This window comes from Oncorhynchus gorbuscha, linkage group LG05, assembly GCF_021184085.1.
Source record: "Oncorhynchus gorbuscha isolate QuinsamMale2020 ecotype Even-year linkage group LG05, OgorEven_v1.0, whole genome shotgun sequence".
Taxonomy (NCBI): Eukaryota; Metazoa; Chordata; class Actinopteri; order Salmoniformes; family Salmonidae; genus Oncorhynchus; species Oncorhynchus gorbuscha.
In genome coordinates this window covers 58,405,187-58,477,275 of record NC_060177.1, presented here as the reverse complement: position 1 = coordinate 58,477,275, position 72,089 = coordinate 58,405,187, and the positions used below count along the sequence as shown (strand labels likewise).

The 72,089-nt window shown below is 44.5% G+C and overlaps 1 protein-coding gene and 1 long non-coding RNA gene across 3 annotated transcripts in view; one reads left to right on the top strand and one right to left on the bottom strand.

The window, feature by feature from the left end:
* The window catches only part of LOC124036155, a 14,312-nt gene extending 6,262 nt beyond the window's left edge, over positions 1-8,050 (bottom strand). The window contains exon 1 of one of the 2 annotated variants that reach the window (XR_006838875.1): positions 7,678-8,050. This is a non-coding gene — a long non-coding RNA (uncharacterized LOC124036155). The remainder of the gene's footprint in view (positions 1-7,677) is intronic. The other variant, XR_006838874.1, reaches the window with a different exon arrangement.
* A 34,673-nt stretch (positions 8,051-42,723) lies between these two features.
* On the top strand, positions 42,724-70,993 carry LOC124036154 (nuclear receptor subfamily 6 group A member 1-A-like). Its single transcript, XM_046350351.1, is given in 10 exon segments — positions 42,724-42,889; positions 59,262-59,492; positions 60,152-60,207; positions 62,360-62,529; positions 63,063-63,223; positions 63,226-63,295; positions 63,536-63,790; positions 65,048-65,169; positions 65,484-65,636; positions 65,771-70,993. Coding segments are annotated over 10 exon segments (1,374 nt in total). The 5' UTR covers positions 42,724-42,873; the 3' UTR covers positions 65,911-70,993.
* The last annotated feature ends 1,096 nt before the right edge of the window (positions 70,994-72,089 follow it).

The window sequence follows — 72,089 nt, the reverse complement described above, 5'->3', positions numbered from 1 at the left end:
GTTTCTCACATTGTCTAATTTCATATATTCCATGAGCGTTAATATCTGTAGCAAGTTGGCTGATTACAGAGGACTTAACAAAACATGTTTGGAAAAGCATTCTTCTCTTATGTCCGTCCTCAGTGTTCCCCCCGTTTCAAGGTAAGCAGTGATTGTGTTTCAGCCTGGTCAGAGATTCCTAAAATGAATTTGGCATTGGGTTGGCTGTGGTCCCTACCTTCCTTGGCACTTGTACAATTTAGCTGTCTGCCCCAAGACACACAAGGGCTTTTCATTCTGGAATATCTCTTTCCTTTTCCCCTCTATTCATTTGACTGAACTTTTATCCTGTTTGCATGCAGAACACATTGGCAGTCTGACTCAAATCCACACATGCTGTACTTCCTTATGAAATAGTTCTGTCTCAGACCGCCCAGGCTGATATCACTGAAACAATCTGTCATTTTCCCTCGACTTTGCATTAGGGAGCAAGCTGTGAAATTTGAACTGAGAGTTTGGGACCGTTTGTGAGTGTTTGATTGAGTTACCGATAGTGAACCAGTCTGTAGTGTCTGTAGTGAGAGAGCGAGGTAGGGCCACAGAGTGAACTGGATTTACTTTACCACTGTCACTGAACCCACTTGAACCCTGCGGCATCAGCACATTCCAGAGGTCAGAAATGAGAAAGCACACAGTGTACTCTCTGACTGGCTGACGTCACTGTGCTCAAGTCCATCAACAGGATCCAGGATTGTAACGTTACCTATCTCACACTAAGAAACCAGGTCAGACAATCTGTCTTATGAACATTTGACCTAATACAATGTACAGTAGACATGAGGGGACTGCATTTAAACGCGTATATATTTCAATATTCCCGAGGACATTTTCTTCTGACTGTGGGAATGTGTTGAAGACATTCTGTCACATACTGTACGCACTCTTAACCTGACACTTTCAACATTCCGGTTCTAAAAATACTCCACCGAGTTTCTTCAGGCATGAGACATGCCCTGACATATACATCACACTACGTGTCTGACTGTCCGTCAGCAGTACACAACGACCTGGGACACTGTCATTTAATCTCATAGCTTCTTAACCTTCTACTGCAGTGGGTCACACAGAGTGTTTCTTGGTGGTCTTGAACAAGTCTACTTTGAAACAGAAGAATACACTTCACACACGTTTATGGGCTTAAAAGAAAAGACGATACAACTCTCGTACCATGTCAGATATAGAGTTGAAAAAAATTCAATTTTGAGTTTGCATCCCAATATTACACTCTTTTTTTTTACCCCCTTTTCTCCCCAATTTCATGGTATCCAATTGTTTAGTAGTTACTATCTTGTCTCATCGCTACAACTCCCGTACAGGCTCGGGAGAGACGAAGGTCGAAAGCCATGCGTCCTCCGAAACACAACCCAACCCAACCAAGCCGCAGTGCTTCTTAACACAGCACGCATCCAACACGGAACACGGAAGCCAGCAGCACCAATGTGTCGGAGGAAACACTGTGCACCTGGCGACCTGGTTAGCGTGCACTGCGCCCGGCCCGCCACAGGAGGCGCTAGTGTGCGATGAAACAAGGATATCCCTACCGGCCAAACCCTCCCTAACCTGGACGACGCTAGGCCAATTGTGTGTCCTGGGAGGCCCCGAATATTACACTTTATATGAATCACAGAAGACTGAAATATAGAAAAACTGTTTGACATAGAAACACCAGATTTGTCAGTATTTTATTAATTTTTTATTAATGATGAAATTATGAAAAATATTAATAGCATTCCACCCATGAGGCCACTAGGATCAATTGACTGCAGGAAATGGCTACAGACACATTTAATCACTTCACAGAGTGGTCTGAATTTTGATAGAAAACGCAATCAAATCCAACAAATATGCCTTAATTGCCATGTCAGTCAGAACATGTGAGAACAAGTAAGATCTGACACATTTTTAACTGGCATAATTGCAAATCTCTTCTAAATTAACTCATTTTGTATTAGATTTAGTGTTGCAGTGGGGTAGTATCATATTACGTGTCACGTTATAGTGGAATAATAGTTGATGTCTCCTACAGTTTCGTCTAGCTGCTATGGTATGCATAGTTGTAGCAGCAGGGTGTAGTATTATATGATATGGTATGATATTCAGAGGCTCAGGTGGAAGAAAGGACCACCCCTGGGTTCCCCAGCGCTGAGGGACTACTACTCTGAGATCTCTCCCAGGCAGAGCGCCAAGCCTCAGTCCGCCACGCCAAGCCTCCAGAACTCTCCACGTGCCACCTCTGACTCTGCCAAGGCTCCGGGTGTTTCATTTCCAACTCTCAGCCCGCCAGCCAGAGCCATTTTTTCTCTTTAATGCCAAAAAGCACTGAGTTAACCTTTGATGCTCTCAGGCAGCACATTCTCACCCTCCATGCGGTCACAGTTAACCTCTTCCTTCACATAAAGGGAAGAGGCTAACTGTGTAAGAAGACAAATAACTATTACAGAGGGAGTGTTGTAGTGTTATAGAATGGTACTAAACACTACATCACTCCCCTCGGTCCTTAGTCTGGGCTGTTTGTTATATCTCCTCACACATCCACTGCATCTGGTAATCGTTCTCCCTTGTCACACACTCAGACTGCAATGCTCGTTTGTGTAAAACCAGTTGTAAAATGTGTTGGGATCGGACACGGTTTAATCAAGCTGATGAATATGTTATAAGCTCTTTCATGAGAAGTTTTGAAGATTGCTAACAGAAAAAGTGATGGAGCCCCTTGTGGGCGTCTACTGGATTTAGCCGTGACATTTCTCTGGTGTCTGCTGTCACGTCTGTCTCATTGGTTAGGTGCACTGGCGTCATAAACACGGGCTTTGTCACAGACCAAAATCCACAAATGTGGTCCTATTATGCATTGTTACCAGAGCTATAGTACGGCCGTACAGTCCAATTGAAGATGCTTTAGTTATCTGGTTAAAGAACGCATAACCAACATATTATTCTTAACATACCCCCCCCCCCCCTCAAGGTTGACCGCAACAAAAAGTTACACAACATTTGTTTATGGCACATAATCCCTGCTTTAATCTGTTGTGTATAGACGCAGTGCAGTCATGGCATCATCTCCAGGCCCAGAGGGTTAGCGTTTCTCCTCTGACGACTGTTTGCACTCACTGCACTCTGGATCACAATAAATAAGGCATGCAGCTGCCCACCATCTCTCCTTCCCCTCCCTCTATACTCTCCTCCTCCCTCCTCTTCTCCCGCCTGCCTCTCAACCCCCCCCCCCTGCTGGGGGCGCGAAGGAGGGATGTCTCACACGGTGAGATTTAAAATAGCACGGAGGGGCAGGGAGGAGAGGCACCGCACGACGAAGCAGTGCTGATTTCATATTTCCGTTATCACTAGGAGCCAGTGGACTGAGCCAGCATGGGAATGACCTGAATATAGATGGAACTTTCATTTGTCCTGGAGCTGTGCTGCCTTATGGCAGGTATTGACACGCCAAGTCAACCTTTGTTCTCAGTAGAATTCCACATAAGGCACGAGCAGGATGGCTGTGGATGTTGCCATTTGGCAAGCCAATGCTCAATCAGTGTCACTCATAATACTGCTGATTTGATTTCACTAAAGTAGCACATTACAACTCTACAATGTCCTGTGCTGTTAATAAACCTCCATGCTTTCCTATTGGCTCAAAGTACATGTAGCTTTCTGCTGTGGTGTACCAGTCAGTGGAGCAGAGTTGAAAGCATTGATCCAGAGAGTTAGTTAGTTGTATAGAGTCTTAACCCCCCTTCCAGGCAGTGCCTTCCTCTAGCTGCATGAAGAAATCTCAGCTGAATTCATGTCTCCTTTCAGATTTCTAAGAGGCGTTAAACCTTTCTGGATTAAAGTAGGTAAGCTGACAGGCAGAAGATTGTATTAGCTGGTGTGTTGGCACAGCTTAGAATTTTATTTCCTTCTCGCTGACCTGGTAGACAGCATTGTTGTGTTTTTCCATTTTAAATTACAGCAAAAACATCCATACTGTTTCTTTCTCTTCCCATGTTTTCCATCGTTCTCTCCCTTTCTCACTCTACCGTTCTCTCTCTCTCTCTCTCTCTCTCTCTCTCTCTCTCTCTCTCTCTCTCTCTCTCTCTCTCTCTCTCTCTCTCTCTCTCTCTCCATCTCCCTCAAAGCACTGACAGCATACTTCTGTGAACACATAATTTATCATCTGCTAAGCCATGCTGATTATAGAGCTTTCCCCACAGCCCTTATCTGTTGCTGAGCCTGCTTTTCACTCCACAGCTGCCAATTATATCCCGGCCCGGCCGGCTGGCCTGCAAACAGACCTGGTCTGTCAGCCAGCTGCAAACTGATGGAGGGCTTGGAAATACATGTTATAGGCTTACCCTTACACAGGGAATAGAACAGTTATGGTTTGATATCGGGACTTGACCTCAGTGAGTGTTGCATTAGGGTGATAGTTGAATAGCATTGCCTTAAACCAGGTGATGGATGCCAGGAGGATGGTGGTGATGTGACAGTGCTCGGTTATTAGGAGAACAGCCTGTGGGGAGGGTATGTATTGCATGCAGATAGCGGCTCCCCGGCCTCTCAGCTGATGTAATGTGACGTTTGATTGTCAGTGTAATGGGAAGAGACGTGCACATCAGAGCAATGTGGGTCAGAGAGGCAGATGACCAGCCTGCAGCCTGTATGTGCTGCCGCTGCCTAATCTGCTCTAACACAGCCAGAAGGGACTCCTAATCGACCCTGATATTCACTGAGTCCACATTACGCTCTCTGCTCTCTGGTTCAGCATAGCTGTGGAGGGGGATGGAGCCTCAGTTTGTGACGGACACAGCATTTCCATTATACAAAGATGTATGTTTCCTGATTTAGGTTTTCTGATGATATAAGATGTTTCGCTGAGAAATGTTCAGTGGAACAACAAAATTATTCAACTTCAAAGGAAATAATCCAGACCTGATCCAGCCCTTGTTTAACGGCCCACGAACCATTAAAACAGACCGTGTAGGAATGGACTAGGAAGTTGAGAATCCTCTCCTTTCCTTCTGTGATCTCCGATCGAGCACAGAGCGATGACAAGAGACCGTTCAGGAAACTAGAATCTCAATTTATATGTTACGCTTAACAAGTCAAGTTCACTTTAAGCATGCCAAATTCAGTTTTCACACTTGAGATGTATCTCATCATCTGGGCTCCTTTTCATTTGATGTAAGAACCACACTGATCGGATCCTTCTCCACGGTCTTACAGGTTTTCAAATATTTGTGAAGAATTCGGAAATGTATATTTGAGAATTCTGTGGTGTTGCAGTAAGATATCTACCGTATGCAGTGTGCTGATGGAGAGTGCCGGATTCCAACATGGTCATTAGGGACAGAGATTGTACTAGCGAGAGAGAGAGAGAGAGAGAGAGAGGGACGTTTTGCAAAGGTTTGTAGTGCACATCTGTGGGGTCTTAACAGCCCCGTCATAGCCAGACAGAGGTGACAATGAGGCCTTGAAGTGTGGTGACATTTTATGCTCAGACTGCTTTTTTACAGCTATGGAAAGGCTCTGGAGAATCTGCCACTGCTTCATCAAAGCCAGTCATTTCCTGTCCATTTCAACCCCCATCCCACTACCCTGATTCCACGTCTGCTAATCCCACCCCCGCAAACCCCCTTGCCCCCCTGCCGGCGCCCCTGCTGGCGCCCCGCCTGCCCGTTCCACTCCACTCTGTGCTATGCTGCCCTGGGCTGGGCTAGGCTAGGCTATGTGGCTATGTGCTTTGTGTCAGTAGGCTTGCGGCTGAGCATTAACAAAATCCTCATTGTCCAGCGCGGGAGTGGTAACTCGCTGTCTGGTTCTCTATTCAAATCCAGGTAAAGGGGTCTGAGAGATCCAGCCTCATAGCAAAGTCCAGTCCCAGCGCAGGCCAGGCTACAGGGCCGGAGGACAGGTTGCACAAGCTCTCAAACCCTGCACCCAAACACACTCCTATCTCAGCCTCAAAGATCAACAAGTGATAGCGAGTGATTCACAAATGCTTTGACCCTAAGATGTGCAGTTTTAAAAATTTGTTTCGGACTAAAGCGAATACATTCAATTCATCAATAGTCTTTCATTGATTCCTCTAATTGTTGACGGAGATTGAATGTAACTTCTTGTTGCCAGACTTCCATCGTGGCAACACAGATGTGTATCAGAGTAACAAGACTCTACATGCAAAGGCATCTCAAAGAACTACTTGTACTGGGGCTATATCCTGGGGATGTGGTACACATATGCACACCAAATACTTTTTCTCTGTTGATTCTCCCCAGAGCCATAGCTGTTTTTAACGATGCCTATGGAAGACTGTCTGTCTATAGTCCACAGCTGTGCAGTGATAACGTTTGTTTTTAAAGCTGCTTTTCTAGTGTCATCAAATGACGTGTCCGTATATTATTGTAGTTTGAAAAAAATACTTGTTGTGGTATTTTCACGTTTTTGTCATAATCCGTCTTTAATGTCTGTCCTCCTCTCTGTCACTGTGTCGGTTTGTTCATGGGATTTGGGCAATGTTTTTGGTGTTACTAGTCCCTCTCTCAGACAGCTTTTGTAGTGGATTAAGGGCTTTGGACAAAGCAGACACGACAAACAAGATAGCTGGGGACAGGCTGCATTTCCTGTCACTCAATACATTCCAACTCCTCCGACCCCCCCCCCCCACACACACACACACACAAGACGCCGGAAAAAAACACCAGCCGTTCTTATAATTACACTCCTCTCTCTCTTCCTCTTTCACTGCTGTTTATAAACCTTCTTGGGCATCCTACGTTGCATTTTTTACTTCTCAGCCTCCGAGCACGTTACTACTTCCCAGCAACTATGTTTTTTCTGTGTACAACGAGAGTCAAAGAAAGGGGAGGGGGACGAGAGAGACTCTTTGAAAAGCTAGTCAAAAGTGAAGCATGGTCACCTCTAACCCGGGCCAGGCATCCCCTCCTCCAGCACCCTGAGCAGCAGCTGGCTGCCTATCTCTCACTGCTCTAATGGCTGACACGGCGGTCTGGATGGGGCTGGACGCTTTTGTCCACAGTTCCTCTCAGTCAAACAACTACTACTGCTACTGGGCGCACCCAACATTCCCAGGGACCAGCGTTATGAAACACACGCAGACATACAGGGAAACGCACAGGGATGCATTCATTCACACACACGCACACGAGCACATACTTAAACACACACACACACAGACATACTTTGTCTACCGCACACAATCTCTCTCAAACTCGCTCTTTCACACAGACCCTCTGTTTAAAGCACACATGCACTCTAAGACAAACTGTACCTCGCACGCATACTCTCCAATGCATACACACACGTTGTAATAACCACATACAAGCATGCCCTTTTAAAGACAATCCAATACTTACACAATCCTCTTCTTTATAAACAGTCGTATCACCAATAGGTAAGTGGAAATCATAATTGCAGTTCTAGTACACTCAACTAAGCCATCAGTGAGCACATACAATAAGGCTCTCATTCAGAAATAATGCATAGAAGAAGAGCTTAGAAGATTGTGCTAATAAGGCGTATAATGGGGAGAATGTGTTCTATTCAGAGCCACTCGGACATCATGCAGAGGGGAGCGACTGGCACAGTGTGGCCAGAGGTGAATTGTTACAAAATACAGATTGTATATGAATAGATACTCACTGAAATAATAGCGGATAGTTATTCAGTTGAAGTTCTCTGCTTGTCTCGTCGATGTTGTTGCAGAACGTGGGAAAGTGTATAGGTGGGAGAAAAGGGAAGGAAAAACCCCTCCGTAGCCGGTCGAACAGCCAACTTCCCTCAAGTGCACACGTTGAAAAGTTAGTGTGGAACTGAGGGGAATGGGTTCTTCTCCCTCCCTCCCTCTCTCCCTGCCTCTGTCCCCCCCCCCACACACACACACACATACTCAAACACATTCACACACGCTGTCCGATCTTCTGATGTCCTGCCCGATCTGTCTGTCTCTCTCCCTCTTTCTCTCTCTTTCACACACACTCTATCTCTCTGTTTTTCCTCCCTGTGTCTCACCCCACTCTCTCTCACTCTGTCCCCGTCCCTCCCCCCCCCCCCCCACCACACACACACACAGACGCATACAAACATGCATGCACATACACACAGAGGAGCTTGGCTACGCAAGTTATTAAACTGCTCCACATTTAATTGCATGAACTATATATGAACCAGTTGATGGACAGGAGCACATTTAGTCATGTGTTAAAGAGCAAGAGCAGTTATTGGCTGAGACTTTGAGTGCCAGGGGCTAGGGCTCAGTGATTGGGCAGTGTTCAGACCATTGAAAGTAGAGCCCTCTCTATTGAATGGCTACTGGTGTGGGTGGGGCCTGTGTTTGGGTGACAGACTGGCTCTGAAAAATGATCCTGAGAGTTCAGCTACTTTGCCAACCAGAGCAGCCTATGCAGAAAGGAGGGGAGAAGTGGGGTGATGTTTAGTATTTGTGAAAGGAAGGAATCTGCTCACCAGTAGTTTTATCATTGAAATATAGTCAGTATTGTTTTTTAATGACACACTTTGGAGTATACAATGAAGAATATAATCTAAAATGTCTTACCCAACTGTTTTGAATAAAACATGTGTAAAATATATTTAGCATCATTGGACGGTACATACAAGAACAATTCTGATCTCATAATAACGGATTCATTCGAGTCTCCTCGGCTTTTGTCTCGCTTGCCAAGGATGCCGATTTCTCTCTTCGCCACCCAGCAGAGGCCGGCTAAACCCCTAGTGTCCCACAGAGCCTTACATTTACATGTCTCCCTGAGATGCACTAGCTGGATACAGCCCCACACTCCTCCCTTTGTGTGCCTTTCCCCCTCTCTCCCTCTCCCCTCTCTCCCCTCTCTCCCCATCTCTACCCAGTGATGACGACAGGCCGGGCCCGGGAGTGCTGCCAAGCGCTTTCATTCACACCTGATTAGATCACAGTGACCTCGATAACATCACTCTGCTCCACGCCCTGCGCCACACTGGGACACAAGCCTTTTGTTTGGGTTGAGAAAATACTGTGTCTGCACAAATTGACGCTAAATTAGATGGAGGGGATATTAATGTAGAAATGTCTGAAGATGTGAGAGGGGAAAATTGTGCACGTTACAGAATAGGTAGATATAATATCTTACAATGGGGGTTATTGTACAGTATTTAATGTCATTTCAAGTGGAATGTGTACATGTTGGTATGTTATAAAGGACCGAGGTGGAAATATTGATTCATGGAGCCGGTGACAGCTGAAAACGACTGTCTTTCAATGTTTTTACATTTGGTCAGAGTAGAGGAGAGTTTGGGAGCCATGGCTGTGTGTTCGCGCGCGTGTGTGTAGGTGTGTGTTTAGGACACAGGACTGACATCAGTGCCATCTGCGACAACCCTACATCCCGATGACGATGAAAGCTATTTCAGCACAGTGGTTTTATGAGCATGATTGCATCAGTCTATTTTCAGTCACCTACATTAACATATTGGGCGATTCCAAGGCGGCATGGCCCCGCAAATATTTTTGGTATCACAGATTATTCTGGCAATTTTCACATAGAAACCTCATTAGGAGGAAGGATATTTAACATACTTTTTACATTTGTATCACAAGTCGTTTTTGAGAAAAGCATGATGAAAGTGGCCATTTTGGGGCCTTTTTAGACTTACTGTATACATGCCTCGTGTTACATGGTACATACAACATCGTGGTGTCATAATACTCTTTATAGTGTGTTCTAAAATACGGATTATGTCTATATTCTGAAAAAAAATTGCATTCAATTATTCAACATTACAGTGCCCATTTTGATTTTGCTTATTTCTTGGACATATTGATTGAAACAATATACTCTTCAAACACATCACATTTCCAGAGTGTGCTCTCTGCTATTTTTAAGGAAGTTATCCATTTTATACATAGAAATGTACATTATTGTTACGCTTGTTGTCGGATGATAAATGACCGGACCAAGGTGCAGCGTGGTAGGCGTACATTCTCTCTTTATTTGAAAACGTAACACCGGGAAAAAACAATGAACACAAAATGTAAAGCTAGTCATGCATAAAGCAACAAACTTAAGACTTAAGACTTAAGACAAGATCCCTACCAACTGAGCTCCCTCTGTAGCTCATTCGGTAGAGCATGGTGCTTGTAACGCCAGGGTAGTGGGTTCGATCCCCGGGACCACCCATACGTAGAATGTATGCACACATGACTGTAAGTCGCTTTGGATAAAAGCGTCTGCTAAATGGCATTTATTATTATTATTATTATTATTATTATTATATTATATATAAACCCAAAAGGAAACTGACAACTTATATCTGATTCCCAATCAGAGGCAATGATACACAGAAAACCTAGAACCTAGAAACCTAGAATGCCCACCCTTATACAACCTGACCTAACCAAAAATGGAGAAATAAAAAGGCTCTCTAAGGTCAGGGTGTGACAGTACCCCCCCCAAAGCCAAAGGTGCGGACTCCGGCCGCAGAACCTGACTCTATAGGGGAGGGTCCGGGTGGCCATCTATCCTCGGTGGCGGATCCGGTTCGGGACGTAGCTCCCGCTCCGCACGCTGATCCCTCCGCCTCTGTGGAACCGGACCGTGAATCGTTGCCGTAGGAACCGGACCGTGGATCACGTAGGAGGCTCTGGACTGCAGACCGTTGCTGGAGACTCTGGACTGCCGACCGTTGCTGGAGGCTCTGGACTGCCGACCGTTGCTGGAGGCTCTGGACTGCCGACCGTTGCTGGAGGCTCTGGACTGCCGACCGTTGCTGGAGGCTCTGGACTGCCGACCGTTGCTGGAGGCTCTGGACTGCCGACCGTTGCTGGAGGCTCTGGACTGCCGACCGTTGCTGGAGGCTCTGGATTGCCGACCGTTGCTGGAGGCTCTGGATTGCCGACCGTTGCTGGAGGCTCTGGATTGCCGACCGTTGCTGGAGGCTCTGGACTGCCGACCGTTGCTGGAGGCTCTGGATTGCCGACCGTGCTGGAGGCTCTGGACTGCCGACCGTTGCTGGAGGCTCTGGACTGCCGACCGTTGCTGGAGGCTCTGGACTGCCGACCGTTGCTGGAGGCTCTGGACTGCCGACCGTTGCTGGAGGCTCTGGACTGCCGACCGTTGCTGGAGGCTCTGGACTGCCGACCGTTGCTGGAGGCTCTGGACTGCCGACCGTTGCTGGAGGCTCTGGACTGCCGACCGTTGCTGGAGGCTCTGGACTGCCGACCGTTGCTGGAGGCTCTGGACTGCCGACCGTTGCTGGAGGCTCTGGACTGCCGACCGTTGCTGGAGGCTCTGGACTGCCGACCGTTGCTGGAGGCTCTGGACTGCCGACCGTTGCTGGAGGCTCTGGACTGCTGACCGTTGCTGGAGGCTGGAGGCTTCGGACCATGGATCATCACTGGAGGCTTCATACGTGGAGCTAGAACTGGTCTCACCGGAGTGAGGAGACGTACTGGAAGTCTGGTACATGGAGCTACCACAACGCGTCCTGGCTGGATATCCACTTTCGCTCGGTGAGTGTGGAGAGCTGGCACAGGACGCACTGGGCTAAGAAAGCGCACTGCAGGCATAATGCGTAGAGCCAGCACAGGATATACTGGGCCGTGGAGGCGCACTGGAGGTCTGGAGCGTAGAGCTGGCACAACGCGTCCTGACTGAATACCCCCTGTAGCACGGCAAGTGTGGGGAGCTGGCACAGGCCGCACTAGGTTAGGCTGGCGAACTGGGAATACCGTGCGTAGAGCTGGCGCAGGATATCCTGGGCCGAAGAGACGCACCGGAGACCAGGAGAGCTGAGCCGGCACAATCCGTCCTGGCTGAATGCCCACTCGAGCATGGCAAATGCGGGGAGCTTGCGCAGAGCGCACCGGGCTGTGGATGCGCACTGAAGGCACGGTGCGCAGAACCGGAAAACGTGGCACTTGAACCGTGACCAACTCCTCATTGTATTTACAGGGAGTTGGTTCTTGTTCACCCCTTAGTTCCGCTCACCAACCCGTGTGCCCCTCCCCCCATTTTTTTTGAGGCTGCTTCTCTTGCTTCCGTTCTTGCCGTGACTCCTGGTATCGCCACCGTTCTTCCCTCGCTGCCTCCGCCTGTTTCCACGGCAGCCTCTCATGCCCTGCCATTACCTCCTCCCATGTCCATGATGTCCTCCACTCCGGGGCACGCTGCTTGGTCCGTGGGTGGTGGGATCTTCTAATACGCTCGTCATTGGATGATAAATGACCAGACCAAGGTGCAGCGTGGTAGGCTCTCTAAAGTCAGGGCGTGACAATTCTAGGTCATTAACCAATCACAGCCCTCTTGTAGGATTGCACATTCAGCAAATCACCAGCAAAGGGACTTCCCTTTGAATCCATTTTTACATTCACTGTGTTGGCGGTGCTCATGTGTGGTTTCCAGGTGTTTGATTCCATTCCATTTGCTCCGTTCCAGCCATTATTATGCCATTATGAGTCCTCCCCTCAGCAGCCTCCACTGGTGTCATGTACGGTTCACGGACCATTGGGTCTTACAGGAGGCTCGTATATGTCTAAAAAGTACCTAAAATGGCCACTTTCAACATGACTTTCCCAATAATGGTTTGTGTTACAAACGCAAAAACATATCAAACATCCTTCCTTCCAGTGAAGTTGCTATGTGACGATTTGCCAGAACATTCGGAGATACCAAAAATATTTTTGGCCCATGCTGGTATGGAATCGGCCGATATTTTCATCTACATGGATATAACTGCACCTCTGTTTGCTATTCATCAATGTTTCTCTTATATCTTCCTCTGATGAGCTAGTGTGATTTCCACATGTTCAGAGAACCTCTGGTACAGAGCTGAGGCATGGGGGCCGATGGGAGGGGGAGGGGGAGCACGTCATGCAGCTGTGCCTCTGATGACAGGCCTGTCCTCAACGTGCCCTCCATCAGACTAAACACAGACCTGGACAGGCTCTCTGTGCTGCCTGGCCCTAGCTGCTTACTGCCACACGCCATCCTACAGCTCACACGGAACCTACGGAATAGTACAAAAACACGCTATCGTGAGCACGCACACACACATGCTCGCACTCACACCCACAAACACACACATAGGGACGATACCAGTATTACTAATTTTTAAAATCCATTTAAAAAATGTAAACATAAATCAGACCAGACTGACTATTAGGTCCTTTAAAAACCTGCTGTATGTAAAATATTGTGTGCTTTGGGTTCGAGCCCAGGCTCCTTTGCAGCCGTCCGCGACCGGAGGCCCATGGGCGGCGCACACTTGGTCCAGCGTCGTCCGGGTTAGGGTTTGGGTTCGGGGGGTTTGGCCGGCAGGGATATCCTTGTCTCATCACGCACTAGCGACTCCTGTGGCGGGCCGGGCACAGTGCACACTGACCAGGTCGCCAGGTGTACGGTGTTTCCTTCGACACATTGGTGTTCCTGGAGTTGCAGCGATGAGACAAGACTGTAATTGGATACCAAGAAATTGGGGAGATAAAAGGGGGTTAAAAATATATATAGATATTGTGTGCTTTAGCATGGAAAATAAATACATGTAACTCTGGAAGGCGACATGATGATGTTTGCTTCCAACATTAGGGCTGTTTTCCTAAAGAAGTTTCCTTGCCACGATACTAACGAGTATCGCAACACTGGTAGTAGTCACTTTAATAACTCTACCTACATGTACATTTCTACCTCAATTACCTCAACTAACCGGTGACCCCACACATTGACTCTGTACCGGTACCCCCTGTACAGTGTATAGTCTCGCTATTGTTATTTTACTGCTGCTCTTTAATTACTTGTTCCTTTTATTTGTTATTCTTATTTGTATTTTTAAACTGCATTGTTGGTTAGGGGCTTGAAAGCAAGCATTTCACTGTTACATTCGGCGCATGTGACTCATAACATTGGATTTGATTTAATTTAGTATCGTCCCTGCCCTATACACAGACACACACACACACACACACACACACACACCCAATGAACACACACACACACAGTCTCATGTTTTATGGGGATGCTCTGTTCATCATGTCTTCTTTGATACATCAAAGCATTTTTTTTGTGGGTGTGGATGTGGGGATATGGGTTAGAGAGTGCTGCTGGATCACACATTGCCCATTTTGCATCACACTGAGTTGTGTGTTTCAGGGAAAGGTGCAGTGCCTCCTGTTGAGGTTCAAATAGTGGACGTGTCCTCTGTGTATTCATTGGCCATCTGAATGGATGGTCCCAGCAGGGTTTTGTGACCGTAGCAGATCTGAGAGAGTCATGCCTGCCCTTTCTGGGCCACGGGGAAACTAGGTCACTGGGCTGTCAGTTGTGGTAGTGCATGCATGCATGCGTGCGTGTGTGTGTGTTTAAAGTTGTAAAATAGGGCTTTTACATAAGAGTGGGATGTGTTCAACAGATATGCAGTACCACTGTTGCAGAGATTCTCTCACACTGCAGTACAATGAGATAGACAGAGACTTGGTTGAGATCCCTAACAACGTCAGAAAGGCAGGCTCTTATTATCATAGTCAGTGTGCAGCGTGTAGAGAGAGTGGAGGAGATTAGATGCTTCTGGCCTTTTGAAGTATATTCTCCAGTCATTGTGTGATGGCAAACTCCATCATGTATTTGAGGCAGCACTGATAAGGGGCATCTGTTATAATTGCAGTGGCATTAAAAACCCTCGTGAGAAATAATATAAAACTATCTCCTCTCCTTGTTTAAATGAAAACGTTTCCCTCATTTCCAGTAAGTGTCATTAATGTGTGTTATTGTAAATCCAAAGAGGCCGGCATAACAATGAGCACATAGTTATAGGAATGCATTTCCAAATACCCTATATATACAAAAGTATGTGGACACCCCTTCAAATTAGTGGATTTGGCTATTTCAGCCACACCCATTGCTGACAGGTGTGTAAAATCAAGCACACAGCCATGCAATCTTCATAGACAAACATTGGCAGTAGAATGCTCTTACTGAAGAGCTCAGTGACTTTCAATGTGGCGCCATCATAGGATGCCACCTTTCCAACAAGTCAGTTTGTCAAACGTCTAGGAACAACTATGGCCCGGCCGCGAAGTGGTAGGCCCCACAAGCTCACAGAACAGGACCACCGAGTGCTGAAGCGCATAGCGTGTAAAAATTGTCTGTCCTCGGTTGCAACAGTCACTACTGAGTTCCAAACTGCCTCTGGAAGCAACTTCAGCACAGGAACCGTTCATCGGAGCTTCATGAAATGGGTTTGGAGCAGTGGAAACACGTTCTCTGGGGTGAAGAATCACGCCTCACCATCTGGCAGTCAGATGAACAAATCTGGGCTTGGCGGTTTCCAGGAGATCACTACCTGCCCCAATGCATAGTGCCAACTGTAGAGTTTGGTGGAGGAGGAATAATGGTCTGGTGCTGTTTTTCATGGTTCGGGTTAGGCCCCTTAGTTCCAGTGAAGGAAATCGTAACACTACAGCATACAATGACATTCTAGACAATTCTGTGCTTCCAACTTTGTTGCAACAGTTTGGGGAAAGCCCTTTCCTGTTTCAACATGACAATGCCCCCGTGCACAAAGCGAGGTCCATGCAGAACTTTTTTTTTTTTTTTTAGATCGGTGTGGAAGAACTTGACTGGCCTGCACAGAACCATGACTTCAACCCTATCGAACACCTTTAGGATGAATTGGAACGCCGACTGTGAGCCAGGCCTAATCACCCAACATCAGTGCCCGACCTCACTAATGTTCCTGTGGCTGAATGGAAGCAAGTCCCCACAGCAATGTTCCAACATCTCGTGGAAAGCCTTTTCAGAAGAGTGGAGGCTGTTATAGCAGCAAGTGGCGAACCAACTCCATATTAATGCTCATGATTTTGGAATGAGATGTTCGACGAGGAAATGTGTACATTTGGTCATGTAGTGTATAACATGTAAAAGTCACAGTCCATAATCTGTCCGTTTTCATAGATCCCTTTTACACTTCAGCAACTATTTCACCAGAGTGGTTAAATAATTGTTGGTGTTTTGAGGGTTTGATTGGATAGTTTTTAATCTAACCCCTTGTTTTGTCTCATTTCTCACTTGTTTGGTAACTAACTATCTTTGAGTCAATTTAGTAATAGTCACTAGCCCTCTCTTGGAATGGGAGTTGAAGGAGAAGACTTGTCTCGGAGGATGTTGATATTAGTGCAGTGATCGACCTTCACAGTGTTAAAAACGGAGCAGGGCTCAAATTGCAGGGCTGGATGTCGAAGTGGTGCAACCATTTGATCTCCTGTGTTGGTGTGTGCTGCTCGGCTCTTTGAACTTCACTTTGGACTGTTGGCTTCTTATGATTGGCTGGGGTTGGGTGTCAGGATAGAGCTTCTCTATGAGTCGTGGCCTGGTGAGTTCACTCACAGTGGGGTGAACGGGGGCACAGGGAGAGGACCTCCCCCCACCCTCCAGGACCCAACGAGTGGGGTCAGGGTAACTGAACGTCCCCAGGGGCCCGAGGGGAGCACCATGACAGGATGTCCCTGAAGAGCTGTGGTGACAGGCATTTAGCCCTCAGATCCTGTTGCAGGGTGTTGTTGATGTGCAACAGAGCAGCGCCAGACCAAACACTGCAGACCTCACAGAGGTGTCTGAACATGCCCGGCCTGCCCTAGGACATGTACTCACTCCCACTCATCCAACCCCTACCATACTTACTTACTTTGGCCCTATACCTGACTTACTCTGGCCCCATACCTGCCTTACTCGGACCCTTTACCTTGACTTACTCTGGCCCTACACCTGACTTACTCTGGCCCTACACCTGACTTACTCTGGCCCTACACCTGACTTACTCTGGCCCTACACCTGACTTACTCTCGCCCTATACCTGACTTACTCTGGCCCTACACCTGACTTACTCTGGCCCTACACCTGACTTACTCTGGCCCTACACCTGACTTACTCTCGCCCCACACCTGACTTACTCTCACCCCACACCTGACTTACTCTGGCCCCACACCTGACTTACTCTGGCCCTACACCTGACTTACTCTGGCCCTACACCTGACTTACTCTCGCCCCATACCTGACTTACTCTCGCCCCATACCTGACTTACTCTCGCCCCATACCTGACTTACTCTCGCCCCATACCTGACTTACTCTCCTGACCCCCCCCATACCTGACTTACTCTCGCCCCATACCTGACTTACTCTCGCCCCATACCTGACTTACTCTGCCCCCACACCTGACTTACTCTCGCCCCATACCTGACTTACTCTGCCCCATACACCTGACTTACTCTCGCCCCATACCTGACTTACTCTCGCCCCATACCTGACTTACTCTCGCCCCATACCTGACTTACTCTGGACCCACACCTGACTTACTCTGGACCCACACCTGACTTACTCTGGACCCATACCTGACTTACTCTCGCCCCACACCTGACTTACTCTCGCCCCATACCTGACTTACTCTGGACCCACACCTGACTTACTCTCGCCCCATACCTGACTTACTCTCGCCCCATACCTGACTTACTCTGGACCCACACCTGACTTACTCTCGCCCCATACCTGACTTACTCTCGCCCCATACCTGACTTACTCTGGACCCACACCTGACTTACTCTGGACCCATACCTGACTTACTCTGGCCCCATACCTGACTTACTCTCGCCCCACACCTGACTTAGTCTGGCCCCACACCTGACTTAGTCTGGCCCCACACCTGACTTAGTCTGGCCCCACACCTGACTTAGTCTGGCCCCACACCTGACTTAGTCTGGCCCCACACCTGACTTAGTCTGGCCCCACACCTGACTTAGTCTGGCCCCACACCTGACTTAGTCTGGCCCCACACCTGACTTAGTCTGGCCCCACACCTGACTTAGTCTGGCCCCACACCTGACTTAGTCTGGCCCCACACCTGACTTACTCTGACCCCGCACCTGACTTACTCTGGCCCTATACCTGCCTTATTCTGAGCCCATACCTGATCCACAGCATACACACTTAACATCCCTTCTCCAAATGTGTATAGATATATACAGTGGGGCAAAAAAGTATTTAGTCAGCCACCAATTGTGCAAGTTCTCCCACTAAAAAAGATGAGAGAGGCCTGTAATTTTCATCATAGGTACACTTCGACTATGACAGACAAAATGAGAAAAAAATCCAGAGAATCACATTGTAGGATTTTTACTGAATTTATTTGCAAATTATGGTGGAAAATAAGTATTTGGTCAATATCAAAAGTTTATCTCAATACTGTTATATACCCTTTGTTGGCAATGGCAGAGGTCAAACGTTTTCTGTATGTCTTCACAAGGTTTTCACACACCGTTGCTGGTATTTTGGCCCATTCCTCCATGTAGATCTCCTCTAGAGTAGTGATGTTTTGGGGCTGTTGCTGGGCAACACAGACTTTCAACTCCCTCCAAAGATTTTCTATGGGGTTGAGATCTAGAGACTGGCTAGGCCACTCCAGGACCTTGAAATGCTTCTTACGAAGCCACTCCTTCGTTGCCCGGGCGGTGTGTTTGGGATCATTGTCATGCTGAAAGACCCAGCCACGTTTCATCTTCAATGCCCTTGCTGATGGTAGGCTTTGTTACTTTGGTCCCAGCTCTCTGCAGGTCATTCACTAGGTCCCCCCGTGTGGTTCTGGGATTTTTGCTCACTGTTCTTGTGATCATTTTGACCCCACGGGGTGAGATCTTGCGTGGAGCCCCAGATCTAGGGAGATTATCTTTGGTCTTTTATGTCTTCCATTTCCTAATAATTGCTCCCTCAGTTGATTTCTTCAAACCAAGCTGCTTACCTATTGCAGATTCAGTCTTCCCAGCCTGGTGCAGGTCTACAATTTTGTTTCTGGTGTCCTTTGACAGCTCTTTGGTCTTGGCCATAGTGGAGTTTGGAGTGTGACTGTTTGAGGTTGTGGACAGGTGTCTTTTATACTGATAACAAGTTCAAACAGGTGCCATTAATACAGGTAACGAGTGGAGGACAGAGGAGCCTCTTAAAGAAGAAGTTACAGGTCTGTGAGAGCCAGAAATCTTGCTTGTTTGTAGGTGACCAAATGCTTATTGTCCACCATAATTTGCAAATAAATTCATTAAAAATCCTACAATGTGATTTTCTGGATTTTCTCCTAATTTTGTCTGTCATAGTTGAAGTGTACCTATCATGACAATTACAGGCCTCTCTCATCTTTTTAAGTGGGAGAACTTGCACAATTGGTGGCTGACTAAATACTTTTTTGCCCCACTGTATATCTAACAGAGCTGAAAAGAACCAAACCAATATTTTTTTTACCCCTTCAGCAGCACACATTTAGTCACTGCATGGTTTACATCAGAATGGGAGGAGATATTCTGTCCGGGCTTGCTTCATGTGGTTGAGTCTTCCACTGTGCACATTTAGAGGCCCAAGAAAGGGAAGCCAACCCAACCAATGAAATACACATTCCCTTCACTTTTATGTTTGTAATGAGACGGTTGGTCATTGTGTGAAGTCTCTGTTGGTTCCTGGGGTTATTGTACTGCATTGTGTTACAGAGATCCTCCCCTCATGTAGCCTGTGAATTATTGAGATGGTTTGGGGAAGCCGGGTGGCTCAACATGAAGAGTATATTTTTAGCCTCTAGTCACTAACTGGAGGTCTGAGAAAGAGGTCTTTAGGGGGGACACTCCCTTTTCTCTCTGTTCTCTCTTCCATACTCACCCCCACTCTTTTATTTTCTTCCAACCCCTCCCATTCTTTTCCTAGCCCTACTCTCATCTCCTCTGGCTTTCTTTCTTTCTCCCTCTTCTCTTTTCCACATCTTTTTACAACTGTTATTTGTTTCACATGAGAGGGGAAAATGAAATAAGTAGTGTTCTGATATCAGAAATATAAATACATCTTGTGATGAAATAGTATACTTCATGGTTCAAGGTTTATGTGGTCTATAATGGTTCAAGGTTTATATACGAAATATTTCAACACATGGCACGAGGGTGCAGTGAGACGGGTTGGACGATACTTTTCTAGTCAATCATCTTGGGAAAAAAACGGATACTTAAAAACGGAAAATCAACCAGTCCCCCGTCGTTAACACAATAGAAAGGTCAAATGCTTCATTATCTAAATGTTGAAAGTGCGTCGGCGACGGAGAGAAACAAGATGGTGCAGTTTGAGGCGGAGAGCGATGCGGGCGCTAGAGATGGGGGTATGAGCAGGTCCGCCTGGGCAGGGAGGATGTTGTGGATGTGTGTGTGTGTCTGTATGTTGTCATTTGTATAATAATCGTACAAAAAAAACAAATATTTAAAATTGGAAAACCTTGAATCGTCTCTACTCATGGATACAGAATGTTAGCATCATGAGGAGTCTGCCTATTCTGCCTGTGCCTCTTTGTATGGAAGAGGAGCTGTTGCACTTGCAATGCAAATGTGCACAAGAGGCCATTGGAATAATTAATTGATGTTTTGATATGCGATAATGGAAGTAGTTAGGAATCATTTATATGACAAATATGTTTTGTGTATCTTCACCATCCACATAGTCCCACTCCTCACTACTTCTTGTCTCTCTCTCTCTCTCTCTCTCTCTTTCTCTCTCTCTCTCTTTCTCTCTCTCTCTCTCTCTCTCTCTATCTCTCTCTCTCTCTCTCTCTCTCTCCCTCTCTCTCTCTCTCTCTCTCTCTCTCTCTCTCTCTCGTGTGGCTGAACAGGGCCCATTTATAATACAGCTCCTTCCATAATTCATCCATTCCACTCAATACTCCCCCAATCCCTTATTTTCCACTTTGATGAAAATTTGTATAAATTCTGTGTCCCACCGACAAAAACAGAATAAACCAAACAAGCATAAAGAAGAGGAGAGAGGAAGTCAGTGCAGTCAGCATTCATTTCCATAGCCCTGTCTCTGTGATTTGATGCTCTGTGACATATTGAGTCTAATTTGTAGCCTAAAGAACTAAACAGCTATGGCCTATTTTGTTGTTCTGTGTTCGGGTGGGTGATGTCACCATTCCTGCCTTTTTTAAGGCTGACCTGTCTCCAGTGGTTAGTGTGAGGATGTCAGTACTATTTCTCTGGACCACTAATAGAGGGTTAAGGGGCAGCAAGCCTTAGTAAGGTGGTCAAGCAGAGATCATAGGCTCAGTCATTATAACAGTCTACTGTCTCTGCTCAGCCTCTTTGTCATACCATTCACCTTTCTCTTGGGTCGTTCCATGTCATTTCAGCAAGCCATGACACCCACCCTTTCAGATATTTATAAAATGGTTGTGTTAGGCGTGTATATGGAAGGCGAAGTCAAGTGCAAGAGAGCGGATTATAGTAAACAGGCGCACTTTAATACCGGTCAACAACGACAGCACATAAAACATACCGTGCCAAAAACACGGTACATAACAAAAGTGCTGCGCCTGACAAATATCCACATAACAAAAAACAATTACACACAAAGACATGAAGGGGAACAGAGGACTAAATACATGCAATGTGATTATGGGATGAAAACCAGGTGTGTATGAAACAAGACAAAACAAATGAGTACATGAGAAACGGAGCGGCGATGGCTAGAAAGCCGGTGACGTCGATCGCGGAACGCCGCCCGAAAAAGGAGACGAGCCGACTTTGGCGGAAGTCGTGACAGATTGCTGCAGTTTGAAACAGATAAGATAAGCATTCCTGCAACATTATTTTGTGGAAATAGAATTTGATGTCTGGGAAATTAAGTTTATTGATTGGACCCAAATTTGCCCTTATAATTTATAGGATTCATATAATATTCAATAAATAAAAATGTCAAGAGTCACCCACAGATTCCCCACTCCCCACGCCAATTTCAACCCGACAACCAATATACAGTATACGTTCTATGTCTGACAAGTAATATGGCGCTGCAGCTTGGAGTATTGTTTCTTCATACTATGTAATGTATTCCCAGGGAATTTGGTGATGGTTAATTTCACCAATTCAAATAAATTAGTCAGTTAAGTTGTTAGGTTTATGTGTCACGGCTGTTGAAGGAAGAGGACCAAGGTGCAGCGTGGTGAACGTACATGGTCTTTTTATTAGACAAGACGCCGAACAAAACAATAAACACTACAAACCAAACCGTGAAGCTAAAGGCTATGTGCCATAAACAAAGTCAACTTCCCACAAAGACAGATGGGGAAAGGGCTACCTACGTATGGTTCTCAATCAGAGACAATGATAGACAGCTGTCCCTGATTGAGAACCCTACCCGGCCAAAACATAGAAATACAAATAATAGAACATAGAATACCCACCCCAAATCACACCCTGACCAAACCAAATAGAGACATTAAAAGGATCTCTAAGGTCAGGGCATGACAGTACCCCCCCCCCAAAGGTGCGGACTCCGGCCGCAAAACCTGACCCCTATAGGGAAGGCTCTGGGTGGGCATCTATCCGTGGTGGCGGCTCAGGTGCGGGACGCAGACCCCGCTCCCCCACTGGCTCATCCCACTTTTGGTGGCACCTCTGGTGTGGGGTCCCTCGTCGCCAACCCCGGACTGGGCACCCTCGTTGCGGGCCCCGGACTGGAGACCGTAGCTGGAGGCTCCGGACTGAAGGACGTCTCTGGAGGCTCCGGACTGAAGGACGTCTCTGGAGGCTCCGGACTGGAGGACGTCTCTGGAGGCTCCGGACTGGAGGACGTCTCTGGAGGCTCCGGACTGGAGGACGTCTCTGGAGGCTCCGGACTGGAGGACGTCTCTGGAGGCTCCAGACTGGGGGACGTCTCTGGAGGCTCCGGACTGAAGGACGTCTCTGGAGGCTCCGGACTGAAGGACGTCTCTGGAGGCTCCGGACTGGCCCTTGGAGCAGGCACCGGACTCACCAGGCTGGGGAGACCTACTGGAGGCCTGGTCCGTGGAGGAGGCACAGGATAGACCGGGCTGTGGGGGAGCACTGGAGATCTAGTGCGTAGCCATGGCACCACTCTTCCAGGCTGAATGCCCACTTTAGTCTGGCACCTCCAGAGCGCAGGCACAGGTCGAACCGGGCTGTGGAGGGAGCACTGGAGCTCTGGTGCTTAGCACTTGCACCGCTCCTCTTGAGATCCTCTCAATCTCTGTCAGGTTGGATGTGGAGCTTTGCTGCACAGCTATTGTCAGGTCTCTTCAGAGATGTTAGATCGGGTTCAAGTCTTGGCTCTGGCTGGGCCTCTCAAGGATATTCAAAGACCACTCCAAAGCCACTCCTGCATTGTCTTGGCTGTGTCCTTATGGTTGTCCTGTTGGAAGAGGAATTTTCACCCCAGTCTGAGGTCTTGAGTGCTCTGTAACAGGATTTCATCAAGGATCTCTCTGTACTTTGCTCCGTTCATCTTTCTCTTGATCCTGACTAGTCTCCCAGTCCCCGCTCTGAAAAACATCCCCACAGCATGATAATACCACCACCATGCTTCACCGTAGGGATGGTGCCAGGTTTCCTCCAGACTCATGGTCTGAGAGTCTTAAGGTGCCTTTTGGCAAACTTCAAGTGGGCTGTCATGTGCCTTTTACTGAGGAGTGGCTTCCGTCTGGCCACTCTACCGTAAAGGCCTGATTGGTTGAGTGCTGCAGAGATGGTTGTACTTTTGGAAGATTCTCCCATCTCCACAGAGAAACTCTGGAGCTCTGTCAGAGTGACCATCGGGTTCTTGGTCATCTCCCTGACCAAGGCCCTTCTCCCCCGATTGCTCAGTTTGGCCGGGTGGCCAACTCTAGGAAGAGTCTTGGTGGTTCCAAACTTCTTCCATTGAAGAATGATTGAGGTCACTGTGTTCTTGGGGACCTTCAAATCTGCATACATCTTTTGGTACCCTTCCCCAGATCTGGGCCTCGACACAATTATGTCTCGGAGTTCTACAGACAATTCCTTCGTCCTCATAGCTTGTTTTTTGCTCTGACATGCACTGTCAACTGTGGGACCTTATATAGACAGAGAAAGGGTCAGTTGGGGAAAGGGAAAGGGCCTAGTCAGTTGTACAACGGAATGCATGCAACTGAAATGTGTCTTCCTACAGGTGTGTGCCTTTCCAAATCCTGTCCAATCAATCGAATTTACCACAGGTGGACCCCAATCAAGTTGTAGAAACATCTCAAGGATGATCAATGGAAATAGGATGCACCTGAGTCTCATAGCAAAGGGTCTGAAAACATTTTTGCTTTGTCATTATGGGGTATTGTGTGTAGATCGATGAAGGGGGAAAAACAAAAGCATGGCCTGTATCCTTTTTCATAGTAAATTACTCTATACACTGTCTTTCCTGTGCAATATTTCCCTCTGATCCCCTGTAGTCTGTGTTCATGTGATCTAAGTTTTCTATAAGTCTCCATTGGAACATGTAAGAGCAAGAACACATATTACTAATTTGTGCTTTCGAGTTTCCTGAATGTTCCAAGACATAGCATACCTGCATACCTGTGCTCTCAGACTGTACAGGCCCAGCCTGTCTGCCCAAGAGGCCGGGTGGTACGCTGTGAGTGACAGCTAGACACAACATGGCCCATCAGCTGGGATTGGGGGCCAGAAGATGCTTGACTGAATATTAATGAAAATTAATATGGGTCTTGGCAAGAAACATTGTAGATTTTTGTGAAGCTATGAAAAAGGCAGAGTGATTCTTTCTATTTGAGTTGAATGGTGTTGATACTAATTACTGTGTGTTAATATGTGTTCTGTTTCTCTGTTTGTTTTACAGATGGAATGAATGACAGCAATCTTGGTAAGTGGCACAAACACTTTGTTTATAATTTAATCTATTTTCACAAGGAATCATCCTGAACCTCCATTCTAACCATGTTCAGTCACTGAACACAGTGGAAGTATATGATAATGATAATATCCGCATTAGCAAATGCCAGGATTCATGTTCTGCAACTCTTCAGATAAAGCTCCCATCTGGTAAAGTAAACCCCAGCATAGTTTCTCTCTCAGTGAGTCAGAGCAAACAGCAGGTCAGGTCAGCACAGGTCAGATCAGATCAGGTCAGGTCACCTCAGGACAGGTCAGCTCAGGACAGGTGTTGCTGTCTCTCAGGTCATTGTGTAACTCAGTCAGTCAGTTCACTTCAGACAGTTAGGTAGGTTTTTAGATTTTTTAAATGTTCCTGTAAAGTTGAGTCTGTCTGATTATCACAGTAATACAGACTTGGGGATAGCCTACCAACCAGGCATGGAGGTTTTTTACAATCCTCCCTTCCACATGCTGCACACAGGAATGTGACTGGGTCTGGGACGTCCAGTCAGAGGTGTGTCACCACCAAGGAGAGGGGTGGGGGTGGGGGGTTGGGAGGGGAGGGGACTGAAAACAGATGGACCATCCTGGCTTGGATGAAGCCTGTGCCCATGCCCACCTGATTAGAGGTATTTTCCAGCCAGCCAGGGTGTAATGACAGAATTGTGTTGTTGTCCCTTCCTGCTGCCACCGGCTGGACTAATAGTCATGTTAGCCTGGGGCAGTGTGTCATTAGCTCCCCACCCATATCCCAAATAAGAGGCAGGAGCTCTGTCATTTCACAGCTAAATCACAGGGCTCTCTGGAGATCACAGCAACTCTAAAGCCCTTGTGCAGGCGCCTACCCCTCACTCAATATGTAGAGCTTATACATACTGTATCAACACAGAGACATGACTGTGACATTGATGAAACAGAGGCGAACAGACCTCAATGAGGCAAAACTGTGATATTTGCTGATATAGGTCTACTGTGGTCATTTCATCTAACTGCTATTGGGAAAAATATATTGCTAATAATATTCTAATAATTCTAAGATGATTCATGGTTATCATCACATAGATGATTAACAGGCTAGCGTAGCGTAGCATCCATCAGAGCTCCCACTAATCTGCTGTGATTAGCCTAAGCCCTCTACGCCAGGCAAGGGAAGGAAGGACTGAGTGATGAGAAACTTTTCTCTGCTCAGAGTTTTGCTTATTTGTCTGGAATTGCTTGTCAAACTGGTAATTACACTGCCATTGGTTTGGATCCTCCCTATGGTGCAAAACTGTCCTCACAAGAGCCGCAGACATGCAGGGTTATTTTGATGTCCTGCACAGGCTATGTCATAGAAAAAGCTGTATGGTCTCCTGGTATTGGCACAGTAAAAACGAATATGCAGTTTACAAAAACATAAATAATGTTTTAACAAACATTTTACTCCATATTGATCTACTTTTATATCATTTTATGTGTTCTCCCTGTAGGCTTCATAGGACGATGTAAATAGATGGCTCGTTCGTTCTTCCAATATTTGCTTGACTTTATTACTTTAGTTAAAGGGCCATGCTACGGTTGGTGACCATCTAATAATAATCCAGGCTCAATTATACAATATACATGACATTCTTTTAGGTCAAGAACATGACCTCCTCCGTTAGGATTCGTGTCTGCTTAACTTTGCCCTTTAGTGGGCTGTGTTGTGTAAGGGCCACAGCATGAATAATGTTGGTATTTGCGAGGCAGGCTGTGCTGAGTGGAGAGCTAACTGGAGCAGGAGAATGGCGCTGTTCGGCGAGGTTCACGGCTGTTATTCCTACAGGCGACGAGCGTGAAAGGAACTAATGCCATCTGACAGTTCTGGAGCGGAAAAGGAGGAGAGGGAGAGAGGAGGGGAGAGGGGGGTATGAGAAGAGGTAGATGGGGGATGATGGAGAGGGGGAGGGAGGAGAATACATGGGGGAGGGGGGGGGGTTGATGGATGAGGCAGACAGGGAAAGAGGGGATGAGCTAGATATGGAGAAAGCAAGGATGAGCAAGATGGGGGAAGAGAGGGAATGAGCTAGAGAGGAGAGATGGAGCAGCAATGAACTAGATAGTGTAGGGACCTCCACTGTTCACCACCACAAATAATGTAATATGGGCTCTGTAGATGTTATCAAGACACATGAAAAGTAGACGGGAAGAAGATGGTTTGAAATGCCCGAGGCAAAACTCTGACATTTTATCACACAGTCAGGCAAATCCAGTGTGGGTAGTATGTGTGATTTAGCTGGGGACAGATTGGCTACTAGCCTGTCATTCTGAAATTGAGCCTCTAACAGGATTCTTATGATAAGTCCTCAGGGGGGGTTCAGTCTAGAATATTTCTAACAGAGGTGAACCCGGTCATTTCATAGGATGCTGGGCACACTCTTAGGGCTGGAAGATGGAGAGAAAGTGGACAGGAACATGAGGGATAGATCGACTGAGAAAAGAGGGTCAAGGCGGCTAGCTAATGAGGATTATAAAGATAGAGAAAGGGGACATGGCAAGTGAGGGAGGGAGAGACAGAGAAAGGGGAAATGGCAAGTGAGGGAGGGAGAGACAGAGGAGGGAGAGACAGAGAAAGGGGACATGGCAAGTGAGGGAGGGAGAGACAGAGAAAGGGGACATGGCAAGTGAGGGAGGGAGAGACAGAGAAAGGGGACATGGCAAGTGAGGGAGGGAGAGACAGAGAAAGGGGAAATGGTGGAAGGTGAGAGAAGGATAGACAGCGAGAGGAGAGGGACAGGGGTGCGCGGGAGGATCACACTGTAATTTGGCAGGCTCCAGGCCCACTCAGTCTACAGCCGGCTCCTTTTGAAGGAGGAGTAGCAGACAGGGATCTGCACCCTGCTGTCTGTGAAACCTGTCATTATCCTGTTGGCTGAGAGAAGGAAAAAAATGGCTTGATGTCTCATCCTTAAAAACACACAAACCCCTCTGCTCCTAAATACCGGACAGCCCAGACGCTTGATGTCAAGACTACCTCTGTGTTTTAGTAGCTTTACTTATAAAACACAGTGTTTTAGGCCTAACCCTATTGAATGTGGTGTAGGTTAGGGGCAATACTAGTCCACTCTGGTTTAAAATGTAGAAATGGAGCCATCAGACGATTTGTTTGTCTATCACATGGGGCGGCAGGGTAGCCTAGTGGTTAGTGTTGGACTAGTAACCAGAAGGTTGCAAGTTCAAACCCCTGAGCTGACAAGGTACAAATATGTCGTTCTGCCCCTGAACAGGCAGTTAACCCACTGTTCCTAGGCCATCATTGAAAATAAGAATTTGTTCTTAACTGACTTGCCTAGTTAAATAAAGGTAAAAAGAAACATTTTTATAAACATCATAGCTTTCACCTAGTTTTACCAAGGAAGTTTCAAAGATGTTTTGTTTCAAAACCACACATTTAGTGAGGTGTTATTACTAGTCTTATAGTAGTAGATCTTCAGGTTAGGGATACGACTATAGTGATTCCCTAAAATAGAGACAGCAACGCTCGTCTCTGAAATAAGCAGGGTGTGTTGTTTGATCCCAGGCTTATGGTAAAAGCCAGACTAAAACCCTCAAACACTCCGTCTGTGAGCTGGCCTCATACCCATTCGTCATCTGTCTATCTAGCACGGTATACCTGTCTGTTGTAGGTGACCATAGGTGGAAGAGATTGTATATCGGTGGTGCCTATGCTTGTCTTTGTTTGTAAAAGAGCGAATTGATTCACGTTGGCGTTAGCTATCTCTTGGTCCCCTGGGCGAGTGGACTTGAGAGGGTTTACTATTATCTGTTGTCTCCCTCTGCTGGAGAATCCTCTGAAGTCTGGTCATGTTGAGGCTGTAGACCCCAAACTGGGTTCTCTGCAGCACTAAACGGCCCTCCACTCTCCTCCTCTGCTTACGAAATATAACAATGTTTTATTTGAATACTGGGTTAAGGGTTACCACCTAAATACTGTGTAGCTCAGTTGGTAGAGCATGGCGCTTGTAACGCCAGGGTAGTGGGTTCGATCCCTGGGACCACCCATACGTAGAATGTATGCACACATGACTGTAAGTCGCTTTGGATAAAAGCGTCTGCTAAATGGCATATATAAATATAGCTTTTGTTTCCCACATTGTAGAAAGCTAGTGGTATAGATATTTGAAAAATATAGTTGTTCTTTTTGGCGTTATTTAATAAGCACTCTCAGTAACCAGTGATGTTTTTACACATCTATCCCCACATAGCTATAGGCATATGGATTTTCGTCTTTGAGAAACAGGTTGCTAATTGTTGACGTACTGTGCGTTTTAGTTACCGTAACAGGATATGAATGTCTCTCACTCAGTACTGTTCAGAATTACACTGATAAATAATGTGTGAGTTTCACCACCCTGGACTGACTGCCAGCTGGAGACTGTGGAATGTGTGTGTGTGTCTATGTGTGTCTCACTCTCTACAAGACAAGCCTTCAACTGTATGTTCTATGAGGGCCCAGCTGGCTAGGAGGTTAGGGGTAGTGTATCTTCATCCAGTACTTGTGTGACACCAAATGGTTGTGTCCTGTGACTTTACAGGTAGAAACAGAGAAAGAGTTACAGTATGTTGACAGTGGTGTATGAACTCACAAAGTCCTGTTTTGTCAAATGCCCTTGGTTTGATATTTTTGCTTGGGATGAAAAACAGAATATATTGGAGATATTAGCATAAATAAGTCTTGTCAAATGGATCACAAATGGATTCTAAAGATTCTCTGTTTCTACTGTTCAGTCACGTTGACACTGGCCAGTTCAGTTTTACAGTGTCTTCATGTAAGACACTGCAAATATTCATGTAAGACACTGTAAATCTTCATGTAAGATACTGTAAATCTTCATGTAAGATACTGTAAATCTTCATGTAAGACACTGTAAATCTTCATGTAAGATACTGTAAATCTTCATGTAAGACACTGTAAATCTTCATGTAAGACACTGCAAATCTTCATGTAAGACACTGTAAATCTTCATGTAAGACACTGTAAATCGTCATGTAAGACACTGTAAATCTTCATGTAAGACACTGCAAAAGTTCAGTGACTTTTTCCACATTTTGTTGTGTTACAGCCTGAATTTCAAATGGATTAAATTGAGATTTTGTGTCACTCGCCTACACACAATACCCCATAATGTCAAAGTGGAATTATGTTTTTAGACATTTTAACAAATGAATAAAAAATGAATGCTGAAATGTAATTGCGTCAATAAATATTCAACTCTTTTTTTATTGCAAGCCTAAATAGGTTCAGGAGTAAAATGTACTTAATAAGTTGCATGGACTCAATAGTTAGTGTTTGAGATGATTTTTTAATGACTACTTAATCTCTGTACCCCACATATACAAGTATCTGTAAGGTCTGTAAGGTCTGAATTTCAAGCACAGCATACAAGGCCCTCCCTCGTCCGCCTTCCGGAAAATGAGATCATGACTCCGTACTCCTGCTTCCTGTTTACAAGCAGAAGCTCAAACAAGAAGTACCCGTGACCCTCTCTGTTGAGAAGTGGTCATCAGAATCAGAGATCATGCTACAGGACTGCTTTGCTAGCACTGATTGGAATATGTTCCAAGACTCCGCCGATAACATCGACTAGTTAACCACCTCCGTCACTGGCTTCATAAGGAAATTCATCGGCGACATTGTTCCCACAGTGAAGGTTTGCTGCTTCCCCAATCAAAAGCCCTGGATTAACAGAGGTTGGCGCTAAACTTAAGCACAGCGCTACCGCACTCAGGGCTATCGCAGACAACCCTCAAGCTACAGCTGAGGACAGGAACAAGTACAAGAAGTTCCACCACGACCTCTGCGGAGTCATCAAATTAGAAAAAAGACAATATAGGAATATATTGAAATCATATTACACATGCTCCAAAACGTGGCAGGGCAGTCCATTATGGATTACAAAGGAAGACCCAGCCATGATCTGCCCAATGCTGCCTCTCTACCAAACCAACTTAAAGTATTATATGCACGCTTCGACAATAACAACACCATACCGTGCGTGAGGGCCCTCACCGAACCAAAGGACTGGATGATCTCGCTCTCTGAGGCCAACGTGTGTAAGGTCTTTAATCAGGTCAACACTCGCAAGGCCGTGAGGCCGGACGGAATTCCAGGGCGTGTTTTCAGAGTATGCGCAGATCACCTGGCAGTCAGCTGGCAGTCATTTTCAACCCCTCCTTGTCCCAGTCTGTAATCCCCACATGTTTTAAGATGACCACCATCATTCCTGTTCCCAAGAACTCTAAGGCTTCATGCCACAATGACTACCGCCCTGGAGCACTCGCATCTGTATTCATGAAGTGCTTTGAGAGGCTGGTTATGGCACACATTAACTCCATCATCCCAGACACCCTAGACCCACTCCAATTTACATTCCGCCCCACAGATCCATAGAAAAAAAGGCAATCTCAATTGCACTCCACACTGCCCTCCTACCTGTATAAGAGGAATACCTATGTGAAAATGTTGTTCATTGACTATAGCTCAGGGTTCAACACCATAGTGCCCTCCAAGCTCATCACTAAGCACAGGACCCTGGGACTGAACACCTCCCTCTGCAACTGGATCCTGGACTTCCTGACAAGCCGACCCCAGGTAGTGAGGGTAGGCAACATCCTCTCCCCCACACTGACCCTCCACACGGGGGCCCCACAGGGTTGTGTGTTTAGTCCCCTTCTGTTCACCCACTTCTGTGGGCCATGCACAAATCTAACACAATCATCAAGTTTGCTGACGAAACGACAGTAGTAGTCCTGATCACCTGCGATGATGAGACAGGTCATTGACCTGGCAGTGTGGTGGCGGGACAACAACCTCTCCCTTAACGTCAGTAAGACCAACGATCTGAATGTGGACTATATGAAATTGGGGGGCGAGCACACCCCCATCCACATCGACGGGGCTGCAGTGGAGTGGGTCGAGAGCTTCAAGTTCCTCATTGTCCACATCACTTAAAATGGTCCTCACACACACACACACACACACACAGTCATGTAGAAGTCAGGAGGTTGAAAAAGTTTGGCATGGGCCATCAAATCCTTAAAAAGTTCTACAGTTGCACCATTGAGAGCTTCTTGACTGGCTGCATCACTGATTGGTATGGCAACAGCACCACCCTCGATTACATGGTGCTACAGAGGGTGGTGCAGACAGCCCAGTACATCCCTGGGGACGAGCTACCTGCCACCCAGGACCTTTATATCAGGTGGTGTGATAGGAATTCCCTGAAAATCATTAAAGACTCTATCCACCCAAGCCATAGACTGTTCTCTCTGCTTCCGCACGGCAAGAGCTACCGGTGCATCAGTTCTGACACCAACAGGCTCCTGACCAGTTTCTATGCTAAGACTGCTAAATGCGCAATTGCAAGCGGCTGGAGTGGTATGAAGCTCGCAACCGTTGGACTCTGGAGCAGTGGAAATGCATTCTCTGGAGTGATGCTTCACGCTTCACCATCTGGCAGTCCAACAGACTAATATTTGTTTGGCAGATGCCAGGAGAATGCTACCTGCCCCAATGCATAGTGCCAACTGTAAAGTTTGGTGGAGGAGGAATAATGGTCTGGGTCTGTTTTTCATCATTCAGGCTAGGCCCCTTAGTTCCAGTGAAGAGAAATCTTAATGCTTCAGCATACAATGTTATTCTAGATGATTCTCTGCTTCCAACTTTGTGGCAATAGTTTGGTGAAGGCCCTTTCCTGTTTCAGCATGACAATTCCCCCGTGCACAAAGCGAGGTCCATACAGAAATGTTTTTTTGAGATCGGTGTGGAAGAACTTGACTGGCCTGCACAGAGCCCCGACTTCAACCTCATCGAACACCTTTGGGATGAATTGGATCGCCGACTTCATGCCAGGCCTAATCACCCAACATCAGTGCCCGACCTCATTCCCTGCAGCAATGTTCCAACATCTAGTGGAAAGCCTTCCCAGAAGAGTGGCGGCTGTTATAGCATCAATGGGGGTTGACCAACTCCATATTAATGTCCATGATTTTGGAATGAGATGTTCGATGAGCAGGTGTCCACATACTTTTGGCCATGTGGTGCATCTACCTCTGTCATGCACATTGTGAATAAGGTATTGGAACTGACCCTGTATATTGCTTTTTACTTTCTCCTGTTCTTCTTATTTCTCATTTTTATTTTACGTGTTTTTGTTATACCTCATGTCATTCTTTTCTACTACAAAACAGCATTTCACTGTACTTGTGCATGTGACATTAAAACTGGAAACTAATCTTTGGGGGTGGACGTGACACCCGGAGCCTGTTGGAGAGTGAGGACAGCACTCATTAAGGCAAGCTCACTTCACACCCCTATCCTTCACCATCTATCTTACTGACTCACAATTTATATCACCATTATGCTGTATGCCATTGCTTAGAGAAGAAACATATTTGTTGTGTGTTTTAAAAGAGAGAGATTATCTGTAGATGTGTTTGCAGTGTAGAGTGGGTTACGTCTCATTGGTTGCATCAACTTGCTCTATTAAAATGGGCTGTGACTTTTTGTGATACAGAATCTATAGTATTCTCCATATGAATGTGGTTTGAAGTTGTGAATATTTTACATTGGGTGTTTGTGGTGTATGTGTAGATATATGGGTTATTGAGAAAGAAAAGGGGGTATGTCTATTCCTGTTATACAGGATAGTCATTGCCTCCCAACTCAAAAGGAATTTGCCAGTATGCTTGGCCAAACAGGAAAGGGAGGGGGAGGGGAGGGAGGAGCAATAAACTAAATACTACCCTTTGTTACTCTGTTTAGGGAAATGCAAAAAAACGAACAATAAGCTCTTTCCAATTGACATTTGATTCAATTAACTTTTCAGAAAACAGCTTTACATGATCACTATTGTTGTGTCCTGGCCTTTGTCTAGTGGGATCACCCCTAATGAATACACTTCTCATATATGTCTTGTGGTTATTTCTATTCTTTTTAGATAAAGTTGTGAACATTCCCTCAAACATTTGAATAGTTTTAAAGAAATAAGCACAAAAATGACACAAGTAGTCAACTGGGATTCAACTGATGTTTTGTGACAGAAAGCTCTGATGTCCCCAAGCCAGTGTTCTCTCTCTGTGTGCTCCGCCTGTTGTGCAAGAGCAGACAGTGGGCCACATATATAACCTCCCTCATTGTTTAACCAGATAAAGCAGGGCTGTTTGGGATTTAGATTAGCAGCGATACAGGGAACAGAAGCCATAAAGCAGGCCTGGGACATCCATGAGACATGTGGAGATAGCCTCTACCTGACCTGACCTGTTGAAGAACAGTCATAATGCCTCTCCACATCGCCCTAATAACTAGCCAAGTAAATTGCAGGCAACATTATCCCCGCCGTCTCCTGTGACTTCAAAGTTAAAGGCAAAATGGCTGATTATGCTGTTCATCTTCACCGTGTGCAGTGGGGTGGGGGGGTGAAGGTACTAAGGTCAAGGGTGACATATGGCCAGTTCCCATGGCCGAGCTCCCCACTCATCATCATCATCAGGCTTGGTTTCCTACTAGCATTGACAAACTGAGGTTATGCCCTTCAAAACATGTAAACAGAGGACATTTCCTTCAGAAGTACAGATTTGCCAAAAACATACAGTATGGCATCTGCCTGTGCCAAGTATATCCTATTAAAATGTAGAATGGTGCATTGACGGCATGACTAACAATCTACGTATTTCTAGCATATGAAATCAAAGTGCAATAACACAAACAACCAACATTTGACCTAATAGCAGTTGTGAGTAGTGCATATAAACATATATTTAATATACAGTAAAGTCCCTGTGGAGTATCCTTGACATAGTGACATATGGCGTGAGACTCTTTAGGGTATTACTGTATAGTAATCTTGGAGACGGCGAGACTTGTCTTTGGCTATTACACTACTAGAGCAGGTCTGTTGATGGATAAGCAATCTGCTAGATTACCAATGGTGTAAAGTGCTTAAGTAAGAAGACATTAAAGTACTACTTAAGTCATTTTTTGGGGTATCTGTACTTTGCTATTTATATTTTTGACAACTTTTACTTCACTACGTTCCTAAAGAGAATATTGTACTTTTTACTCCATACATTTTCAAATGTTACATTTTGAGTGCTTAGCAGGACAGGACAATAGTCAAATTCACAGACTTATCAAGATAACTCGTGGTCATCCCTACTGCCTCTGGCTTGGCGGACTCACTAAGCACAAATGCATCTTTTGTAAATAATCTCTGAGTGTTTGAGTGTTCCCCTGGCTATCAGTACATTTTAAAAACAAGAAAATGGCGCTGTCTGCTTTGCTTAATATAAGGATTTTTACTTTTGATACTTGAGTATATTTTAGCAATTACATTTACTTTTGATACTTAAGTATATTTAAAACCAAATACTTTTAGACTTTTACTCAAGTAGTATTTTACTAGCTGACTTTTCACTTTTACTTGAGTAACTTTCCACTAAGGTATCTTTACTTTTACTCAAGTATAACAATTGTATACTTTTTCCACCACTGTATATTATTACTACGATTACTGATTTCAAGTTTGAAGTTTTAATGTCACATGCACAGGTACAGTGAAATTCCTTGCAATCTCTAAACCCAACAATGCAGTAATCAATAACAATGTAATATAAAACACAAGGTAGAACTAAAACACACAAGAAATAAAAAATAAGAAATAGGAAGAACACGAGAAAGTAAGTAAGCATACTATATACAGGGTCAGTTTGTTCCAGTACCATATTTACAATGTGCAGGGATCCTGGAGTGATGGAGATAGATATGGTGACTGGGAATCGAGATATATGATGAACTGAGTAGCAGCAGCGTATATGATGACTGTATGTGGGTGGTTGTGCTTGTGTGTAGAGTCAGTGTCAATGTATGTGCGTATAATGTGTGTGTGTGAGCAAGTGATGAACTGAGTGTTTGTGTGTGTGAGTGAGTGTGCATAAAGATCAAATAAAATACAAGGGTCAACCCAGATAGTCAGTGTAGCCATTTTGTTAGCTATTTAGCAGACTTCTGGCTTTGGGGATAGAAGCTGTTCAGGAGCCTGTTGGTAACACAATTAATGCACCGGTGCCGACTGCTTTGCTTGATGTAAGGAATTTTATACAGGCGGGTGAAGGCAGGGTGGAGTGCAATCTAAATTGCGACGTCTATGAATCTGTTGGGGCGGTATGCAAATTGGAGTGGGTCTAGGGAGGCTGGGATGATGGAGTTGATGTGTGCCACAACCAGCCTCTCAAAGCACTTAATAATTACGGCTTAATAATTACGGATGTGAGTGCTAGAGGGTGGTAGATGGTGGTGATCTTAAAAGATGTGGGGATTACAGACTGGGTCAAGGAGAGGTTGAAAGTTACAGTGAATGTGCCTGCTAGCTGTTCTGCGCATGCTCTGAGAACGAGCCCTGGAAGACCGTCGGGCTTTGCGGCTGTTGACCTGATTAAAGACCTTACTCATATCGGCCTCACAGGGCGGGAACACCCAGTCTTCTGGGTCGGTGGCGGCCCTCACACCCAGCACAGTGTTGTTATTGTTGAAGCGTGCATAAATGCATTGATTTCGTCTGGTAGAGAGGCGTCATTGGGCAGATCACGGCTGGGTCTTCCTTTGTAATCGGTAATAGACCGTAGCCCCTGCCACATGCGGTGGGTGTTGGAGCCTGTGTAATATGATTCCACCTTATTCCTATATTGTCCTTTTGCTCGTTTGATGACTCTGCGGAGGTCATAGTCGGACGTCTTGTGCTTGTTCCTGTCGTAGCCTCAGGATGGTCTGCGATAGCCCTGAGTCCGGTAGCCCTGTGCTTTAGTTTAGCGCCAACCTCAGTGTTAATCCAGGGCTTTTGATTGGGGAAGCAGCGGCCCTTCACTGTGGAGACAATGCCAATACATTTCTTAATGCCAGCTTGTTATTTTTCTTGTCCTGGGGTGGAATGTATACAACAGTCACGATAACAGCTGAAAACTCCCTTGGTAGGTTAGAAGGGTTGGCATTTGACCATCAGGTATTCCAAAACGCGTGAACAATGACACTTCCACAACGCTCCAGTCAGCACAGCAGTTGTTGTTGATGAACAGGCAAACTCCTCCCCCTCTCGATTTCCCTGACTCCACTGTCCTGTCCGCATGGTGAATGAAGACTTCATCGAGTTTGATAGCCATGTCTATCTTGTCCAAAAGCCATGTTTCAGAAAAGCAGAGAATATGGCAGTTCCTAGAGTCCCATTGGTACGTAGCAAATCAGATCAGAGGTTATCCATCTTATTATCAAGTGACTGTATGTTGGCCAGTAGAATGGAGGGAAGAGATGGCCGGTTTTGCCAGGACCCCCCCCCCCCTGCCTCTGTAACGCCGGCATTTCCACTTGAGTAGCCTGAAAATTGGGTCGGAATTTCAGAAAGAGCCCAGGGTAGATGATTCAAGTATGTTCTTGATACTGACTGATACGACGACGTACTACTACTACTACTATAACTGATACTAGTACTACTATACTTATACTACTACTAGAACTACTACCATGACTGATACTACTACTAGGGGGTAACAATGGTCACTGACAACCCCATCTACACATGATAACATCTACATTTCTCTGTCCTTGTATTCCACCTGTTATGTTCATCAGCAAGAAACCAAAAATTGTCGCTCAAACAGAAGGGGGAACTAACAAAGAGTAAATAACAACAATCAAAATGAAACGGGTGGGATTCTTGGGGGGGTTCTGAAAGACATTCATGGGGGTGTCCACAAACGCTTCCAACTTAAAGTCAATGGCTTTTAAAAATGTTATTAGCCTGTGTGTTTATGCAATTTTCAAAATGATTCCACCAATCTGATAACCTCTTTGGGTGGATGTCAGTGAAAGAAACTCTACCACAAAAGTGTATTTTGAACACTCAAATATCTGGGCCCTAAAAAACACCCACCATGAACGCCCACTAAATTTGCCAAATAAGAGGCAAACAAAATAAAATCAACACCAAATTTAAAGACAGGCAACAAACTAAAAAGTGGAGCAAAATTAAAACTAGGAAGATCAGATAAAGGATTGTTTTTTACAAATCAAAATAGAAAACGCCAACTAAAGGTGTTAACCCTCCAAATAGCTCAAGACAACTGGAGCACTGGGCCAGCCGCTCTTAAATAGGTGAAACATCTCTCTCCCTCTCCCTCTCTCTCTCTCTCTCTCTCTCTCTCTCTCTCTCTCTCTCTCTCTCTCTCTCTCTCTCTCTCTCTCTCTCTCTCTCTCTCTCTCTCTCTCTCTCTCTCTCTCTCTCTCTCTCTCTCACTCTCACACTCTCTCGCTGTGTGTGTCTCTCTGTCTCTTAATTCAATTCAGAGGCTTTATTGAAATGGAAAATGTGTTTACATTGTCAAAGCAAGTGAAATAAACAAACAAATTGAACAACAACAAAAACCAATTAGAGTAAAAATATTTCTAAAATAGAAAAACATTTCTAGTGTTATATTATCAGCAATCTACAGTGTTTAAGCAATATGCAAATAATTGTAGTACGAATAGTGGGGGAAGATAAATAAACAGATAAGTGTTGGTGGTATTTACAATGTTGTTTGTGCTCAACTGGTTGCTCTTTTCTCATGGGAATGGACCACAAATCTTGCTGCTGTGATTGCACATTGTGGTATTTCGCCTAATAGATATGGGAGTTTATCAATGTTGGATTCGTTTACAAATTGTTTGTGGGTCTGTTTGATCTGTGGGAAATGTGGTCTCTAATGTGGTCATACCTTTGGCAGGAGGTTAGGAAGTGCAGCTCAGTTTCCACCTCATTTTGTGGACAGTGAGCACAACAATAAGTTGGGTGAATTTTGGCCCATTCCTCCTGACAGAGCTGGTGTAACTGAGTCAGGTTTGTAGGCCTCTTTGCTCACACCCGCTTTTTCAGTTCTGCCCACATAATTTTCTATAGGATGGAGGTCAGGGCTTTGTGATGGCCACTCCAATAGCTTGACTTTGTTGCCCTTAACCTCTGACACCCCATCCCGTGAACGGGACCGTTGTCATCATCTGGCACTAATTAGCATAACGCAACGGACATAAATATTCCTAGAAAATATTCCTATTCATGAAAATAACAAATGAAATATATTGAGACACAGCTTAGCCTTTTGTTAATCACCCTGTCATCTCAGATTTTCAAAATATGCTTTACAGCCAAAGCTAGACAAGCATTTGTGTAAGTTTATCGATAGCCTAGCATAGCATTTTGTCCAGCTAGCAGCAGGTAACTTGGTCACGGAAATCAGAAAAGCAATCAAATTAAATCGTTTAGATTTGAGGAGCTTCGGATGTTTTCACTCAGGAGACTCCCAGTTAGATAGCAAATGTTCCTTTTTTCCAAAAATATGATTTTTGTAGGCGAAATAGCTCCGTTTGTTCTTCACGTTTGGCTGAGAAATTGCCAGAAATTGCAGTCACGAAAACGGCGAAAAATATTCCAAATTAGCTCCATAATATCGACAGAAACATGGCAAACGTTGTTTATAATCAATCCTCAAGGTGTTTTTCAAATATCTATTCGATAATATATCCATCGGGACAATTCATTTTTCAGTAGGACCGATTGGAGTAATGGCTACCTCTGTATTTTACGCGAGAGTCACCCTGGGAGCCATCAGGTGACCACTTGTACAATGTAGCCGCCTATGGGTATTCTTCAACATAAATGCGTAAAACTACGTCAGAATGCTGTAGACACCTTTGGGAATACGGAGAAAGAGTAATCTGGTTGATAGCCCATTCACTGCTCAATAGGGATGCATTGGAACGCAGCGCTTTCAAAACATGAGGCACTTCCGGATTGGATTTTTCTCAGGCTTTTGCCTGCAACATCAGTTCTGTTATACTCACAGACAATATTTTTACAGTTTTGGAAACTTTAGAGTGTTTTCTATCCTAAGATGTCAATTATGTGCATATTCTAGCATCTTGTCCTGACAAAATATCCCGTTTTACTACGGGAATGTTTTTTTTTCCAAAAATGAAAATACTGCCCCCTAGTCACAAATTAAGCCATTTTGCCAAAACTTTGGAAGTATGCTTGGGGTCATTGTCCATTTTGAAGACCAATTTGCGACCAAGCTTTAACTTCCTGACCGATGTCTTTTGATATTGCTTCAATATATCCACATAATTGTCCTGCCTCATGATGCCATCTATTTTGTGAAGAGAACCAGTCCCTCCTGCAGCAAACTACCCCCACAACATGATGCTGCCACCCCTGTGCTTCATGGTTGGGATGTTGTTCTTTGGCTTGCAAGCCTCCCCCTTTTTCCTCCAAACATAACGATGGTCATTATGGCCAAACAGTTCTATTTTTGTTTCATCAGACCAGAGGAAATTTCTCCAAAAAGTATGATCTTTGTCCCCATGTGCAGTTGTCTGGCTTTTTTTATGGCGGTTTTGGAGCAGTGGCTTCTTCTTTGTAGAGCGTCCTTTCAGGTTATGTCGATATAGGACCCGTTTTACTATGGATATATATACTTTTGTATCTGTTTACTCCAGAATTTTCACACGGTCCTTTGCTGTTGTTCTGCGATTGATTTGCACTTTTCGCACCAAAGTACGTTCACCTCTAGGAGACAGAACTCGTCTCCTTCCTGAGCGGTATGACGGCTACGTGGTCCCATGGTGTTTATACTGGCGCACTATTGTTTGTACAGATGAACGTGGTACCTTCAGGCATTTGGAAATTGCTCCCAAAGATGAACCAGGTCTACATTTATTTTCTGAGGTCTTGGCTGATTTCTTTAGATTTTGTCATGATGTCAAGCAAGGCCTTGAGGCCTTGAGTTTGAAACTAGGCCTTGATATACATTCATTTACAGGTACACTCAAATTATGTCAATTAGCCTATCAGAAACTTCTAAAGCCATGACATCATTTTCTGGAATTTTCCAAGCTGTTTGAAGGCACAGTCAACTTAATGTATGTAAACTTCTGATCCACTGGAATTGTGATACAGTGTATGATAAGTGAAATAATCTGCCTGTAAGCAATTGTTGGAAAAATGACTTGTCATGCACAAAGTAGATTTCCTAACCGACTTGCAAAAACTATAGTTTGTTAACAAGAAATGTGTGGAGTAGTTGAAAAACGAGTTTTAATGACTCCAACCTAAGTGTTTGTAAACTTCCCACTTCAACTGTATATGTTTGTTGCCAACACCACTTTCCATCAATTTGTAGAAGACCCTCATGCCAAATTGAGTCAAAAGCTTTTTTGAAATCAACAAAGCATGACTTTGTTTTTGTTTTGGCTTGTTTGTTTGTCAATAAGGGTGTGCAGGGTGTATACCTGAACTGAGGATAATGTTGAAGAGTTTAAGAATAGCCTATTTGAATTTGTGGTCTGTATCATTTTGTTTTGTGTACCGTCAACACCGCAGGCCTTTTGGGGTTGGAAGGTTTGTATTTTGTCCTGTAGCTCATCCAATGTCATTTGAGAATCCAATGGATTCTGGTCGTCTTTAATAACTGACTCTCTAAGTTTTGTAAATGATCATGTATTTGTTTTTATTCTTGGCTCTTTGTTATATGGCCGAAAAGGTTTGAGAAGTGGTTTATCCATACATCTCCATTTTGGATAGGTAGCTCTTCATGTTGTTGTTTGTTTAGTGTTTTCCAGTTTTCCCAGTGATTTGATTCTATGGATTCTTCAATCACATTGAGCACTTTTCTGTCGTGCTATTACTTATTTTTGTCTTAGTGTATTTTTGTACTGTTTCAGAGTTTCCACACAGCCAATATTTTCTGTGTCTCTGTGTTTTTGGTTGGATATGTTTCTCTATTTATTTTTAAGGTTTTTGACTTTCTTCATTAAAGCATTTCTCATTGTTGTTAGTTTTCTTTTAGGTTTTCTACTTGAATTTTAATGTGATATGTTAGCTGATGGGTCAGTTTTACTGCTCATGCTTCCTACTGCAAAGTTTACACCTTCACTATTGCAGCGCTCTCTCTTGGTCTCTCCCTCTCCTCCATGGCATTTGAATGTGAAAAGCCGTCTTATGTGTGACTTACTTAGGTAGGTCATTAGCATTGGCATGGGGGGTGGGCTGTGTGACTGTGGGGCTGTGGGAGAGTGAACAAGTGGCTGCAGCATTAAGCAGGGTGGAGCTCAGGAGGGTGGGCTGACACCTGACTGGACAGGACAAGGGTGATCCTAGGAGAAGAGGGTAATGGGTATAGAATCATTAGGGTAGCAGGGTACAGGGTAGCAGGGTAGCAGTAGAGTACGTGGTCCACTGGTTCAGAACTGGACCATTCATAACATGGCTACTTAGAGAGGACACTGGAGAGAATGAAGGAGGAAACCCCAGTGGATTTGTAAGGCATGACCAAAGAATTCACAAAACTACTTCTCGGAGTACACTCTACCAAGCAATTCATTGGGGAACTGTATGGGTGGCTGAATGTTGTGATGTTGCTCTGTGGGCTCATTTTCTGGGGTATATTTGTGACATGAAATGTTGGATCATTATTGTGGAACGGAAACACACGCCTGCGGGAACAGATTCATATCTTATCTTGTACTTTTGTAAGCCATTTCTAGAGGCTTTGTTTTATTTCTTCCTTTGCACTGTTCCTGGTTTGATACCTAGCACTGACACATTGGTTAACTCTATTGGTTTCCTATTGACAAAACGACTCAATTAGTTCATGTCCGTGTGTGTTGTCAGCTTGAACCTGTTTATGCTTGGACGTGCACTTTGGTCCTCTGTGAAAAGTGCCAGAGGCAGAGGGAGGGGAGGCTAATTTGGCCAGGGAAAGCATTGTTCATCAACAGAGAAAATGGTACTATCAGTTCCACTCAGATAACCCCTAGTCGTCATTGGACCTCAAGCCAAGCCGTGACCCCAGGGCTTGAACTCTGTGGTCATGTGACCAGGCAGTAAAGTGGCCAGTGGTGCTGGCTTAAAGACTATGCTCAGAGAGAGGGCAGGCTGTGGAGGGAGGAGGTTGTATGTCAGAGCGAGAGAGAGCAAGAGGGAGAACAAGAGAGAGAGAGAGCGAGAGGGAGAGAAGAGTCATGAGGCCAAGGCTCCCATGCCCTGTGGCTTTTTTTTAGCTGAATCTGTGCTTGAATGGCGTCCTGGCAAACTGGGAGAAGCATGAAATGGATACATGGGAAGGTAAGGGAAGATGCGAGAGTGAAAGGGGTTGGGTCTGTTGCCTTTATGGCTCATACGCTATGCACCCCTAAATATGCATGTATAAATGAGAGAACAGGCTAGCATTTGGTCGGTGCGAATCATTTTGGTTTCCTTTTTTTTCGCCATCATCAGATTCGCTAGCATTCTGGCTAAGCACTTTGTTTTCATTCCATATGTTTAGCAATAGATGAGGATCATTCTGGAGTTGAACAAATAATAAATCAATGAAGTATGCCGTTGTTCCACGGAGGATTTTAAACAACATGATACTGAGAAAAATACAATGAACATAATGTTTTTTTGTTAACTGAAATGTAGACCATGGTTGTGTCAAATTATTTTCTTTGTTTGCTATTTTCTTCTTGGAAAAAAGGACTGGTTACAAACCCACTATGTAATTATATTTTGACCAGTTTGTTACTTTTGTTGCAGCTATACTTGCCAAGGTATACATGTGATATATTTGTTACTTCAAATATGTTTTTGTATTTTGTTGAATAATCAATGAATTTCTATCAATTAGTGAATACAATATTGTACAATATTGTTCAAAGTCTTTTCAGAGTATTTCAATATATTTCATTATGTGTGTTAATTTGGGTGTAGTAGAGTATTTGCGTGTATTGGTATGTAATTGTGTCCTGTTGTGTCCTGCTGAGTGAAGTTACATATGTATTGATCTGTGGTATGTGTCTGTGGCCCATCTGGAAAAGGTTTTGTCCCCAGTCAGCATTGTTTATGTGATCGAGGAGAGGTTAGGATTGCTTCACTGGGCAGTTTTAACCCCCAGGGTTAGCCCAGCTGTGACTACCTTCCCAAACCTAACACAGTTTCACTTCATGCCAGGGTATAATAAGTAGCTAATGTACTGCCTCTCACTGACTGTTGGGAGTTTTTACAATATTTTAAGTTGATACAAATAAGTTAATGGAAATTGCTCATTTACAGCCAAAACCAATCCACCGAGTCAGTCCTACTAACTATCATGTCCTTAGACTTTGCAGATGACTCAGACCTCTGCAATGTTCTCATGTCTCTTTCCCAGGTAAGTTACAAATCAATGTGGTGTTTGTTGGGACACAGTGAGGAGATTTGTTTTGGTATGGAACATCTTTTCAATGTGGAATCAGTCATATTATCTCATACACGAGTAGTATATGACTTGTAACTCAGTGTTACCACAGTTTCCACCAGGAGTTGTTCTAGAGACCCCATGTTGAATGGTCAACCAGATCAAGTGCTCTTTGCTGGGCATTACTTGTTTGATAATGGTTATACATTTTAGCAGACACTCTCATCCAGAGCAATTTACAGTAGTGAGCACATACATTTTCATACTTTCTTTCTGTACTGGTCCCCCGTGGGAGTTGAACCCACAACCCTGGCTTTGCAAGCGCCATGCTCGACCAACTGAGCCACATGGGTATGTGATAGTCATTGTAATCATTGATCTAGTGGTTTAACTATCGGCAAGCTTCATCTGAATTGTTCCCTTTACGAATTCTCTGGGAACATTTATCTCATGTTTCCTATTGTCTCTTAAAGATGCACTATGCAGAAATCGCTCAGCCATTTCCTGGTTGCAACAAATTGAATAGTTCCCCTAATTTCATTTCATGTGACCAAACAAGCAAGTATAGTGTAGAGAATAATTGTGCCATCTAAACCACTGTGAAGTATATTTTCCAAACATTTTGTATTTGAAGCTAGTGCACCAAAATTAAGACACAAAAACTAAATTTAAGAACGGGAAGCATAGAAAGAGCACACATAGAACAGATCTACCGCTCCTTAGACTTGCTTTCATTGAGAATGACAGGCTAATAACTCATATTTCCATGTGAATTTGGTCGGATCGCCCAAAAAGTTACATATTGCAGCTTAAAGAGTTGTATTTTCTGGGAAGGGAGGGGTTACTGTATCTGCTCCCTCCCCCATGCTTATCCTATCCAGTCAGCCTTAGAGGTTGTGTTTCTTCTGCAGCTGAAGGAGGGTTAAATCCAATCAGTCTTTTATAATGCTAAGTAGCCCGCTGATGCCTTTCCTGTCTCTCAACACACCACGTCACTCTGGACTTGCCAGGAAGTCCTTTTTCTTACAAATTCTGGTTTGGGGGAGTGTGTGTGTGTGTGGGGATGAGGGGGTAGGGGGATAGAGGCTGTGTGTGTGAAGATCAATAAGAGTGGGGGAGGTCAGGAATCGTGGCTTCTGTAATGCAGGCTAAATATAGCTAATGCCAAAGCCTCTTATTATGGCCGTCTAGGGCCTTTTCGATCATTCCATTCAAACCTTTATGTGAGTTCTGATCCAGACAAATCAAACCATCAAGTCCACCATATCTCAGACTTTTGTCTCCAAGGGAAGTGTTATTTAAACTACCAGTACCCATCCCCCGATGCATACGCACTTTAAATCTAACACAAACATCATCTGATACCCGTTATGAACAAAGGACCTAGTTTGACCTGATAACTTTGTTGATTTTTGAAATCTTACTACAACCCCCTTACACACACACACACACACACACACACACACACACACACACACACACACACACACACACACACACACACACACACACACACACACACACACACACACACACACACACACACACACACACACACACACACACACACACACACACACACACATAGAGATAATATAAAGTGCTTGATTGCATTATACGGTGTATTTCCCAATGCAGGAAGAGTCTGGTCATAGGAAAGATGGGTGGGAGTTAGCTTGCTGAACCTGTTAGCCTGCTTATTCTGCCTCTAGCAAGCCTCAAGTCATACTGAGGAGTTTTGGGGGAAACAGACTTTTATTAAAGAGGGAGTTTATATGGCCCAGTCTTACAAGCGCCTGTGTTGTTAAATACCACCATGTGGTTCATATTGGGTTGTGCTGACTGTTTAGGCTCCACATTAACAAGCACACTGTCAAACTGCTGCACTGGAGCTCTGCAAGCATACTCATGTTTGACAACAATGAAATAGATAGTATTTAAATATGCAAAATGTCCTACTTTTGTCACCGGTTGGTTGAAACATTACATTTGGACTTTTTATTGAACACTATAGTAATTATATAATCGCTCCGACATAGTGTGCTCCGTTCTGTGAAGAGAATCAATTAGATAAGTGTCAATGGTCATGTTGAATTTAAACATTGTGATGAGTGGCCTTTTCTTGATGTATTTTAGGGAATGATTTGTAACTGTTGCCACTGCTGAGAACCCCAAGGAGCTATGATGCAGAGAAATAGCCAAACATGTCAATGAATATTGATTATATTCCAATAATGAGATCAAAGACCTTGAAATGTACCTTTAGGAAATCAATGGCCCTCTCAAAAGTGGTTATGTTAGGGCAGAATGTAGAAGTTGACAGGAGAAAACATAGTGAGCTCTCTCTTCTATCTGTTGTCTCAAGACTTGTTGCTGTTTAGGACAAAAGAGAATTCAAGACAGCATTACCCTTCATTCTGTTACTGATTCATTTGTGAACTTAATAAATGTTTTGGAATGAGCTGGATTATGGAAATCAGAAATAACATTTACTTTAATGGAATCTCTGAAATATCTAACAAACTAGTGACTAATACAGTATTAATTAGCATATAATTAACATGGTATCTGGCTGGAGTCTAATTACCCAAATGCTAATGACCCAGGCTATAATCCCTGGTAAAATCTCCGCCCTCCGCCCTGAGACAGTACTGTGTGAGAGGGGTACATTTTATCCAGTATGCGATGTCAACAGGCCAACATTGACATGACAATGAGCCAAATCTACAACAGCATAGAAGTAAAAAATATTAACATAACACTATGGAGACAGAGAGAGACCAAACAGCATGGTGACTGACTGTTGGAAAGGTGTATCTCTGGCCCATATTGGTTCTATCTTCCTACTATCTCACCACCGGTGGAGAAGAGGTTTTCGGAGTGGGCTTCTAGTCCGACTCAGGAGGCGTGCACACCATCCACGCGCTTCCTAGTATATTACTCGCTAATGTAGACAAATTCATGGCGAGGATCTCCTTCCAGAGAAACATCAGGGACTGTTTCACAGAATCATGACTCTCTCGGGATATACTGTTACCGTCCATACAGCCAGCTGGCTTCTCAGTTTATTGAGCAGACAGAGATAAAGAGTTCTCTGGGAAGAAGAAAAGCGGTGATGTATGTTTCATGATTAACTACTCATGGTGTGATTGTGATAACATACAGAAACTCAAGTCATTTTGTTCACCTGACCTAGAATACCTCACAATCAAATACAGACCATACTACCTCCCAAGAGAATTCTCTTCGATTATAGTCACAGCCGTGTATATTCCCCCTCAAGCCGATACCACGACGGCCCTCAAGGAACTACACTGGACTTTATGCAAACTGGAACCCATATATCCTGAGGCCACATTTATTGTAGCTGGGGATTTTAACAAAGCAAATTTGAGGAAAATGCTACAAAAGTTCTATCAACACATTGACTGTAGTACTCACTTAGGAAAAACACTAGACCACTAGTGAAATGCCTACAATGCCCTTCCCTGCCCTCCCTTCGGGAAATCAGATCACGACTCCCATTTTGCTCATCCCTTCCTATTGGCTCGTCTGACAAATCGGAATCCATGCTCCAAGATTGTTTTGATCACGCGGACTGGGATATGTTCCGGGTAGCCTCTGAGAATAACTTTGACATAAACACGGACCTGGTGACTGTTAATCAGGAAGTGTATAGGGGATTCTGTTCCCACGGTGACTATTAAAACCTACCAAAACCAGAAACCGTGGATAGCATTCGTGCAAAACTGAAAGCGCAAACCACCGCATTTAACTATGGCAAGGTGACTGGGAATATGGTTGAATACAAACAGTGTAGTTATTCCCTCCGTAAGGCAATCAAATAGGCAAAACGTCAATACAGAGACAAAGAGTCGCAATTCAACGGCTCAGACACGAGACATATGTGGCAAGGTCTACAGACAATCAGGAGGGTAACACAGTGCCACCGATAAGGCCCGCTCCCAAGAACTGTGAGCTCTCGTTCTCCGTGGCCGACGTGAGTAAGACATTTAAACATGTTAACCCTCACAAGGCTGACGGCCCAGACGGCATCCCTATCCGCGTCCTCAGAGCATGTACAGACCAGCTGGCTGGAGTGTTTACGGACATATTCAATCTCTCCCTATCCCACTCTGCTGTCCCCACTTGCTTCAAGATGTCCACCATTGTTCCTGTACCCAATAAAGCAAAGGTAACTGAACTAAATAACCATTTCTATGAAATGCTTTGAGTGGCTAGTTAAGGATCATATCACCTCTACCTTACCTGACACCCTAGACCCACTGCACACTTCCCTATCCCATCTGGGCAAGACATCAGAATGCTGTTCATTGAGTATAGCTCAGCCTCCAACACCATAGTACCTTTGAAGCTCATCATTAAGGTCGGGGCTCTGCGTCTGAACCCCGCCCTGTGAAACTGGGTCCTGGACTTCCTGACCGTTCGCCCCCCAGGTGGTGAAGGTAGGAAACAACACCTCGACTTCGCTGATCCTCAACACAGGGGCCCTACAAGGGTGTGTGTTCAGCCCCCTCCTGTACTCCCTGTTCACCCATGATTGTGTGGCCATGCATGTCTCCAACTCAATCATCAAGTTTGCAGACAGCACAACAGTAGTAGGCCTAATTACCAACAATGACAAGACAGCCTACAGTGAGGAGGTGAGGGCCCTGGCCGAGTGGTGCTATGAAAGTACACCCTCCCTCAATGTCAACAAAACGAAGGAGCTGATCATGGACTTCAGGAAACAGAAGAGGGAGCACACCCCTATCCACATCAACGTGACCGCAAGTTCCCTGGTGTACACATCTCTGACCATCTGCAATGGTCCACCCACATACAGTGTGGTGAAGAACTCGCAACAGGGCCTCTTCAACCTCAGCAGGCTGAAGAAATTTGGCTTGGCCCCTAAGACCTTCACAAACTTTTACAGATGCACAATTGAGAGCATCCTGTCGGGCTGTATCACCGCCTGGTACGGCAAATGCACCACCCGCAACCGCAAGGCTCTCCAGAGGATGGTGCGCTGCCCAACGCATCACCGGGGGCACACTGCCTGCCCTTCAGGGCACCTACAGCCCCGGTGTCACAGGAAGGCCAAAAAGATCAAGGACATCAACAGCCTGAGCCACGGCCTGATCACTGTGTTCTTTCCTCCTGTATTTTAGTCAATGCCACTCCGACATTGCTCGTTCTAATATTTATACAGTTCTTAATTCCATTCTTTTACTTTTAGATTTGCGTATTGTTGTGCATTTTTAGATACCACTGAACTGTTGGAACTAAGAACACAAGCATTTTGCTACATCTGCAATAACATCTGCTAAATATGTGTGTGACCAATTTGATTTGATTTGAGACAGATAGAAAGAGCGGTCGAGAGAGTCCTCATGTACTGCACTTAATTAGGAGAAAGTATGCACCCTTTCCTCCCATAAAGGATTGAGTATGGATAGACAGAGATGTAAAGAAGGGAGGGAGGGAGGAGGGAAATTAATAGTGGAAAAGTACAGCAGATCCCTTCAACCCCCGCTGCCTTTCAGCTGGGGATGATTGTGATGGAAACACAAGACAAAACCGCTGAGTGAAATACCCTTCAGCAGGCCTTGTGGTGAGGTGGAAGAGGGAGGAACCGAGGGAGAGGAGGCAGTCACAGGACCCAGACTATAGAGAGAGAGAGAGAGAGGGTAGAGTTCAAGATGAAGCAAAGGCTTGACTTTACAACTCTCCCACATGTCCCGTCATTTTGGATTTATCACCCCCATCACATGATCCACGAGAAGCTGGGGGAGGGGAGGTGACCAGAACCAGGACAGAACCAGTTTGATGGACTGGACCACTGACTGCCATACAGGGAGGGGTTGGTGAGGTGGAGTCAGAGTTTGATGTGACACATTGAGATCAAGTGTTGGTGATTATATGGTGGCCATGCACTTGAAAGAGAGGGTGACAGATTTGGCAAATAAGCCTCTGCTGGTGTGAATGAAGGAAACTAACGATCATTGTGTTTTTCTCATTGAAGGAAGTCAGGCATTTCACATGGGATGCTCAATTAAATATATGGTTTTGATGCCTTCTTTGAATTACCACATGTGCTGAAATAAAACAGACAAATGGCTCAAGGCGTCAGCGTTCTTCAGTTCGGCTGTCGGCTAGCCAAAGTCGGGTAGTCGACCGAACGAGTGGGCTCGCATGCTTCCGATAAAGACGTTCACTTCAATAATGAAGGGGGGGAAAGCAGCAATATTGCCCCAGGACAGTAGAGGGCGATGAGCTGGTAATAGCCATCTACGTCAAACAAGGAAGTGATGACACACCCAAACACACCCGAGAATAAAATAGTGTACAGAGAGACAGTTGATTGGATGTGTGATTTGCCAGGGATCTACTAGATCTGATCTACCTAGCAACTCATAATAGAGATCAGGAGACAGAGAAGATGTCCGCTACAGGTTCACAATGGTTGATATAGAGGCATACGGCTGAGAGAGCTATGGTGGAGTGTTTCAAGAGAGTTATTTTGGGTCCAAACTGCTGAAGAAGAACCTTTACCACCGCCAGCTGTCCTGTCAGGTACCACAACGTCAAGTCCTCATGTTTTCCTGGGAGATGCAGCTTTCCCCCTACATGAGAACCTCATGCGCCCTTATTCGGGTATGAAATAATTCAACTTTTTCTGTTTCTAATTCCCCTTGTTGCTGTATATATGTATGCATCTCTATATGAGAAGTGCAATTTTATCAAAGCTTTTGGAACACGGTTCCTGGAAAATGGTATTGTGTTTTTGTTGACCAAATTTATATATCTGACATTCTCTTGTTACCTCTTATTCACAGGTGTCCGTCTCAATAAACCTGGCTGTACCTGGAACTACCACCACTCGTCGGAGAGTCAGAGAATGCTGAGAACACGGAGTTTCGAGCTGAATTGCATCACCCCTACAGTTGACCAATCATGGACGAAGGGGCGTAGACTTCGCCTTCAGAACTTCGGCTGGCCATTGAGAATGTATTTTGTGTGCGCGAACAGTCGACAAAACCCTAACCAAACTCCAAAACGAACAAAAACATCACAAAATGTTGTTATAATATATGTACTGAGGAGGAGAGGATCCATAGTGTAAAGCAGTGCTCCCCCATCCTGTTCCTGGACTGCTTTTAAATTATATATATTTTTATTGAACCTTTATTTCTTTTAGACAAGTCAGTTGAGATCAAATTCTTATTTACACTGACGGCCTACACCGGCCAAATCCACACGATGCTGGGCCAATTGTGCACCGCCCTATGGGACTCCCAATCATGTCCAGTTGTGATACAGCCTGGAATAGAACCAGGGTGTTTGAGATGCAGTGCCTTAGACCACTGCGCCACTATTAATTAGCTGGTTAATCAGGTCAGTTAAAACGGGGGTTGAATTGAAACCCCCCAAGCAGACACATCGATGGCTCTGAACGAACTTTATTTGACTCTTTGCAAACTGGAATCCATACATCCTGAGGCTGCATTCATTGTAGCTGGGGATTTTAACAAGGCTAATCTGAAAACAAGACTCCCTAAATTGTATCAGCATATCGATTGCGCAACCAGGGCGGGAAAAACCTTGGATCATTGTTATTCTAACTTCCGCGACGCATATAAGGCCCTGCCCCGCCCTCCTTTCGGAAAAGCCGACCACGACTCCATTTTGCTGATCTCTGCCTACAGACAGAAACTAAAACAAGAAGCTCCCATGCTGAGGTCTGTTCAACGCTGGTCCGACCAAGCTGATTCCACACTCCAAGACTGCTTCCATCACGTGGACTGGGATATGTTTCGTATTGCGTCAGATAACAACATTGACGAATACGCTGATTCGGTGTGCGAGTTCATTAGAACGTGCGTTGAAGATGTCGTTCCCATAGCAACGATTTAAAACATTCCCTAACCAGAAACAGTGGATTGATGGCAGCATTCGCGTGAAACTGAAAGCGCGAACCACTGCTTTTAATCAGGGCAAGGTGACTGGTAATATGACCGAATACAAACAGTGCAGCTATTCCCTCCGCAAGGCTATCAAACAAGCTAAGCGTCAGTATAGAGACAAAGTAGAATCTCAATTCAATGGCTCAGACACAAGTGGTATGTGGCAGGGTCTACAGTCAATCACGGACTACAAGAAGAAAACCAGCCCAGTCACGGACCAGGATGTCTTGCTCCCAGGCAGACTAAATAACTTTTTTGCCCGCTTTGAAGACAATACAGTGCCACTGACACGGCCTGCAACAAAAACATGCGGACTCTCCTTCACTGCAGCCGAGGTGAGTAAAACATTTAAACGTGTTAACCCTCGCAAGGCTGCAGGCCCAGACGACATCCCCAGCCGCGCCCTCAGAGCATGCATAGACCAGCTGGCCGGTGTGTTTACGGACATATTCAATCAATCCCTAGACCCACTCCAATTTGGTTACCGCCCAAATAGGTCCACAGACGATGCAATCTCAACCACACTGCACACTGCCCTAACCCATCTGGACAAGAGGAATACCTATGTGAGAATGCTGTTCATCGACTACAGCTCGGGATTCAACACCATAGTACCCTCCAAGCTTGTCATCAAGCTCGAGACCCTGGGTCTCGACCCCGCCCTGTGCAACTGGGTACTGGACTTCCTGACGGACCGCCCCCAGGGGGTGAGGGTAGGCAACAACATCTCCACCCCGCTGATCCTCAACACTGGGGCCCCACAAGGGTGCGTTCTAAGCCCTCTCCTGTACTCCCTGTTCACCCACGACTGCGTGGCCACGCACGCCTCCAACTCAATCATCAAGTTTGCAGACAACACAACAGTGGTAGGCTTGATTAGGCTTGATTACCAACAACGACGAGACGGCCTACAGGGAGGAGGTGAGGGCCCTCGGAGTGTGGTGTCAGGAAAATAACCTCACACTCAACGTCAACAAAACTAAGGAGATGATTGTGGACTTCAGGAAACAGCAGAGGGAACACCCCCCTATCCACATCGATGGAACAGTAGTGGAGAGAGTAGTAAGTTTTAAGTTCCTCGGCATACACATCACAGACAATCTGAATTGGTCCACTCATACAGACAGCATCGTGAAGAAGGCGCAGCAGTGCCTCTTCAACCTCAGGAGGCTGAAGAAATTCGGCTTATCACCAAAAGCACTCACAAACTTCTACAGATGCACAATCGAGAGCATCCTGGCGGGCTGTATCACCGCCTGGTACGGCAACTGCTCTGCCCACAACCGTAAGACTCTCCAGAGGGTAGTGAGGTCTGCACAACGCATCACCGGGGGAAACTACCTGCCCTCCAGGACACCTACACCACCCGATGTTACAGGAAGGCCATAAAGATCATCAAGGACAACAACCACCCGAGCCACTGGAATGGGCTCTCTCTTACTCGTTTGACCAAGAAACAAAGCCCAGGCAATTGACAAGACTGGCGACATCCTGTGGAAGTTGTAGGACTTGCAATCTCAGCCCCATGTAATTTGGTTTCCCATAAACAATACATGCAAGTGGCGCATTGATACTTTTTCCAGTTTTCAGTGATCAGTTTGTCTTGCGCCTTTCGATGAAACACAGGCTCTGTTATAGTCACAGCCATGATTTAACCAGTTTTAGAAACGTCAGAGTGTTTTCTATCCACACATACTAATCATATGCATATACTATATTCCTGGCATGAGTAGCAGGATGCTGAAATGTTGCGCGATTTTTAACAGAATGTTCGAAAAAGTAGGGGGTAGGCTTAACAGGTTTTAATTAAACAGCCACCACTAACATTGAGTGGCTGCTGCCAACACACTGACTCAACTTCAGCCACTTTAATAATGGGAATTGATGGGAAATTATGTAAAATATATCACTAGCCACTTTAAACAATGCTACCTAATATAATGTTTACATACCCTACATTATTAATCTCATATGTATACGTATATACTGTACTCTATATCATCTACTGCATCCTTATGTAATACATGTATCACTAGCCACTTTGTTTACATACTCATCTCATATGTATATACTGTACTCGATACCATCTACTGTATCTTGCCTATGCTGCTCTGTACCATCACTCATTCATATATCTTTATGTACATATTCTTTATCCCCTTACACTGTGTATAAGACAGTCGTTTTGGAATTGTTAGTTAGATTACTTGTTGGTTATTACTGCATTTTCGCATTAACATCTGCTAACCATGTGTATGTGACAAATACATTTGATTTGATTTGATTTGGAGGGTAGTTCTCCAGGCTTGGAAAGCCGTGGTGTTAACCTATGTGACCTCTCGCGTGCTCTCACAGCTTGTGTTTGAAGTAAAATATCAAAACACAGCAGGGTTTTGGGCGGTCTATAACATATGCAAGACAATGCAGAGGGTGGAGCACCTTTTTAGGTGGCCATTTTGAGAAAGAGAACGAGGAGAGCTCTGAGTTCAAATAAAGGGGGAAAGTACGTGGGTCCTGTCCTCTTTTCTGGCAGACTTAATAGAGGTGTTATTCTATTACACACAGAACAGGGGCTTTAATGACCGAAAGGCTTTTGATTTAGACTTTAAGGTGAATCTTCACAGATACCTCCGCCCTTTCTTCAGCATCAAGCTTTGTCCTCATTGTGCTCCGAGAGCCCACTTTAATCGGGCTAAAGTCACTTTATACGGAACCATTATAATAGAGTACTACAGGACATCAAGTTCTTACGTGCTGCGGTATGTAGTAGTGTGTGAAAGCATACTGATGACACTTCTATATTTGTTACTGCACTCTGGAGTTGCTTCTGGCAGGACGTTTCTCCATTACGTTGTTAACTGTATGGCAGTGCGAAAGACCCTCGTGACATGAGTGTTCCTTATGGAAGAACAAAAATAGGTCTTGGGGTCAAAACATAATCTATTACAAACCTCAACAAGTTTGTTTTGAGTAAGAGCTCATTGTTCTCAGGCTGGGTGGGATGTTCACGTTAATGACCAAGGATTACATTTGAATCCGTTGGCGGGACCCGAGTGAGCCTTTTGTGTGTGTACAGTATGACGACCCCAGAAGAGCGTCCCGAGGAGACAGGACTTAAGCCTCATAGGTAATCCCATTGGGCTTTAGAGTTCTTCCATTCCCCATTCAGTAGATCTGGGAGAGGCTTTATGCTCCTTAACATTTCTCCTGCTCTGGCTAATTGCCTCTAGTAAGAGGAACCCCTTACCCTGGGCTCTGAACGCACACTGCTGCTTCTAGTATACAGTACTTAGAGCAGGGATGGACATATAGGACCTCTGTCATCTCTTTGACAGGACGTCTGATTCGGTTGCAGCCCTATTTAAGTTCTAAAGAAGATGAGGTTACCACTCAGTAGTAGTAGTTTAGTGTTTTATCAGTCCACAAGTGTGCCCTTGTGGATAATACCTGAGGTCTAAAAGTTGCTATCCGCCATTTTATTCGCTTTTGGCCAATCTTATACGTTCACGATAATCAGTACTTGGTTTGGACTGAAATAGGTTCCGGGGCTCATTTTGGGGGCCTGTACTGTTTATATTTAGGTGCAGGAGCTCCACAAGCTAAGTACATTTGAACAGGAGCTCAAGCGGTAGCCCAAGTCAAGCACTGATGACAGTGAATGTGTAAGGTAAAGGAAGCCTTTGCACAGTATGGGTCGGCATGGGTTTGATGACCTTTTTGCTTTAGATCACTGCACCCATGTCTCCCTCTTATATCTGATGGGTTAGTCCATGCCTGGATGAGGGGAAAGTTCATGGCTATGTGAGCTACTGGTTGACCAAAGGCTGTCAGTAAGAGACATACCTCAGATCAGTTAGGGTTCATTTATGGGTTCAGGAGAAGGTAGCATTAACCATGACCACTATGGCTGAGTTCTCACCAGTCTCCTTCAGGACTGGGTTATGGGACCAACAACCCAGTAGTCATTGTTTACTTTTGGTAGAATCCAGAGAAAGCAGTTCAGTCTGCTCTCAGTTTGCTCACTAACTATGGGAGCACATCACAGGAGGCTGTTGAGGGGGAGGACGGCTCATAATAATGGCTGGAAGGTAGTGAATGGATTGGCATCAAACACATAGAAACCATGTGTTGATGTGTTTGATACCATTCCATTTATTCCATTCCAGCCATTACTATGAGCCCATCCTCACCAATTAAGGTGCCACCGGCCACCTGTGGAGAGCACAAACCGCACCGGATCTCCATCTAACGTTCATCTGACATTCGCACCGCCGTTTGTTCGGTGGGCTGTGTTTTCGGGACCACCTGCCGCCGGTGGGCGTCTGACTGCCGACATTTGAGTGTAAATCTACACGTAGAATTGGTTTGAACTCAGTTTGGACCCCAGTTCTAGTCCTGATGTACTAGGTGAGAATGGAGGTGAAAACCGGGGTTCTGGATGTCTCTCTCTGTATATTTACGAAATCTCCCAATGCAGTCTCCCATGTTGATCTGTAAACCTTCACTGTTTATATTTTCTCAGTTAGTGGTCACCTGTTTTTCAGGATGAACCAGTTCACGGTACTTTATTTTGGGAGTGCTGTTTGAAGCACACTCCCTACTTTAATGTTTGCATATTTTGCATGACTCATTATATATGTATATACTGTATTCTACTGTATTTTAGTTTATGCCGCTCCGACATTGGTGTCAGGTATTTATATATTCTTAATTCTATTCCTTTACTTTAGATTGGTTTTTATTGTTTTTGAAATTGTTAGATATAAAATGTTAGATATTACTGCGCTGTTGGAGCTATAAACACAAGCATTTCACTACACCCGCAATAACATCTGCTAAACATGTGTATGTGACCAATAATCGCAGTGCAAGAGGCGTCACTACAGTCCCTGGTTCAAAACCAGGCTGTATCACATCCAGACGGGATTGGGAGTCCCATAGGGTGGCGCATAATTGGCCCAGCGTCGTCCGGGTTTGGCCGGGGTTGGCCGTCATTGTAAAGAAGAATTTGTTCTTAACTGACTGTTATATCATTTAAAAAATTATTTTTTATTATACTTAGTCATGGATGATGATGGTAAAGCGGGGACAACAAACCCCATGTAATTGCTGATTGACCAACAGAAACTGGGATGGGATGCCTTGTTAACTGATATCATAATTAGAAAGCTAAGCCAGTAAGGTTGGGGTTGTTCTGTGTTATCTCTTCTTCTGGCAGCCGTTGCTTCACTGGGCTATTCACTGTAACCATGGCGTCAACCCATCTGTTCAGAGCTTTTATGAGGGGGGATGGTGCGGGGGTTGAGGGGTGTGTGTGTGTGTGTGTGTGTGTGTGTGTGTTGGTGGACGGGGGTTGATCGAGAGGGTAGCACTAACACGGTGGACAGCAGAGGGTAGGGAAATAGGTTTTTCCGGTCTAATTCATTCTCTGCCTGTATAGTGTTTTATTATCTAACCTAGAGGTAGATGGGGATTATGCCAGCTAAGATTTTAAACAGCTTTTTTGAAGTTTGGTGTCCTCAAAGTGTGCTGGTCTGCAGATTGTGCCGTTTCTGTGGGGATTAGTAAAGTAACTAAGAATGTCAGGAGTTCACAGAGGATTGTAAGTCTTCAATTTAAATCCTTAGTTGCTTCGTCTCTTTTTGGATTTATAAGTGAATAACCCCTTGATTCTTGAAGAATGTTAACTATAAATGCCGTAATCAAATCAAACTTTATTTGTCACATGCGCCAAATAACAGGTATTTCACCTTACCGTGAAAGGCTTACTTTACAAGCCCTTAACCAACAGTGCAGTTCAAGAAGAGTTAAACAAATATTTAAAAAATAATTTTAAGATAGTAACACCTTATGCACTTAGTTCAAGTGTCGTTCCCCATCAGAACCCAAAAATATAAGATTGGAGTAAAACAATGTTTGTAATCAACATACATCTAAACTGTATAGCCTCAAAACATGGTTAAAACGATACATTTGGGATCATGTATGGTCAGTCCTTGCATCCGTAGCTCTAGTAGTTACATTTCTCCAGCCCAATCCCTTAGCTTTTTTAGTAAAACAGGAGATAACACATTATTGTTTCCATTGAGGATTCTAGCTTTAAGTACATCTCTCTATGATTCCAAACTCCAACACACGCAATGGAACGTGTGCACACACAGACGCATGAAAGCAAGAAATGTCACTCTATAGAGATTAATCGAAAGCCAAAAGCTATTTAGCATCAGCGATATTGTCATTTGGGGATAAGGGCTACCGTAGTAAGCTAGGTGTTTTGAGCTTTATTCTGTTTTCACATCTGGGTCTCTCGTGGCCACCACATGTTGTTAATCTGCTGGCTAACCTTAAACTCAGAGCACTGTGTAATTTAACCAACTATTTTTGAATGTGCTTCATTTGGAACATCCTGTTCCACTACTTCCTCAACGGCAGCCCTTCCCTCGCCTTTACCAAAGGCCCCCGAATATCCCCAAACATGTGTTCCAAGTTACTGCCCCCAACTTGCTCTTAACAACATTTCGCATTTTGAAACTCTCAGAGGAAAAGCTGCACCATATACCCTTTGAGGAAACGAGGTTTAGGCTACAATGTAAAGACTCTGGTCGGCACTGATTTGGGTGGATGGAATGGTGTCAAGCATATGGAAACCATGTGTTTGATGTAATTCGATAACATTCCATTTGTTCCATTCCAGCCATTACTATGAGCCCATCCTCCCCAATTAAGGTGTCACTGCACCCTTCCCTTGTCACACCAGCGTGTCATGCTCACAGTGAGAGATTTAGATCTTATGCGGGCTTGCGTTTCAATGTACTCTATATCTATGAAAAGGGGAGTGAATCTAGTCAGGTTTCACCGAGTGGTGTTAGACTATAGTCACACTGAAGAGTTGAAATGACGCTGCCACTGTGTCTAAGGGAAAGGAGAGCCTGTAAACAAATCACCAGGCAGCCCAGCGTGTGTCGTTTAGCCTGGCCCTTTCTCTGCTCAGACCTACTGAATAAAACATTCAAGATGTCTGCCCTCTCTGCCCATTCCTCCTCCTAACATTCAGCTGGTTACACGGGTTGGCTACCCTAAGTTCCACGACGATGGTTAGAGCTGTAGGGTACAAATGCTTGGTGAGGACTTATGGCAACGGGTTTCTTTTCAGATCTGAGAGCAATTTTGATCATGCTGCATTTTCTCCGTAGATATTTGTCTTTATTATGTCCAATTTGTCATTGATGTTACTTGAATGTTGTGATATGTGGCAGGCGTCTGTCGGTTTTCTGCCTCCTGTTCTAACAAGTCATTCTGTCTCTTCTGTCAGATGTTGCAGCTGACCCACGTGTTTGCCTCATCTGTGGAGACCGCGCCACAGGCCTGCACTATGGCATCATCTCCTGCGAGGGCTGCAAGGGCTTCTTCAAGCGCAGCATCTGCAACAAGCGCGTGTACCGCTGCAGCCGCGACAAGAACTGTGAGATGTCGCGCAAGCAGCGCAACCGCTGCCAATACTGCCGCCTGCTCAAGTGTCTACAGATGGGAATGAACCGCAAAGGTAAGACGAGACCAAAGAGGCAAGAGTGACGAGCAGACAAGAGCCACGTATGCAGAGGCCTAGAATTCTGAGCGGAATGTACTGTACTAGAACCATAGTAGATTGTTCTAGAATCACAGATTTCATTGGATAAGCTCCATGGGGGTTTCCACTAGATAGCACAGCCACAAAGTCAAAATTGGCTATATATCGTAAAAAAATCTGGAAAACCAAAACAATGTCATTTAAGGTTAGGCATACGATTATCTGTGTGGTTAGGGTTAATGCTAAGGTTTAACATGTGATTATAAGACGATAAATGGTATAAATTCTTAGGGGGGGGGGTGCGACAACGTTGTGGCAGTGTTAACTAGTGATGACCCCACCCTCTTGTCAGCTCGCAGCTAGGCCCAGTTCTGTTGTTATGTAGCTAGTGCTCTCTGCTGGATTGACTATGTAGATTCACATTTTGCTGTACTCTTTCCTGATGATCTGCTGTGGCACAATCATAGCAGCCACCAGGTGGAGCCATAGTACCAGTGTTGCTATCACTACTCCTCTAGGAATTGTTCTGTACTTTAGTGTTTTTTATGTCTTGAAACCCAAACATAGTATTTTTTTAAACCATACAGATTGTTTCTCTTATTGTGGTGCTTATGGCTGTTCTGTGTGTTTTCCAGCAATCAGGGAAGATGGCATGCCAGGAGGGAGAAACAAAAGCATTGGGCCTGTACAGGTAAATATTCACTATGCACTCTACCACCGCTAATTACAGCTAGTTTCCCACAGTGACTTTGATATTGCCGAACTGTCCTGAATTTTACTTACTAAGTATTATTATGTAAAATACTGCTAATTTCTAACCCATTGCCCTGAACTGTGATTATTGTAAATGAAATTGAACCCATCCTTGACAGTGATTTCATTAGCTGGCTTTAAACAAGGTAATTGGGCAAATTAGCATCCCTAATTGCTTGCAGCACCAGCCATTATTTACAGTGTTCAATTCAATCTATGTCATTAACGCCTCCCGAGTTGAAGTGATGAGAGAAGATCGAAAATTAGGGGGTAAAAAAACACACACAAAAGAAAAACAATAAACAAATGTGTCATTAACAATAGATGAAGGATTAGCCATGCTTTTCAAATATCATTTTGGCATAGCTAGATGTGGGTCATTCCATGTCATTTCAGCAAGCCATGACACCCACCCTCTCAGATTGTTCTGAAATCGTGTCTGTAGTTAGAAACAGATAAGATAAGCCTTCCGGAAGCATTATTTTGTTGAAATACAATTTGATCTCTTAGAAATTAAGCTGGCACACAAATTGGATATTTTAATTTATAGGATTCATATAATATTCAATAATTATTGTACCTAACATCCGATTTGGACCAAACTTTTTTGTAACCATGAGTAAGATATGAGGAATCCAAAGAAGCGGTCAAAAGCCCCCCACAAAGCCCCCTCCCCCACACCCCACATCAATCCCACTCCAAAAATAAGTATATAGTATCGTTTCCCTATGTTTGAGAAATATTATGGAGCTGAGGCTCTGAGTATTGTTTCTTCATCCTTTGTAATGTATTCTCAATGAATTTGGCAAACTAAAAAATGTTCTCCTGTTCAGAGAAATTAGTCATTGAAGTTATTGGGTTTGTGTCCTATCCTACTGTACATCCCAATTAACAAGTTCTGACCACTAGATTGTGCTGTTCCTGCTAATAGGTGATCTTTTTAAAAATATATTCCCCCCAACCACCATTATTAAAGTGATAGTTCACCTAAATTACAAATGCAATATTGCTTCTTACCCTGTAAGCAGGATGGGACATAAACACTTCAAAGAATTACACATTTTTCTGAACAGGGGAAAGAAAACATCAACAAATTCACAAATTCATACATTACATAGGATGAAGAAACAATACTCCAAGCCAGGGCTCCATACTACTTGTCAAACATAGGGAACTGATACTATATACTCATTGTTGGTTTGGGGTTTGGGGGGCTTTGACAGTTTCTTTGGATTCCTCATGTCTAACTCATTGTTAGAAAAACGTTTGGTCCAAATCAGATGTTAGGTACTATAAATGAATCCTATATATTAAAATGGCCAATTTGGGTGCAATCAATAAGCTTAATATTTTAGAGATCAAGTTATATGTCAACATTATAATGTTGCAGGAATACTTATCTGTTTCTATCAACAAAAACTATTTCAGAACAATTTGAGATGGTGGGTGTTGAAATCCTCTTTCTTGTGTTTTTTTGAACTGGAACGAACCCTGTATGTGTGGGTGCGTGCGCATGTGCATGGTGTGGCCTTGTGCCTCTGTGGAACAAGTTGTCCTAGGATAATTATACCCTGGATAACAGTGCTATGTTAATCCATTCAGATGCTTGAAAACAATGCTGTAGTATTAACAGCTAAAGACTTGAAGTACCCAGGGGAGTGAATTATAATAGTTAATGCGCTTGCCAATGCCATGACTCTTAACATATTCTCTCTCTCTCTCTCTCTCTCTCTCTCTCTCTCTCTCTCTCTCTCTCTCTCTCTCTCTCTCTCTCTCTCTCTCTCTCTCTTCTCTTTCTGCTCTCTCTTTCTTCTGTCTCTTTCTCTCTGTCTGTCTCTCTCTCTCTCTCTCTCTTCTCTTTCTGCTCTCTCGTTCATCTTTCTCTCTATCCTCTCTCTCTCTTCTCTTTCTGCTCTCTCTCTCTTTCTGCTCTCTCTCTCTCTCTCTCTCTCTCTCTCTCTCTCTCTCTCTCTCTCTCTCTCTCTCTCTCTCTCTCTCTCTCTCTCTCTCTCTCTCTCTGTCTCTCTGTCTCTCTGTCTCTCTGTCTCTCTGTCTCTCTGTCTCTCTGTCTCTCTGTCTCTGTGTCACAGATCACAGATGAGGAGATTGAGCGGATCATGTCAGGACAGGAGTTTAAGGAGGAAGCCAGTCTCCCGGAGCACACCTGGAGCAACAATGGTGACAGTAGTGACCACAGTTCCCCGAGCAACGGCGCCTCCGAGGGCAACCAGCCATCACCCGCATCCACTCTGTCATCCAAGTGAGTTAGCAACTCCTATACATTAGGGAGCATCGTAGCCATTGTCAGCAGTTTGTCCATTTACGAAATAATGAACTGCCTCTGACATCTCATTGCCAAGTTAGTAAGGTGTTTGCCACTAGAAGAATGCCTGAATGCAATCTATTCAGACTTAGCAGTGATATCTGTAGAATGAATTCGTACCAGTGTCTGCTGTTCTGGCTATGGAGACATGCATAGTGTCTATCAACAAGCAGCAAGGCCAAATATAGTCTATGTAGTGTGGTGGTATCTATTTGAATCTCTCTCTGTGTCAACATCCACATATCTATATCAGCCATGTACTCTGATTATGTTAGAAATGCACAGAAATAGTTATTTATCAAATCTCAACAACATGAGCACACTTAACAATTTCTGGCATTTAGTGTAAGTACAGTATGTAGTTGAACGACTACTGTGAGTAAATTATCTCGCGGCAGTGACAGTTCTACTGTGTTTCCCATCATGTCTGAGGTGTGAGCGTGTTTGACCATTGTGTTTTCTCTGTCCAGTCGCTCTGTAGAGATGAATGGCGGCTACACGGCGGCTCTCAGGGACCAGTACATGAACACCCCCATGAACACCCCCTACCAGCTTCTACCTCACCTCTTCAGCTACCATGCCCAGTCAGGCCTGCTGGCCCCACAGCCCCGCAGCCTCTACCCCCAGTCACACCCCTGGTGCTGCAGCTAGTGGCTGCAGAGGACCTGGCCCCACTGACCACCCCCATGCTGATAGAGGATGGGTGAGTATGCCTGCTTAACCGGAAATATCTGCTGAGCACTCAAACCGTGGCATGTTTTTTTGACATAACAATTCCAGCAGACATCTATCTGGAAATGTGTTTTACAATATGAATTGTTCAACCATGTGACCAGGTCAGCTACAACTCCTGGCCCAATACAATAACATGAACACTTTGCTGTTATGAAGCCTGTCGATGTTCACATCCGCGTCTCTCTGTCTCCCCTGTTATGTGTGTCAGGTACAAGGTGACTCAGGTGGAGTTGTTTGCGCTGCTGTGTCGTCTGGCTGACGAGCTGCTGTTTCGTCAGATCTCGTGGATCAAGAAACTGCCGTTCTTCTGCGAGCTGTCCATCGAGGACTACACCTGTCTGCTCAGCTCCACCTGGCAGGAGCTCATCCTGCTCTCCTGCCTCACCATCTACAGTGCGCAGATCTTTGGAGACCTGGCCGACGTCACCGCCAAGTACACGCCCTCTGAGGACGAGATGCAGGGGTGAGTATTGCCTGACAGTGGGAACACTGTCAGGTTTAAACAATGATACTAGGTTGTGTTCATAGGTTTATTTTGGAATCATTGTATGGAAAAAGACCATTTAGCTGGGACACCCTCCTCTTCTGCCGAGTGGCGCAGCGGTCTAAGACACTGCATTTCAGTGCTTGAGGCGTCACTACAGACACCCTGGTTCGATTCCAGGCTGTATCACAACCGGCCATGATTGGGAGTCCCATAGGTTGGCGCACAGTTGGCCCAGTGTCTTCCGGGTTTGGCCGGTATAGGCCGTCATTTAATTTTTTTTAAATAAAATTGTGTTGGTATTCAGGCATCAGATGTTAGAAGGCAATAGTGTTTGCTTACCTGGACTAATGTTATTGTAGTATTTTTGGGAGGTGTGGTGGCTGAATTACGGCTCTTAAGAGAAGGGATGATGTCAACATTTGAGTTGTGTTTCCTTCTGCAACAACAGTCTCCTACAGAGACCACCATTCCACTCTGTGAGTTCACCATCTCTAAAGGCTGTGATATTTTGACCATTACATCGGGGTATATTGGTTTTGGAAGTGTGCCAGTGAACTGTCCTGTGAGGTGGATGACTCCTCAGGACTGTGGCTAGCACTGTCTGGGCCATTATGAAATACAGGTCTGTCCCTCTGTCCCAGATTGGCCATAATACTGTGGGGGCTTTTGGCTGTGTGTAAATCAGACCAGAATTATCAGCCCTTTTGGCACACTTCTTCCTCATTTTCTATTGGATTTACGACTGGGTTGTGTTGCAAAGGCCCATTTGCCTGCAGTTTGCACATTCAAGGAGAAGGTGTCTGATTTACTAAGCCAGTGCTAAGCGGTGTGCAGGCACATGTACTAAAGAGATCAAGATTTAAGGGGAGCTACAGAGACGGGTATAGAGATTGATGAGTACAGTTGTTCAGTTTGCCGTGTTTAAGTACATGCTGCTTCCTTAAAGCTAAAGGAAATGTTTAGTCAGCGAGATGAATGTCCTTAATCACTTGTAGTGGATCAGCCTCCCCCCACCCCTCCTGCTCATCATCTTATTACGGTCACGATTGAATCAACTATCATAAATCTACTCTCCCTTAACTTTGTTATTTCTTTGTGATTTTCCACTTCCGTAGCTGTGTGTACAAGAGCTGGTAGTCTTGTTGATTTTGTGGGTTGTTGGCGAGGGAGCGGGAGCGGGCGTGCGTATCACATTTCACAATCTCACCATGTTTTTGTATGCTTCCTCTCCAGGTTCAGTGAGAATGGCATGGAGGTGATGGAGAGGCTGATCTATCTGTTCCGCAAGTTCCACCAGTTGAAGGTCAGCAACGAGGAGTACGCCTGCATGAAAGCCATCAACTTCTTGAACCAAGGTAACACACACACACACACACACACACACACACACACACACACACACACACACACACACACACACACACACACACACACACACACACACACACACACACACACACACACACACACACACACACACACACACACACACACACACACACACACACACACACACACACACACAGTCAGACACAGCACTGATCCTTCAGGGATTTTCTGAACTGCTCTGCTGCTCAGATGCTTTATTGAATAAAAAGAACGCAAACGTCACACATACATGAATAGTAGCTAAGGTCCTCTCCTCGATGTGTCCCTGTCTGTTGTGCAGATATCCGTGGTCTGACCAACGTCTCCCAGTTGGAGCAGCTAAACAAGCGCTACTGGTACGTGTGTCAGGACTACACTGAGTACAAGTACCCTCACCAGCCCAAACGCTTCCCCGAGATCATGATGTGTCTGCCAGAGATCCGTTTCATGGCAGGTAAGTTGGGGCATCTATCAGGGATTGGCATGGTGGGAGTTGTATTACGAAATGCTAATATAAAGGTCCATAACAAGGTAGGCGATAGGGTAATTGCTCTGTACTCACACCCTGTGAAACATGTTTCTTTCCAGGCAAGCTGGTGAATGTTCCCCTGGAACAGCTCCCCCTTTTGTTCAAAGCAGTCTTGCACTCCTGCAAATCCAGCCTAATCAGCTACAGGACAGGAAGTTCCCCCTGTCTGACTTCTACGGGTACCTCCCCTGGGAACTAAGCCCTGCCCTGCTGGCTCTAGGACCGCCCCTTTACTCAGAGCTAGCCTTGGGGGCAGGGCAAGGGACTGGTCCTCCTTCCTATGAATGTGACAAGCAGCTAGTTTTATAAAGCTTTTTTTTTCTCTATATATTTATTACATGACAGAGCTGAATGTATGCTGATTTATGCTGTGCACATGCTTCTGTACAAACTAAATGCACATTGATGCATTGGTCTTTGGAGTTTACAAGTGTGTATCCGATTGCTCAATGTGTGGGTGTTGCCATTGTTAGAACTTGATTTTAAACATTTATTTTATTCGGATGGGGCCGGATATAAATGAGTTGACAAGTGTTTTGAGACTACCTCAGGAAGATGTCGTTTCTATTTTCAGGTACCTTTTTCTCACCGTTTTGAAATGAAGAGTTGCCCAGTCTAAATCCAATCCCTGTAAATGCTTTAAACTCCTGAATCATAGATTGATAAGTAGGCCTTTACCACGAAATTGACCAAAGGCATTGCTGTACGTTGAACCAAAGATTTTTTTTAAAGCGTTCACCCCTGCAATCAACAAATGAATGTTCACTACAGGTGTATTGTCTCCCTTCTTGTCATATTTTTCTATACTGTGTTACACACACTATCTCTTACAGAACCCACAGACAGACTTCCTGTAAGGGATGGGCTGGTCTGTTTTGAACATTCCTAGACTTTTGGCGAGGTGACACTTAGCTGGATTGTGGGATCTTCGTAGAAAACGAGCATACGGGTATTTTCTACAATCATTGACTGCGGAACAAATGAAATTGCAGGGGTAGGGCACGTTTGCTGTTAGCTGTATTGATTTTTGTTGTTGTTGACCAAAGTGTTATGCAAAGCTTTTTCAAGCAGAACCCATAGATGGGCAATGAGCCGATAGCTCAATGTAATGATTTCTTATCAATGAAGGACCCGAATAGGAAATTAATCAATGTGCGTCGGAGCTGGAGGGGAGACCTTCTGCTGACAGACAGACACACAGTGCAGCTGGTTCCCATCCTAACCCCTAACGATGAGACACCACAGACAAAGGCCCCACTGTCTTCCCTCCTAGTCCCTGTAGCACCCATCTGTTGCTCCAGACATACAACTTTTAGCCCTCCACTGGTACTCCCTTGCCCAATCCTTAGCCTCTGCACATGCTCATTGGGTTGGTGGTCCGGTCCGCACAGTTAGGCTAGAAGGAAATGCTGGCCTGCTCATTTTTACTACTACATCTTTAGACAGTGTTGGGTTCGGGTTCGGAATGCTCAGGTGACTACTTTTTAGGCTGTAAAAGAGGAGAGACGGAGGAGACATTAGGGGCTTGTCTATTAATCTGGAAGGACTAGAGGTTACTTCCGGCTTGCACATCATGTAAGACAGATATGCACATTGTTTAAAAAAAAAAGACACATACGGAGAAATAGGTTCTTTATTTTCTAAGTATGAGATGATAATTCTTCCCATTTGAAGAGTCTTTTTTGATCATTCAAGTTTGATCTGTTTCCTAGTAACCGTTGTTTGAACATTTGGGGCAATGCAGTCCTTAAAATGACTCTCTTTTATGCGTGCTGTGGTGAGGCAGGACACATTCTTTGACCATGAACTTGGCAAAGTCCCCACCCTGCATGCTCCTCTCTCTCAGGTCCTTGTGGACCTGTATTTAAACAGGGTAAAGTGAGTGTTGTGTATTGCATTCAGGAGTTATTCAGTGATCACAATGCTGATGTACTTGTAGGATTCGTAGTCGTAGGATTCAGGACATTGTAGGTTCTTCTTAGAAGGTGTTTTCTTTTTCAAACATTTTCCTGTTTTTATGAAAGTGAATGTGTTGGTTTTAAAGGGCATGTTTTGGAACAGATTGTTTTTGAACAGATTTTAAACAACTGGTGAACCAGTGCTCCCAGTTCAGTGTTGAGATGATTTGGCTGAAGGTGGCCTGAGACAGGGCCGAAATGCCAGAGATGTCCCCTTTCCAAACTGAGCATGCTCAAAATAACCTCAACTACCAGGTAGGCTTACTCTCTCCCTTCATCACTACTGTAAGTCCAGCCTCGTTTGTCTTGCTCAGCCTTAACACTACTACCTACCTGCCTTAAAGGAGTACTCCACCCCCCCCCCCAAAAAAAAATCAATGTTTTGTTATTTGTTTCATTTGTCCATTGTTGACATAGTGCCAAAAAATGTTTTGCTGGTCAGCGATCAATTTTCAAGATATGTAACTTTTAAAATATAGAAATCCTCCCCATATGATGCATCTCTGGGTGGAATGTTCCTTTAACACTGTACTATCTTATGCCCTGGACCACCCGTTGAATACTTTCTCCAATGGTGTGTGTTCTTTGTTTCAGTAGTTTTAAAGTAGCCACCTTTCCATCTTTTGTTTTTATACATTTTCAACGTTATTGTTAAAACTAGAATCCTTAATTAGAACAATAACAAAGCGGACACCCCGCCTCTGTTTTGGTAAAAAGCTTGAGGGATGTGGGCCTGGAGAAATGTAACCACTCTCAAACTCATAGACAGAGCTATGGATGCAAGGACTGACCATCCATGACACGAATTCTAGTTTTAACCATGTTTTGAGGCTATACGGCGTTTGTTTACATTGACATTACAATTCTCTCTGATGGATGTTGGATGTGATTCTATCAACTCTCTGCTGTAATTTAAGTTCCAAAAAGAATATAGTGTTTATGGTATTGATATTACAATTCAAAATTGTTTATGGATTGGTCACTCTTTACTATTACCAAAGACATGTTACAGAGTTGATGAGTAAAATGATATCTGCAGACAGTGAATTACCTCGGCAGAAGACAGGCACCTGTGAAACTGGTAAATATTATGCATGATCTTTCCCATGCAAAGCCTTCACTGTATTCCCCAGTGTCATTTGGGCCTGAGGTGTGGAGTTTTCAACTACGATATTAGAACGGAGTCGCACACCGTGGCTTCCTACTTTTCTTTCAGTTGACCATCTGTGAACAAAGCAGAGAACATTGAGGTGTGCCAGAAGTCACGGTGGAGAGTAGCCAGCCACTGGTCTGGGGGGCTCAGTGCATATGACACTCCTAAACTCAGGGATCAGACATTTTTAGGGTACTTGTGTTTGAGGTCCTAGCCCAGTGCTGCTGCTGCTGCCATACAGTGTCACTCTGGCCATCATACATGAATATAGGGACTCTAAGTGGCAGGTTCTTCGTTGCAGTCTCTTGTAAAATCAAACGTCACATTGCTACCTTGCGGCCAACACCTCTCATGTTTTGAAACACATGTAATACAAACTCGTTACCATTCTCACTATTTTCTGGAATGTGTTTTTACAGATAATGGATATGTAATTTGCAATTTCTATACTGAAACTACCTCTTTTTGTGTGTCATCACGTTGCTTACTCTCACACAGGTAATGTTTAAAAACAAAATCATATTTATTGGTTTCATTGCACCAATGTTCTGTTATTTTGTGTCTCTTATTTCATCCAGTTACCTCACTGTTACCTATTTTGCATGTATACGTTTCCTCATATGTTTTTCCGTGGTACCTGAGGACAAACTGCAGCCTCGCCCTGGGGTGGATGGGAGTCAGTTTGACCACCGTGCCAGTTTACATTTACAACTTTTTTTCTGCGATCGATCATGCAGTTTACAACGTCACACCAAGTGATCAATGAAAACGGATCAGACTGATGACTTATCTACCACGTCATGACCGTACACTACCAATCATTAACACACCTGATTACCATACCTTTCTGTGGGAATCTCGGCATACTGTATGTAATCACATGTCATTTGTTCACTTTTCTGCGGTCGTTTTATCAATACTTCCCATTTTACTGGTGAATCAGTGTTTCTTTGTACAGTTCATACAGCAACATATAACCCAGTATGGTATTCCAAACAATGTATTGTGTTCCTTCACTATATCTATATAGTTGTCAAGATGGGGTGTACCAAACAATGTATTGTGTTCCTTCACTATATCTATATAGTTGTCAAGATGGGGTGTACCAAACAATGTATTGTGTTCCTTCACTATATCTATATAGTTGTCAAGATGGGGTGTACCAAACAATGTATTGTGTTCCTTCACTATATCTATATAGTTGTCAAGATGGGGTGTACCAAACAATGTAAAGGCAAAGTGTAAAGACTTTAATAGGGTTAAATGATCAGTATCATGTTTGATATTTACAATGCTGCTTGTGAGTCATTATTCATTAGAATGTAACTTTGGCCCTTTTGCCATTTCCTGTTAACATGCTTTTCTTCACTCATCGCAACAATGAATGGTTTTCTGTCATAACAGTGTTATTACAAGCTTATACATTGTTATTACAAGCTTATTCAGTGTTATTACAATTCATTCGTTGAAGCTCCTTATTAAGGAGCCCACAATGGGGCAACTAGAGCAGATCAAATCACAACATATCTCAGGGAACAACGTCTTAAAGTATTTCCATTGAATCTGCACCACTGGATACGCAGATGAAATGCATGACATTTGTATCTGCCATTTTTGTTTGTTTTCTCCTTAGAGGGATACTTTAAGGGATCCCCAGAGTCAGATGAACTCATGGATACCAATTTTATGTCTCTGCATCCAGTACGAGGGAAGTTAGAGGTAGTTTCGCGTGCCAATGCTAAGTACCGTTAGCTCAATGAATGGAACTCAATGGCAACAACTAGCATGCTAGCTGTTACCATAGATGTCCAGTCATTGCGCTGATTCAGAGGGGTTGGGTTAAATGCGGAAGACACATTTCAGGTGAAGGCATTCAGTTGTACAACTGACTAATGCTAGTTAGAAGTTGCGCTGACGCTAGTTAGCAACTTCCTTCAAACTGCACACAGAGATATAAAATGGTATCCACAAGTTCATCTGACTCTGGGGAAGTAGATTAAGGGTTTCATTGCCAAAATCCCGAAGTATCCCTTTAAATCTTTTGTTAAACTTCTCTCCTCTGCTTTTCTTACTTGAACTACCTGTGACAAATGTGATCCATATGTGTTAAACGCATGTTTAGAATATGTTAGGACTTGAAACCAAATAAATGTGAACGTTATGCAACTGTGCAATTGTTGTCGTGTCTATTATTATTTAACAGGTAGTGACCGGTGTGAAGAGTCTCTATGCTTCCCTTTTGTGTGGTGCTTATTTGCTGTACAAAAAAAGAACCGTTGCGATCTGATCATTCTATCGGATAGTATTACAGTTTTTCTCAATCGCTAAAACACCATTTCTGAAACCTTGCTCCATTTCCTGAAAACATTAAACACAAAACCTCATCTTCAAGCACTATTTACATAACCTCTGACTCCTCTTGCAAAATGAAACATTCGCCTCAAAACAGTTTTACCTGTGTTCAAAGTAATACACAGAAAAATAGAAAACACATTGTTCAAAACATACAATTCTCAGGGAGAAGTACATTTTTTTATCTAAAAAAATATTTTTCCGTCATTGTCTTTTGATGAACGAAAACATGTTCTATCATAGTAGCTCAAAATGTATCAGAAATTACTACTCTGCTTTGCTCTTTGCAATTTAGTTTTTTGTTCTTTTTTTGTTTTGTTTGCTCTCTGAACTGGCTTATATTGGTTGTGTCGCATCATTTGAAACAGGTTAAATCAATTTTGAGTGGTTGTGTTCAATCAATGACATGTCTTCTCTATTTGTATTTGATTGTTGCCACTTGTGTTTACCAGTATGGGTGACATGTGCATTAGAGTGCAGGATGTGTTTTGAGAATGAGAATGTGTTTAGAATTTTGCTGAAAAGTCTAAGTGAGATCTGCAAATTGTGTTTCACCATGTGAAATGGTTTAAGGTATTGACAACAGACTGCATAATTAGCTAAATGAGTCCAGGCAACTGAGAACTTTGTTCAGCCAATGGGTTTTAGTGTTTTAGTAATTGAGAAAAACTGTAAGCTTACCAAGACATGCACATCTAGGGTTTAAGGGACACACTCTTTCTCTGTCATTTGAAGCCCGTCAGCAGATTTTGGATGGGCCTAATCTGTGTGTCCATGACCCATCCGGCCTAATTTGTTTTGCAGACTGAGAAAGCCTATCATTCACACATACACACAAAAACAAACCGTTCCTGCATTCGAGGGAGAAAGATCTGTATCTAGACAACATGAATTATGATCATCTACATTTAGGGT